The sequence below is a fragment of the Euphorbia lathyris genome, chromosome 9, assembly GCF_963576675.1.
Source record: "Euphorbia lathyris chromosome 9, ddEupLath1.1, whole genome shotgun sequence".
NCBI classification, from domain to species: domain Eukaryota; kingdom Viridiplantae; phylum Streptophyta; class Magnoliopsida; order Malpighiales; family Euphorbiaceae; genus Euphorbia; species Euphorbia lathyris.
This window is the reverse complement of record NC_088918.1, coordinates 45,424,702-45,496,790: the sequence shown is the minus strand read 5'-3', so window position 1 is coordinate 45,496,790 and position 72,089 is coordinate 45,424,702. Positions and strand designations below refer to the sequence as shown.

The 72,089-nt window shown below is 38.0% G+C and overlaps 2 protein-coding genes across 4 annotated transcripts; one reads left to right on the top strand and one right to left on the bottom strand.

Moving 5' to 3' along the window:
• The first annotated feature begins 22,603 nt into the window (after nt 1-22,603).
• Nucleotides 22,604-35,337, top strand: LOC136205532 (protein BREAST CANCER SUSCEPTIBILITY 2 homolog B). Of its 3 annotated transcripts, XM_065996173.1 has the most exons (22): nt 22,604-22,868; nt 22,947-23,099; nt 23,868-24,914; nt 25,012-25,133; nt 25,212-25,363; nt 25,753-25,866; nt 25,939-26,130; nt 26,209-26,290; nt 26,390-26,446; nt 26,537-26,612; nt 26,727-26,838; nt 26,923-26,994; nt 32,467-32,665; nt 32,752-32,931; nt 33,131-33,273; nt 33,342-33,404; nt 33,514-33,724; nt 34,209-34,376; nt 34,471-34,593; nt 34,696-34,741; nt 34,941-35,025; nt 35,108-35,337. In XM_065996173.1, exons 1-19 carry the CDS (start codon nt 22,706-22,708, stop codon nt 34,531-34,533), a joined length of 3,369 nt encoding a protein of 1,122 aa, XP_065852245.1. In that variant the 5' UTR covers nt 22,604-22,705; the 3' UTR covers nt 34,534-34,593; nt 34,696-34,741; nt 34,941-35,025; nt 35,108-35,337. The 3 variants fall into 3 exon arrangements, with proteins under 3 accessions (XP_065852245.1, XP_065852246.1, XP_065852244.1); XM_065996174.1 differs by lacking the exon at nt 34,696-34,741; XM_065996172.1 differs by having other exon boundaries at nt 34,696-35,025.
• A 27,937-nt stretch (nt 35,338-63,274) lies between these two features.
• LOC136207061 (protein trichome birefringence-like 35) lies at nt 63,275-65,913 on the bottom strand. The gene is made up of 6 exons (XM_065998322.1): nt 65,537-65,913; nt 65,167-65,446; nt 64,908-65,079; nt 64,613-64,809; nt 64,358-64,522; nt 63,275-63,927 (listed from the first exon to the last, which is right to left on the bottom strand). Exons 1-6 carry the CDS (start codon nt 65,754-65,756, stop codon nt 63,597-63,599), a joined length of 1,365 nt encoding a protein of 454 aa, XP_065854394.1. The 5' UTR covers nt 65,757-65,913; the 3' UTR covers nt 63,275-63,596.
• Between the last annotated feature and the right edge of the window lie 6,176 nt (nt 65,914-72,089).

Below are 72,089 nucleotides of genomic sequence, written 5' to 3'. Positions count from 1 at the left end.
CAAAAATTCCATGAAGAAAGAAGGTAAAGGAAAACGAACTCCCATTTCCAACAAAACCTCATGAATGGCAAACGATTCTGAAGGCACAAAGGCAAAAGAAGTCTTCGAGTCTGAAGGGAGGCGGACCTCCCAATCAGACGGAAACGAGAACGTTGTCTCGAAAGTACGAACATCATCTTATGATAGACAAGTAGGAACACACAAGGCTAATACATCAAAGGAATGTGGCCCCAATGCTTCGAATATATATCTTGATGTTTGCTTAGTACGAAACCATGATGAATATCTTTAGACAAAATAAGCCAGCTGCAAAAAAAAAAGCTCAAAAGCAATTAAAAACGCAAACATGTTAAAGGTTCGAGTTTCGTTCAAAATCGCGAAACGTGGAGGATCGATTTTGTTAAAAATGAAAAACCATTAGAGGTTCGGGTTGCGTTTAAAATCGAAAAAGGCATTAAGGATCGTTTTTATTCAAAACGAAAAAACGTTGGAGGTTCGAGCTTCGTTCAAAATCGCAAAGCGTTGAGGATCGATTCCGTTAAAAATGAAAAAACGTTAGATGTTCGAGCTTCGTTCGAAATCGCAAAATGTTGAGGATCGATTTCGTTAAAAATGAAAAAACATTAGAGGTTCGAGCTACGTTCAAAATCGCGAGACGTGGAGGATCGATTTCATTAAAAACGAAAAATCGTTAGAGGTTCGGGTTGCGTTTAAAATTGAAAAAGGCATTGAGGATCGTTTTTATTCAAAATAAGAAAACGTTGGAGGTTCGAGCTTCGTTCGAAATCGCAAAGCGTTGAGGATCGATTTCGTTAAAAACGAAAAACCGTTAAAGGTTCGGGTTCTGTTTGAAATCGCAAAACGTTAAAGGTTCGAGCTTCGTTCAAAATCGCGAAACGTGGAGGATCGATTTCGTTAAAAACGAAAAACCATAAGAGGTTCGGGTTGCGTTTAAAATCGAAAAAGGCATTGAGGATCGTTTTTATTCAAAACGAAAAAAATGTTAGAGGTTCGAGCTTCGTTCGAAATCGCAAAGCGTTGAGGATCGAGTTCGTTAAAAACGAAAAATCGTTAGAGGTTCGGGTTCTGTTTGAAATCGCAAAAACGTTGAGGATCAATTTTATCAAAAATGAGAAAACGATAGAGTCGAGTTTTTGTTCGGAATCGTAAAAGCGTTGAGGATCATTTTTTCGAAACAGAAAAACGTTGGAGGCTCGAGTTCTGTTTAAAATCGCAAAAAGCGATTGAGGATCGCTTTTATTCAAAACGAAAAAGCGGAAGAGGCTCGAATTTCGTTTGAGAGCATTGAGGATTGTTTTTATTCGAAACGAAAAAACGGTTGAGGCTCGAGTTTTGTTTAAAATCGCAAAAAGCAATTGAGGATCGTTTTTAGTCAAAACGAGAAAGCGGTAGAGGCTCGAGTTTCGTTCGAAAGCATTGAGGATCGTTTTTATTCAAAACCAAAAAACGTTTGCAGATTCGGTTGTTTGAAAAAATGAAAATCGAAAAAATGTTATAGGTCCGATTTTATTCAAAAAACACAAAAAGTCGGAGGTTCGAGGTTGTTCGATGAAAAAATGTCATGGGATCGATTCTATTCAAAACAGAAAAACGCAAAAACGTCAGGGGTCCGAGGTTGTTCGATCCCAAAAAACGTTTGCAGGTTCGGTTGTTTGAAAAAACAAAAATAGAAAAAACATTATAGGTTCGGACTTATTCAAAATAGAAAAATCTCAAAAAAGGAAAAAACGCATAGTCAGTTATCTAAGTTATAGATTGATTAAACGTTTTTCTTCTATTCCTTTAACCGATATAACATAATTTTGCATTCCACAGATATAAAACTTCGGAATCAAAGGAGAAGCTAACCTGAAAATGGAGTTTTTTCCGAAGCCAAAGGAATCCAAGACTAAGCACAGAGGAGAGAAAATTGGTGCACTTGCGGTAAAAAAATAAATCCTATGCTAACATCCTTAAATACTAGGGATGTCTTATGGAATCCTAAACGGAATAGGATTCTTATATTATTTATTATTATTATTTATCCTAATCCTAAACGGAATAGGATTCTTATATTTATTATTATTATTATTATTTATCCTAATCCAAAACAGAATGAGATTTTGTTTCCTACTAATATTCTAGGTTATCCCGTAGAATCCTAGACGGAGAGGGTTCTAATGTTCGTTATAATTCTAATTTATCTCACGAGGTAGGATTCTGAACCTATCATTGATTTTAGCGAAGATAGAGATTATTAAAGTTATCCTTGTCAGGATAATCAAGCCAAGCCGTATCCCGTAAAAATGCGGTAACGGAAGGAAAAACCGATTTTTTCTATCTCATCGGGAGAAACCCCGATTTTTCTTCATTCTTGCTTCTAATTCCGTTTTTTCTTCTCGTACGAAATTGGTAATCCTGACAGGAAGATTCGTGCTACCATTTTTTAAAATCATTTCTCGAGCGGTAAAGAATATTTATTTTTCTCACTCTTATTTTGGAAAATAATCCGAAAATAACAGTGGGGAGCAATTGATATAACCACAACCCATGTACTCCATTATCGTCCCAGATAATTGTACCCATGTTCAGCACGATCTTTTACCGATAGCTCACAGGTAACTTCCTCCCTTGTTCTTATAAATAGGTTTAAAGCTGAAGAGGAGGTCCGTTCGCCCGTGGTGGCAACGGGGTTGGCTTTTAGAGAGAGAAAAGGATACTATATTTTACGGTATCTGACTTAAGCATCGGAGTGTTTGTAGGAAGACCGCTTCCCACACTGTAACAGGTTTAATCCTCAAGGAAGATCAACCTTCGTTAGGGACGTTCAACCTTCATCCAAACGTTCAAACTTCATCCGGGGACGTTCAACCTTCATCTAGAGATGTTCATCCTTCATCCAAGAGGTTCGATCCTCAAGGAACGTCGGCTGTCATCATCCTGATTGGAAGGACCGCCTTCCTTCAGAAGTTCAACGATTGATCTCCTATCTTACAAATTTATTGTTTAGTTCAGGCTACAACAGTAAATATTTCTGTTGGAACAATTTAATATTTCTACCGGAACAACATATGTTTTCTGTTGGAACAATGTAGGTAAACCATTGGAACAATTTATGTATACCGTTGGAACAATATAACAACATATCCAATGGTTCATACTCACAACCACTTAATATACATGCCACATCATCCATTTAATAAACATGATTTTATTAAACAAATTATGTTGGAACATAGTACGAATTATGTTGGAATGGGAAATGAATTTTAGTTGGAACAATGTAAGAGCATATCCAATGGTTCATACTCACTACCACTTAATATACATGCCACATCATCCATTTAATAAACATGATTTTATTAAACTATATAACCACTTAATCGTGTAATTTTAGTTGGAACGATAAGTAATTTTATTTGGAACAATAAGTAATATTAGTTGGATCAATACACTTTTTCTTCTGGAACAAGGGATCGGTAAGTTTGCTTTTGAGGCTTCATCCTGTAGAATAGAAAATCAAATGATATACTTACATTTGTTTCAGTAATAAGGGATCAATAAGTAATCACTGTATGATACTGCGATGCTTAGGATGTACCATCAATCCTATGCACGGATGACGGACTCGATTACTTGGATTGGGAAGTCTCTTGAGTATTTACTCAGTATGCTCAGCGCAAACATTAAAATCCCCGCTTCAAGTATGGCCGATGGCGTGCATGTCTTTAAGGGTCTTCGAGAAAGTACGGGTCACATGCAACACTACTCATCTATACTGACTCGTGCTGTTCAACAAGGGCAGTTCTATGCTCCTCCCCTTCCCTCTAATGATGCTGGCAAAACGGGGGAGAAAGATCAAGCTAAGCAAGTTGCTGGAACTCAGCAGAAAACGGGGGAGAAAGATAAGGCTAAGCAGCCAGCTGCCGGAACTCAGCAGAAGCCTAGTTCAACTTCTGCTGTCCCGAGCTGAGTAATGACCAAATTTTCCAAGTATTGACCTTCTTCGGAAACTGACCTTAGGCTCTTTTCGATTAAATCTTAGAAGGTTTAGAACTGAACTAAGTCAGTGGACTCAAGTCTTAGATTCACTCAATTAGATCTTAGAAGGTTTAGAGTTGAACTAAGTTAACAAATGCAACCCTTACGGGGGAGTAATCTCAGAAGAATAAAAAGGTCAAAAATCATGAGGGATGCTCAACACTGAGTTCCTTGATTAAATACTTTTGCCAACATCAAAATGGGGGAGTTTGTTGAAACACCTTTCCACATGATTTTGATTTAACAAAATTATTTAAGTTAATCCCATGATTAAAACAATTAAATTTAAGTGCTTTGATTTAATTGTACTAATATGTTCGTTCAATGTTGAGGATATTAACTAACGAGAACAGGAACTTAAAGTCTCTAAAAGAAAGACAGAACAAAGTCAGCATTAGAAGTCACACAGCTGAAGCTGAGTGGAACTCAACTCGGCCTCGTAAAAGAAATGTCTTCTTCAGGAAAGCTTGAAGGCGAAGCTGTGAAGTCAAGCTGAGAAATATTCAAGTCACCTCTAAGTCAAGCTGAGTAATGATCAAGTCAACATCAATGATCCGTTACCTTAGAAGACAGGTCCGAAAAATCTCTGCAACAAATCAGAAGCCTCAAAAATATGATTACGGAACTTTTCGAGATGCATGGACCGTCTGACGTTTGGCTAGAAGACAAACCTAGCGCAAAAAGACGAAACTGGCAACCCTGGCTGCTGCTAAAAATAGACGACATGATTGGCCTGCAATTCTGGAAGCTGACCTATCAATGACGAAAGAAGACCGTTTACTCCAACGGATATGTCTGAATTCAAATCATTGAAGCTTCAGAATTCACTATAAATGGACAAGTTCATCACTTGGATCATTGCCTAACATACAAAAGAGAAACAGACAAGCAAAATCTTCACTAAGTTAAAAGATCCAAAAGAGAAGCTGTCTGATTAGAAAAAGCAAGTCCTTACACCAAATTCCAATCATTGTGTAAAAGTCTAGAGTGAATTTTATTCATCTAAAGTGTTCTTCGTTTTGTGAACAATCTTGTATCAATTGTAAAGGTTAGAAGAGTGAAGCTGAGTACTCGGTTATAGTACTCAGTGGTAGAGAAATTCTGGATACTCGGTTATAGTATTCAGTGGTAGATAGGATTGAGTAGACGAATAGAGGACGGTACTCTTGCATACTCAGTTGCTATTGTAAACGGTTTGTGCTCTACCTGTAAAGAGCTCAGTAGTGGATTGAAAAAGCCCGGAGGGATTCTAGGGACTGGACGTAGGCGGTGAGGCCGAACTAGGATAAGTCTGCTGAGTAATCTCTAACCCTTTCTCTTGATATATATGTATATGTATGTGTTTCTTGCTTAAATTACTCAGTAAATAATTTGTACAAGCCGACGCTGAGTAATCAAAGTGCTGAGTTGGAAGCTGACCTAAAGTGTTACTTTCCAACTCACAATTGAAACAACTCTAGTTAGTATCTGATTAAAGCTGTCTCACACTTCACTCAGCCTTGCTGACCTAAAGCTAAGTTAAATTGTCAAACATTTAATTAAGTCAGCATTATTAAGCGAAAAAGTTACATTAGTTCCTAACCCCCCCTTGGAACTAATCCTACTAAGTTACACGGGACCAACAAGTGGTATCAGAGCTCAGTAGCTCACTATTTAAGATAAAACTATCTTGAGCTGATCCCTGTAATGGCTGAGAACAGCACTCGTTTCCTTCTAGGAAATCAAACAACACAGATACTCCCTGAGGGATTATCTATTAGTCGGCCTCCACTGTTCTTCGGGTCAAATTATACATTCTGGAAGAACAGGATGAAAAACTTTATTCAGGCAACAAACATGAGTGCATGGCTAGCTATAGTCCAAGGCCCGTTTGTTCCCTATGAAACTATTGATGGTGTAAAGTCCGTCAAAAGTGAGGATAAGTGGTCAGATGATGACCTTAAAAAATTACAAAATAATGCTTCGGCTATCAATATGCTTCACTGTGCGTTAGATGCTGCAGAGTACAAACAAATTTCAGGTTATGAGTCAGCACAGAAAATCTGGAAGAAGCTGGAGGTTACCTATGAAGGAACCAGTAAGGTCAAGGAGTCCAAAGTGAATCAACATATGCGACTGTACGAGCTGTTTGAGATGAACGATAATGAAGACATCTCTCGAAGATGAATGCAAGATTCACCAACATTATCAATGAGCTTAAAAGACTCGGCAAGAACTTCACTGAAGAAGAACAAGTGAAGAAGATTCTAAGAAGTCTTCCCAAAAGCTGGCAAGCAAAGAAGACAGCTGTAGAAGAAGCTCAGGACCTGACCACGTACACGTATGATGAACTCATTGGATCTCTGCTGACCCACGAGATTTCAATGAAGAACTTTGAGGTGAAAGAAAAGTCTGAAGACAAAAAGCAAAAATCTCTTGTCATGAAAGCTGACTCAACAGAAGCTGACTCATCAGATGATGAGGAGATGGCCATGTTTACCAGGAAGATGAAGAAGCTGTTTAGGAAAAATGACAAGAACAGCAAAAGGCCATTTAAAAGAAGCGATAAATACAAAGCTGAGCCTAGCGACAGCAGACACAAGAGGGACAGCTCCAAGTCTGTTACTTGTTTCAAATGCCATCAAGCTGGGCACATCAAATCAAGCTGTCCTACTCTGAAGAAAGAAAATAAAGGTAGTAGAAAGGCAATGGTGGCCACATGGAGTGATAGTGATGAATCAACTTCGTCAGAAGTTGATGCCACCGAGTCAGCAAACATATGCTTCTTGGCTGACGAATCTGCTGACCTGTGCCGATCTGAACAAGCTGACCTCTCTGATGGGTCTGACCATGAGGAACACTCTAATGAGGTAACATCTATACCCTTGCTCAGAAATGAAATGGTTAATGCCCTGAGTGATCTCTATACACTGATCAAAAAGTGTAACAAGAAAATAAGAGCACTCAGCAAGCGGTGTGATGAGATTGAAGAGGTCAAACTCAGTGACCTCCGACATCTTCTCCAGGACAATACCAGGCAAGATGAAAACTTGAAAATCATGCACGGTTTGTCTCTGAAGTCCAATCAGACTCTAAAAAGCTGAGAAAGGACATCACATCCATACAGAACCAGCTGAGTTCATCAACTAACAAAAGGTACACTCAGCAGAACAGTCAGTGTGACTGTTGTGGAAAGAGATGACACACTATAAGTGTGTGTTGGTATGCTCAGCACCATCGTGCTGACCAAAAATGGAAATACCCTCAAAGGGTAGTTTTTTGTGACTTTTGTGGAAAAGATGGCCACACCATAAATGTATGCCGTCACAAAATTAAATATGATGCATCACCTATTAGCTCTAACAAACAAGGACCCAAAAAGAATTGGGTACCTAAAGATAACTAGTTCAATTGCAGGTGAGCCTGAGGTGCGCGGAGAAGTCAAAGCTATGGTACATTGACAGTGCATGCTCGAGGCATATGACTGGTGATGAAACTCAGTTCATCACACTTGTACATAAACGAGGAGGAAACATAAGTTTTGGAGACAACGAAAAGGGTAAGATAGTAGGGTCAGGTACTGTTGGTGGTAATCCTACTATTGAGTCAGTCTCCCTAGTCAGAGGTCTTAAATATAACCTATTGAGCGTAGCTCAGCTATGTGATAGCGATAGAAAGGTTGTATTTGATGCCACTGAGTGTAGGATACTCGAGGGAAAAACAAATGAGTTGATTTTAACTGCCCCTCATGTTGAAAATGTTTTCATGCTAAACCTAGAAAAGAAGTTTTCAAAAAATATATACTTAGTGTCAAAGGAAGATAATTCCTGGCTATGGCATAGGAGACTTGGTCATGTAAGCATTGACCTCCTAGCCAAATTAGCAAGAAAGCAATTAGTTGAGGGATTACCCAAACTTAGATTTGAGAATGATCAATTATGCAATGCTTGTCAGCAAGGTAAACAAACCAAAAAGTCTTTTCAAAGTAAAAATGTAGTCTCAACCAAGCGTCCATTAGAATTACTACACTTGGATCTTTTCGTACCAGTCCAGCCGCTGAGCTTGGGTGGTAAGAGATTTTCCTTGGTCATTGGAAATGATTTCTCTCGGTATACTTAGGTCATCCTGCTGAGTAGCAAGAATGAAGCTTTTGAGATGTTCTCAACACTGATTAGAAAACTTGAAAATGACAAAGACCTGAAATTAGCTCACATTCGAAGTGATAATGGCGGAGAATTCAAAAATCAACAATCTGATGAATTCTGCGAAGTCAGCGGCATTGACCATAATTTTTCTGCTCCTAGAACTCCTCAACAAAATGGGGTTGTTGAAAGGAAGAACAGAACCTTAGTTGAAATAGCTAGGACAATGCTGAGTGAGAATAGGCTTCTAAAGTATTTCTAGGGTGAAGTTGTCAACACAGCTTGCTACATACTCAATAGGGCTCTAGTTAGACCTATACTTAAGAAAACCCCCTATGAACTTTGGAAAGGACGAAAACCCAACATTGGATATTTTCGTGCCTTTGGTTGCAAATGTTTTATTTTAAATACTAAAGACAACCTTGCTAAATTTGATTCTAAGGCTGATGAAGCCATCTTCTTAGGGTACTCAACAAACAGTAAAGCATATAGGGTGTTCAATAAACGAACTCAGGTCGTAGAAGAGTCTGTACATATTGAGTTCGACGAAACTGACCCTGCAGGGAAGATAAGTCAACCTACCGAAGATGACCCATGCTCAGCTTCTGCTGACCAAAATGGAGCCACTGAGTCACTACCTCAAGGGCTGACCAAAGGTAAAAATGAACCTGAAATTATCTTTGTTGACCAATATAATCCTGCAGAGATTGTTGAAACACCAACTCCTGAAAACTCAACACTGCCAAAAGAGATCAAGGTTCCAAGAGGACACTCAGAGAAGTCCATTCTTGATGCTGCTGAGAACACCCTGATGACCAGAAATCAACTCATGAGATATCTCAGTAATGTTATGTTCGTCTCAGTTCTTGAACCGAAAAACTTTTCAGAAGCTGAGCACGAGGAATTCTGGATAAACGCTATGCAATAGGAACTTGATCAATTCAAGAGAAACGAAGTATAGGATCGAGTGCCTAAACCGAAGAATCAAAAGACCATAGGAACAAAATGGGTATTTCGCAATAAGCTAGATGAACAGGGAAACGTAGTCAGGAACAAAGCCAGGCTTGTAGCTCAAGGTTACAGTCAACAGGAAGGTATTGACTATGGTGAGCCTTTGCACCCGTAGCTAGATTAGAGGCAATAAGAATATTGTGTGCATATGCTAGCTTTATGAACTTTAAACTGTTCCAAATGGATGTTAAGAGGGCATTTCTTAATGGAGTTATAAATGAAGAGGTTTATGTTAGTCAGCCTCCAGGGTTTGAGGATCCAAAATTCCCAAACCATGTTTATAAACTCAAAAAGGCTCTGTACGACCTAAAGCAAGCACCACGTGCTTGGTACGAAAGGCTGACCAGCTTCCTGCTGACCAGGAACTATATCAGAGGAAAAGCTGACACAACCTTATTCATTAAGAAAAAGGGTAAAGATACCCTGCTGGTGCAAATATATGTAGATGATATCATTTTTGGTGCTACTAATGAATCTATGTGTAAGGAATTTAGCAAACAGATGCAAACTGAGTTTAAGATGTCATTGATGGGAGAACTCAACTTCTTCCTTGGACTTCAAATCAAACAAGGCAAAAATGGCATCTTCATTAGTCAAACTAAGTATGCTAAGGAGATATTGAAGAAATTCGATATGGAGAGTTGTAAACCAATATCTACCCCAATGGGTACTGACACTGTGCTTTGTGCTGATGAGAAAGGTAAGTCAGTAGACAACAAATTATATCGAGGTATGATAGGCTCTCTACTCTATCTAACGGCAAATAGGCCAAATATTCAGTACTCAGTATGTTACTGCGCAAGATATCAAGCTGACCCTAAGGAATCTCATTACATAGCTGTGAAAAGAATCCTTAGATATTTGCAAAGCTCAGTGAATGCAGGTTTATGGTATCCAAACACAAATGATTTCACACTCGTTGGATACACTGACGCTGACTATGGACGAGACAAGCTTGAGCGGAAAAGCACTTCAGGAGGATGTCAATTCCTTGGAAGCTGTCTTGTGTCTTGGTTCAGTAAGAAGCAGTCGTTAGTTGCCCTGTCAACAACTGAAGCTGAGTACATTGCTGCTGGAAGCTGTGTTGCACAAGTCCTATGGATCAAGCAACAGCTGGATGATTATGGAGTTGAAACCAAAACGATTGAAGTCAAATGTGTCAACAAAAGTGCCATTAACTTATCTAAAAATCCAATCCAACATAGCAAGATGAAGCATGTTAGCATAAGGCATCACTTCATCAGAGATCATGTACTCAAGGGTGAGATCAATCTGACCTATGTTCCAATAGGTGAACAGCTTGCAGATATCTTCACAAAGCCATTGGCTCGTGAGCAGTTCAGCATACTAAGGGAAGCTATCGGTATGTCTAATCCTCTTCAATAAATTTCTGAGCTAAATGAATATTGAGTGATTATTATATGACGAGTACATGTTGAGTAATTATCATATGCTGAGTAAAAATGAATGCTATAAAATCACTATATGCTGAGTTGCTATATATATATTGAGTGATTACTAAATGCTGAGTTACTTCACATAATATGAATCCCTAAACTGAGCACTCAGAACACCAAACGTTTAGTATCCTAGATGCTGAGTAAGACAAATTGCGAAATTTAATGCTTGCACGTGTATTTAAGTAGCCACCTAGGATGACGTAAGCGTAATGATTAGAAATCCATGCACCAAACGTGTCATTAATGTCAGAATTTAAAGCCGTTGAATGATTCAAAACCAAACCGCCATTCTGACCTATCAGATCGACGCGCTCCGACTATAAATAGTGGATGATTTCCCACTAACTTCTCTTTACGCTTGAAACATATCGTATTCGATCTCTCTCTCTGAATTCCTTAATCTTCTGCTTTTCTCAAATCCTTAAGAACAACTCCGGCGAGCAATACGACGACGACCGCTCAGATATAAATCCTCCATCTCATGCTGAGCAGGAATATCAAGAAACCTCAGAGGAGGAAAATCAAACCCATGGTCAGCATGACCAATCAAAGGGTGTAGTCAGCCCCCACGGCAAAAACCCACATACTAACCAAGCGACTCCATCGAAAAAGAAGAAGGAGAAAACGAACAAGAAACCTAAAGAAAGGAAGTTTTTCCAAGTCTTCAATAGCATAAAAGGCCTAAACGTGTATCATTCCCGATGGTTTCCGGGAGCTTCATAAATGAAGAAAAACCCTTTTGTGACTGGATTTCTAAAAATGGGTGGACCGACCTCTTTTCTCTACCTGCAACTACTTACCCGCAACTAGTGAAGGAGTTCTACGCAAATCTAACGGTCGCTGAGGACGATGATGACTATTTGGTCACCAAGGTCAAGAATAAGGAAATCACCATCACCCCCTCTTATCTTGCTATCCTGTTAAAGCTTAAAGCAGAAGGTGCTGAGTTGCGATGTACGAATGATTACAAGCGGGTTCATTACGTTGTTGAGTTCTGTAAACCCAAGAACCACAAAGGAGAAATCGCCAGCACCAGTATGGGTCAGCCTCAGAAATAAGCCCATTATATCCTGACCAATTTCTTATTTTCTAAGGTCAACTCCTCCTCATCGGCTTCAAACTTTGAGCAGTGCTTTATCTGGCACATGCTGAACTACAAGCCGCTCAATATGTCCGTCTTTCTTATTGGAGCTTTTCTACGCAGCACCGGGATCCTTCGGATGGGTTCTCTCATCACTAAAATTCTTCAGGATCACCAGGTCAGCTTCAAAGGAGAAATTGACATAGAGGGCACTAAGATCACCTCAGCGATTCTATTTGGCTTAGCTCACAGCCTTCCCATCAAACCTAAGAAGGGTAAGGGACCCTTGGTCGAAGAAGCTCCTGTTGAGGAAGATATGGTTGAAGAGACAACTGCTGAGTTGTCAAAGAAAGGAAAGAAAGTTGTGGTTGAAGCAGCACCTGCTGAGCGCACTAAACAGGAAAGAAAAAGGAAAGCTGACCAATCCTCAACCCAACTGGTCAAAGATATCAACAAAACTGCCAAGAAAATCAGGGTGGTAGTTGGTGGAAAGAAAACAGCTCCTGCTGATCCAGCGCAAGAAAAGCCAGAGTCAGCTGAGAAGAAACAGAAGAGAGCTGACCCTGAGGAAAGTGAGGAGACACTTGAACAGCTGCTTAAGAGCCGTTAGACGCTAACCCACTTGACTTTGTGATTTCAGCCGATTCACACTTTGTACGAAGTCAAGAAATTGATTTGGAAAAGACACTGTGTGACCAGGAGGAAGACCAAGGTTGTACTGAGCAACAGGCTCAAACTGATAAAATGGGTTCTGCGGAGCCGAGTAACACAGCTGCTGCTGAGCAAGCCGAAGAGCAAAGAGCTAAGTCTCCAGTGAAGGACAAGGTTATGGAGCACCTTTATGCTGACCTTGGACTTAATCTTTCTTCTATTCATCAAAGTCTGATGTTGCTGACCCTTCTCCTCAATCTAAAGCTAAAAAGGGCAGTACGGAAAAGCGGTTCAATAGAAAAGCTCAGAAACCCAACATCATAGACTTGTTGGATGAATCTCCACTAAGGGACCCCATCACTGACCTCACTGGGCTTCAATTTCAGTTCTTCACTGACATTACTAAACCTACTCCTGATCAAGTGAAAGAAAAACAAGCCTCTGTTTCTCGAGCTGAGGAACAAGTCGACCCAAAAGTTTCTAAGGGTCAAATTTCTGCTGACACCTCTGCTCCACCCTCCACTGAGCAAGTGCTCGAAGTTCTTGCTACACAACCCAAAGAGTTAGCAAAGGAAACTCCACCTGCTAAAGACAGTGCTGAGTTGCCTCAACCTCAAAGCTCCACTCAACTTCAGACTGACACTGAGCAGGTTAATAATTCTGCTGATCAAACTCTTCCAACTCCTATCAAGCAGACCGTAAGCCAGTCAGCTCCTGCTGCTGGCGTCAATAATACAAGTGCAGCTAATGACCAAGCTGGCACCTCTACTTCCGGGCAGCACCAAACTCCTCCAACATCTGGTGCTGACAAAGAAACGGCCCCAAAGACTATGCAAAATCAAACTGAAGATGATTCTTACACTTTTCTCAACACCTCTGAGTCAGGTCGGCGAATCATCAACTCAGCACATACGCTTCTCCAAGCAATAGATCAGTCTCAAGCCGATGCTGCTGGGTCCATTCCTGCTGAGCCAACTCAATTATCCTCTGTCACGCAACTTTTGACCGAACTCAAAGGTCTCAAGGAGCTGATGAGTGTCATGACTTCTCTCGTCTCTCAGCAGCCCAAGCAAGATTTTATGGTCAAGCTCGCCGAACTTCAGCTGATGATGGTTAATCATATGAACTCCATCGAAGGGAAAATCAACGCCCTGACTGCTGCGAACTCATCATCCGCCACTTCTGCTGAGGTCACTCAGCACTTTACCCAGCTGACTGCCGAGCTAACCGGGGCTCGTGAACTTATCTCATCATCTTCTCAGTGCTCCATAGAACAAATCGGTGAGGCTATACGCCTACTCAACTTGAGCAAAGAAGAAATGGATACTGACCAGGTCAAGACCAATGACATTTTGCACTGCACCAGGTCAACACTTGCGCATATCCGGCACATCAATGCTCAACGTCATTCATATGATACTGCGATGCTCAGGATGTACCATCAATCCTATGCACGGATGACGGACTCGATTACTTGGATTGGGAAGTCTCTTGAGTATTTACTCAGTATGCTCAGCGGAAACATTAAAATCCCCGCTTCAAGTATGGCCGATAGCGTGCAGGTCTTTAAGGGTCTTCGAGAAAGTACGGGTCACATGCAACACTACTCATCCATACTGACTCGTGCTGTTCAACAAGGGTAGTTCTATGCGCATCCCCTTCCCTTTAATGATGCTGGCAAAACGGGGGAGAAAGATCAAGCTAAGCAAGCTGCTGGAACTCAGCAGAAAATGGGGGAGAAAGATAAGGCTAAGCAGCCAGCTGCCGGAACTCAGCAGAAGCCTGGTTCAACTTCTGCTATCCCGAGCTGAGTAATGACCAAATGTTCCAAGTATTGACCTTCTTCGAAAACTGACCTTAGGCTCTTTTCGATTAAATCTTAGAAGGTTTAGAACTGAACTAAGTCAATGGACTCAAGTCTTAGATTCACTCAATTAGATCTTAGAAGAATAAAAAGGTAAAAAATCATGATGGATGCTCAACACTGAGTTCCTTGATTAAATACTTTTGCCAACATCAAAATGGGGGAGTTTGTTGAAACACCTTTCTACATGATTTTGATTTGACAAAATTATTTATGTTAATCCCATGATTAAAACAATTAAATTTAAGTGCTTTGATTTAATTGTACTAATGTGTTCGTTCAATGTTGAGTATATTAACTAACGAGAACAGGAACTTAAAGTCTCTAAAAGAAAGACAGAACAAAGTCAGCATTAGAAGTCACACAGCTGAAGCTGAGTGGAACTCAACTCAACCTCGTAAAAGAAATGTCTTCTTCAGGAAAGCTTGAAGGCGAAGCTGTGAAGTCAAGCTGAGCAATATTCAAGTTGTCGCTAAGTCAAGCTGAGTAATGATCAAATCAGCGTCAATGATCCGTTACCTTAGAAGACAGGTCCAACAAATCTCTGCAACAAATCAAAAGCCTCGAAAATATGATTACAGACCTTTTCGAGATGCATGGACCGTCTGAAGACAAACCTGGCGCAAGAAGACGAAACTAGCAACCCTGGCTCCTGCTAAAAACAAACGACAGGATTGGCCTGCAATTCTGGAAGCTGACCTATCAATGATGAAAGAAGACCGTTTACTCCAACGGATATGTCTGAATTCAAATCATTGAAGCTTCAGAATTCACTATAAATGGACAAGTTTATCACTTGGATCATTGCCTAACATACAAAAAAGAAACAGACAAGCAAAATCTTCATTAAGTTAAAAGATCCAAAAGATAACCTATCTGATTAGAAAAAGCAAGTCCTTACACCAAATTCCAATCATTGTGTAAAAGTCTAGAGTGAATTTTATTCATCTAAACTGTTCTTCGTTTGTGAGAACAATCTTGTATCAATTGTAAAGGTTAGAAGAGTGAAGCTGAGTACTCGGTTATAGTACTCAGTGGTAGAGAAATTCTGGATACTCGGTTATAGTATTCAGTGGTAGATAGGATTGAGTAGACGAATAGAGGACGGTACTCTTGCATACTCAGTTGCTATTGTAAACGGTTTGTGCTCTACCTGTAAAGAGCTTAATAGTGGATTGAAAAAGCCCGGAGGGATTCTGGGGACTGGACGTAGGCGGTGAGGCCGAACTAGGATAAGTCTGCTGAGTAATCGCTAACCCTTTCTCTTGATATATATGTATATATATGTGTTGCTTGCTTAAATTACTCAGTAAATAATTTGTACAAGCCGACGCTGAGTAATCAAAGTGTTGAGTTGGAAGCTGACCTAAAGTGTTACTTTCCAACTCACAAATGAAACAGCTCTAGTCAGTATCTGATTAAAGCTGTCTCACACTTCACTCAGCCTTGCTGACCTAAAGCTAAGTTAAATTGTCAAACATTTAATTAAGTCAGCATTATTAAGCGAAAAAGTTACATTAGTTCCTAACCCCCCCCCTTGGAACTAATCCTACTAAGTTACACGGGACCAACAGAAAAGACCAAATAATCTTCTATAAATAGTATCGTTTTCTCTATTGTTCGTACTTTTTAGTAGAAGTTGAATAGAAGAAAAAATGTCAGGAAGCAGTTCGACTTCTGTGAAGAGAAATAGGTCTTCTTCTCCCGCGGAACAATCAGTACCAAAACCAGGTATGGAGATTCCTGATGAGCTTGTTAAGGTTATTGAAGATATGGAGGAAGCTTTTATGGAGGGGGATGTTGACGATATGATAAGGAAGCTGAAGGGCATGAAGGCTTTCATGTCTTTATTTTATGACTCAGTGATTTCTTTCATTGAGAAAGAAGATGAGGAGAAAGCGGAGCTGAAGGAGGAGCTAGAGGAAGAAAAGAAGAAGCTGAAGAAAAAGATTCAGCAATATAACAATGATATTTTAGGTCCTAATAGTGAATATAATTAATGTTTTTAATTATATATTTATGTTTTTTTTAACTATGAACAATTGTTTTTTATGTTTTTAATTATATGTTTATGTTTTTATGTTTTTAATGATATATTTATTTATGTTTGTACTTATTTTTTACAGAAGTTGCTTTATTTTTTCTTTATTACATGATTAAACATAAGTACTTGAAACAAATCATACATTAACTCGGAACAAACCATATTTTTAGTTGGAACAAATCATACATTCAGTTGGAACAAATGATATAGTTACATGGAACAAATGGTACTACAACCTTTTTGAATAATTAGTCTAAGAAATCTATTATCAAGACAAAGAATAAATTTAGAACAACTATTATTAATGTCAACAGATCTCAATATTTTCATTACATATCAGATTAATTTCGACTTGCAGATATAAGCAAAATTAAAACAGATCTCAATATTTTGCATATATTATTAATGTAAACACAAGTTGTTCTAAATCAAATCAAATAAAAAAAATATACTGCTAGAGGAAAGAAAGTGTAGACAGGGGAAACTTACCTTATTTCTTTGCTTTTTCTGGACAGTTTCTAATGTCGTGGTGGCACAATTGATGACAACCTTTGCACATCCTTTGTTTTTTTTCTGTGTTTGTTCAATTGCTTTCTCTTTTTCTCCCTTCAATCTTTTCTCACTGTTTGTAACATGAATCCCAGTTCCTTTGTTTTTAGAAATTTTAGGTTCTTTGATTAGAACTTCAGAGGGCCGACTTGTTCCAACCAACATCTTTATGTCTTGTATTTTAGTAGAATTGTTGATGTTGTTCTTTCTTTTTTTTTTCTTCCAACTCTGTCCTCAATGCTTGAATGTTTCTTGTGAGATTAGTTAGGTCCTCTTCATCCCCTTCAGCCAAACACACAGACATATGAATCTCGGGCCATAAGTTATTCAACATTATTTTCTTACCCATTGTTCTAGCACATTCTTCTATAACATTATTGTGCCATTGTTCTAGCACATTTTTCTATAACATTATTGTGCAATGCAACAATGTTCACATGCACCTTAATGACCAAGTGAATTTGGTCATTCACCCTTAGACATAGGCTTATTAAATCTAAGCCTTAGGATGCTTTGAATTTCCACCTTAGGATTCTAATAAGCCTAGATCTAACGGTGAATGACCAAATTCTACATGGTCATTAAGGTGCATGTGATCAAAACCGTTGTGCAATGTTATCTCTGGTAAGATTTTCCATCTGTTCAGGACATACTGCTCAGGAATTCTGTCCAGCATTCTATCCTTCCACACGAACACCATATGTCTACAGGGAATTCCTCCTCTATTGAACATCTTGCAGGAACATGTTGTGTCACTATTGTCTATATTATAAATAACGTGATATGTTGTTTTTTTACCTTTTTCCTTGACAGTGATTCTGCATTTGTCATTGTATTTCTGTATATCATTAACTCCACAATTAAAGGAAGCTTCAAGCACTTGTTTTTGAAATTCATAAAAGATTGTTCTTGTAAATACTTCTGATCAATGCTTTTCAATAGGAATTGGTGTTTGACACATAGGTATTGAGTGTTTGGAATCATTGTCATTTTTACCTTGAGCATGTCTTTGTGCTTCCATTGCACCCTCAAACCGGAGGAGGAATTCAACAAGAGTTAAATGACTTTTTGTGAAAGAAGTGAAAGAAGTGATTTTCACTTTCTGACCTTGAGGTTGTTCTCATTAAGCCTGCTAGAAATGAGTTTCTGAAATAAGCATGAATCCATGTTGATCTGATATCATACATGTGTTTTAGCCATCCATGTTCTTCTAAATTGAATTCCAAAATAATTCCCATCCATTTTTGCTCAAACTCTTTTGGTTCCAATTCTACACTCCACACGCACGAGTTTATCTTTGTGATAAAATCTGTTTCTTGCATTATTTGTCGTCTTGTATTAGTAACAAAGAGTTTAGAAGAAATTGAATGTATACTTATGGAACAACACATGTATTCTGTTAGAACAATTTATGTATTCTTATGGAACAACACATGTATTCTGTTGAAACATTTTATTTATTGAATGGGATAATAGAAAATGAAGAGCATAAAATGATTTTCCGTACCTATTTTGTCTAACATCTTCTTCATAATGTTCCACGTGCAAAATCTGTGTTTTGTTTTTTTGAAAACATTTTTTATTGCAACTATCATTGCTGGATCTTGGTCTGTTATCAAACATGTTGGCTCATTGTTGTCCATTGCTTTGAGAAACGTTTTAAAAACCCACTCAAATGATGCAATATCTTCATTAGTCACGAAACAAGCCGCAAATGTAATACATTTTTTATGGTTGTCAACCCGAGTAAATGTCCCCAATATCATATTATACCTGTTTAGTGTAGCATAAAAATAAGTTTTCTGTTGGAACAACATGACTATTGTGTTGGAACAACATAAGTTTTATGTTGGAACAATAGTATATGAAGGGCATAAACCAATAATTTTAAGTCAAAGATTATTATGTAGTACCTATTTGTGCTATATGTGGTGTCAAATGAGACCATATCACCATAAAGAGCGTAGTTTTTTGATAAATACAGGGTCTTCCCATAAAGCTCTACCTAGTCTGTCGTCTTGATCTACTTCAAATTCAAAAAATAATGCACTCCATAACTCTTTTTTTTTTCAAAAGTATCTACGAACATTTGTGCATCTGAATCCTTAATATAGGCTTTCAGGTCTCTCTGTAAGTTTTTAAAATCTATATTGGATGCACCAATATTTTCATATCCTCCATAAAGTTCCTTTGCTTGTCTATAAGTTTTCAGAGGACCAACATTCATCTATTCAATCAGATCAGAACACTTTTTTTAGATGAAATGAACAATATTCTATAACTAAACAGTTTAGTATTTATAATGCATAACTATTATGAAGAAGACGGTTTACCTTTGCATTATTAACTACCATCTTTTTGAGTAGAAGGTTCATCTTCCTGCCCTCTTTTTGATATTGTATACATCCTGGAGTGTAAAGATTATGATTATGTTCTTCTTTAAACTGTGTCACTTCATAGATTCCATTGTCAGAAAGTTTGATAATCATTCTAACACTGCATTCTACACGACTGAGTGTCCTTTTTCTGGTTTTTATGGATGTCGCTTTTTTTCTTTGATATTTGTAACCTTCTTTATTGCATACAAAAAATTGTTCTTTTATAACACTCTGTTTCTTTCTGGATGTTGATACTCTACTATTAAATCCAGCAGCACATGCATATGACTTATAGAACTATTTAGCTTTATCATAATTCTCAAATGTCATTCCAAGAGCAAGTTTTAACTCATTTGAACAAGTAGGCAACCATAATTTTGTTCCATTAGGACTGAGTCTTGTAATTACTTCTGGTGTGTAAGTTACAATTGCAGTAGAAGAGCAACTAGGTGAAAGCAAATCTACAAAACATGTAAGAGAATCGAGATTAGGACAAACATGTGCTTGAAACAAATGGTACATTAAGTCGAAACAAATGGTACATTAAGTCGGAACAAATCATACATTCAGTTGGAACAAATGATATAGTTACATGGAACAAGTCGTTAAATTTGTCACAATTCAAACTACAGCCTTTTTGAATAATTAATGTAAGAAATCTATTATCAAGATAGAGAATAAATTTCGAACAACTACTATTAATGTAAACAGATCTCAATATTTTCAATATATATCAGATTAATTTTGATTTGCAGATATAATTCACTCGGAACAAATCATACATTTATTTGGAACAAACCATACATTCAGTTGGAACAAATGATATAGTTACATGGAACAAGTGGTACAATTTGTCACAATTAATACTACAGTTTTTTTGAATAATTAGTGTAAGAAATCTATTATCAAGACAGAGAATAAATTTAGAACAACTATTATTAGAGTGAATAGATCTCAATATTTTCAATATATATCAGATTAATTTCGACTTCTAGATATAAGCAAAATACCAGAAGATGATGTTGTTCTTTGTGTCATATTGTACTGATTATGGTCTTCAGATTCTATATCTTCGTGTTCGGATTCCATATTTAGTGTGAATACAGATCAGAAATCAACGATAATGGTGAGGACAAGAGAATCGATTAGTAATTGTGAGAGAAGAAAATCGATCGATAATTCAGAGGAGAAGAAAATCGATCGTTAATGGCGAGGAGAAGGAAATCAGAGATTAATGTGAATACAGATTACAAATCGATCGATAATGGTGAGGAGCAGAAAATCGACCAACAATGGTGATAAATGAACTTGATTTCGCGCGTTTTTTGGTCTCAAGAAGGGACGAAGGACGCGTGTTTTTGAATTGATTTTTCTTGCCAAAACTACGTAGTTTTGTTATGTCACACAATAAGCTCATTGCCACACCTATACCCCTTGTCGCACTGGATCTCACCCATATATATATATATATATATATATATCATGTTTCTATCTTTTCTCTCGTTCTCGCCCCTATCTAATTTCAATAAAAAAATATAATTTTAGTATTTTGAATATATTACTTAAAATATTTAAAAATAAAAATATAATATTTTTATTTGTAATAAAATATTTCATTAACAATTGTTAATATTCATATGAATGCTTTACACCACACTAAGGTCCCGTTTGTTTACCGAACAAATATTGGTTAAGAGAAATTTTTTTTATTGAAAAAAATATTTTTTTGGTGTTTGGCTACAACATCGGAAAATGGAAAGAAGTGGTGTGTGTGGCTACTATTTTCAAAGGGTAAGAAGAAGTGAAGTAAGGTTCTAAAAAGCTTACGAATTTTTTTTTACTTTTTTTAAAAAGGTAAAATATTTTCCTCATTTTCTTTATATATTTTTCTATTGACTAACTTAAAATTTTTCATTGACTTATTTTCCTAAGCAAATGAATACCTAAAAATATGAAAATATTTTTCCAATATTTCCCGGCAAACAAACCACACCTCATATTAAAATCTAAATACGAGTTAATAAAATATTGAATTTTATCATCTCGTATTGGGGTTTTAATACCGGTGCCTATAAAATATTCACATTAATATTGACGGTTAGTAGTAAAATATTTTAATGTGTCGCCATCGATGCAAGTGAAGAAAATTTATAAGTGCATAAAAACCTTAAAAACAGTACATTTATAAATAAAGGAGATAAATCTAGTTGTATTTTAATGATTACAATATATATATATTATTGGTGAAGAGTAATTTTCATATAGACTCTTAATGACAGAATAAATTTAATAATTCACGGTTAAATTTAGACTTAGACTTAAATGAATTCTAGGATAGATATTGACCCTAAGATTTATTTTTAATAATCCTAGATCGACAATTTCACAATTTCTTTTTAATTTTGTTATTTTTATTGTTTTACAACTTATTAATGCCGTTTTTTTTGCAATGTTACAAAAATTGGACCAGACCAGCCGGTTCAACCGGTCGAACCGGAAACCGATGAGATTCCCAATTCGAGTTAAACTGGTTTGTTGTATTTGCAACAAACCGAATAAAGCCAAAATCAGACCGAAAACCGATGGTTCAACCGGTAACCGGTGTGATCCCGGTTTGATTTAAAATTAAAAGCATGCGCAGCACATCACGCAGTTTGCACCGCTATGCTCCCTACATCTTCCTTAGTTGTCAAATGCTGTTATTTATAGCACATACTTGGATTGGATTGTTTCAGTATTTCCGATGTGGGACAAAATGTTCACTTGGGAAAATCCTAATTTCGCTCTAATTCACTTTCCTTTTTCTTTTTTTCATAAAATATTATTTCACTTCTTCCTCTTTTACTTGGTCCCATCTCTTTATTTTATTATTTTATTAAACCACCCTTTTTGGCCTTTCTCTATAATTAAAATATTATCTGAATTTATTTCCCTCCATTTTCTAGCTCTCAAATTCTTATTATTCTCTAATATCTATGGTCTATGGTCTATGTTACAAAATGTTTAATTTTAATCTGGAAAAGAGAAGTATGTCATACCATGTCAATGTATTAGATTATATATAATTTATAAAAACAAATTTAAATTAATTATATATATTTTAATATATATAAATATTATTTATTTATTTATTATATCATCCGATTCAACCAATTCGAGTTATCCGGTCCGATCAAGTGACCCATGACCCAGTTATAAATCCGGTTTCATATCCGGTCCGGTTCTGATAACATTGTTTTTTTGGTTAAACCCCCAAGAAAAAGCCCAGTAAAATAGGAAAAAAGCTGAAGCCCAGTCCATTAAATAGGTTCTGAAACCAATAGCCCACGTATCCTTTTCTTTTCTCTTGCGTGACTATAGTCTATAATAATTACATTCCCCTTCACCGCCATAATTAGCTTTCCCGCGCTCTATAACAATTTCAAAAGACGACAAAATAAAATTCTCCTCCACTCCGATCTTTCAAATCAAGAGGAAAGCCCTAATTTTATACCATTCCCGGAAAATGTCTACTTGGCAAATGTTCTCCGATACCGGTACCAACTTCCGGTGGGAAGTCTCAGGCCGCGCCTTTCGTGGAAAACGTGAAGATGCACCAAATGCTGCCGCGATTCAACCTTTTAGCTCCGGAACTCGACTCCCTTCCATGGCGGATCTCTTACTACAAGGTCTCACACTCGCTCACACTATATAGTGGTTATATAAAGAAATATCTACCTGTTTCTACTTAGCTATTTGTGCTATAGGTTGTTCGAAGCTGGCAGAGAACGACAATGAAGATGTTGGGCGAGCTCCAATGTTTCGCACAGGATTAGGGAAATCGGTTGCATTGAAACAATCTTCGATTGCTAGAGCTTTGTCTGTTCTTGGGGATAATGATGATGTTGCTATCAGCTCAGGTGCGTGCTTCTCTCTCTTAATTGCTTGCTATGCTAATTTTTCTTTATTCTCTCTCAATTTGACGCAGTTGATTAGCCTTGAACTTCTAATTTTTTCTGCCTAAATAAAAATATAGCTTATTTGCAGGACGTCTTTATTGTTTATTGCTGCCTTTGCTTTTAATTATTGAGACCTTAGGAAATTTGCAATGAAAATTGCCAAGAATGCCCCTAGGATGCGATGGGAGAAAGTAGTCTACGGGCCAATCGTTTCCTCTGGATATGAAAATGGAACGTGATCACCTTGATAGAATTCCTTCTTTTTTTCCTGGTTTGACACTGATGGGATCCAAATTCTTAACAATTTGTACTTGTATAACTTGAATTATGAAAAAATGGCATATAATTAGTGTAATTTTATATTTGCAATTAAGTTATACTTAATTATCTACAAAGCTGAATCTGGAATTGGAATCTTTGAGTTTGAGAAGTCCATTTCCATTAAGGTTGTATTTCTAATAAAAAATGCAGCATGTCTTTTTCCTGAGAATATGCAGCCTGCAATTAATGGAGCTGGACAGTTTGCAAATTACAGGTCGATTTGTTTCCTTTTCTGAACTAGAATACTGCAAATATAAGATGTGGTTGCTGTATTTTTTTTCTTCTCAGTTCTCTTCTGTCTTCCAATGGTTCTTTTTCTAGTTCTTAGTTGTATATACTCGGTCACATTACATTGCAAACATTTAATTTACTCTTTATTGTTTTACATAGCTTTAAGTTGTTTGACAGGTGAAAATCGTGCTACAGACAATGTGAGTGGGGTAACCAACTCCCTTTTCTGTACCGGGTCTGGGAAATCAGTTATTGTATCTTCTTCTGGTCTTGTTAGAGCGAAGACATTGCTGGGGTTGAAGGAAAGCAATAGTGTCTTGGGTAATCAAGCCTTTAACCATCCTAGGAATTTGTTGGATTCAAGTGACGGGGGGCAGGATTTTTTACATTTGCGGGTCCCAGAGGACATGACAAATAGTGAAATGGGCGATGCTGTTTCAGTTTCAGGGCAATTTATAAATTTTAAGCCTAGTTTAGAGGGAAGCAACTTATCAAATATCGTCAATCCGAATGCTTTCCAATCCGAAATACAAAATTCCACTTCAATACTGCCTCCAATTAAATTCCAGACGGCGGGTGGAAGATCCTTATCTGTTTCTAGTGATGCATTGGAACGTGCAAAGAGCCTTCTTGGTGGCCCAGATGTAGGAAGTTTCTTAAACGAGGAGGATAGAGTTGACACATCCCTTTCCGTTTTCAATGTAAATAAATCCAATGATACTTCATCCCACAAGGCAGCAAATTTTCGCTCTTTTACTTATCCTGGTGCTGCAAAGAGCAAGCACATCTCAAAGAGTTTCGTACCCCCTCTTAGATCAACTGGAAACCAAAACGACTCATCCTTAAATTCAGAAAATATTATTTCGGGAGTTGATTTGATCAACAAATTTGATGCAGTCGATGATGACAAGATTTGCGGGTTGAATAGTACTGTACTCTCTAAAAAGAGGTCCTTAAGCTATGGGCCTTGTCACCGTGATATAGTAGAAGATTATTCCTTGGGAAATGGCATGGATTCTAGTAGGAGTCCTCTTCCAAGGTCATCTTGTGGGCCCTTGGTTGACATTTCAAACACTATCGGGGCACACACACATACAAATCAAAGACAGTCTAATAGTGAAAGAAAGAGGTTTGGAAGGGGAGCTTCTATTTCTTCATTCAAGAAACCACGCACTTCCAAATTTACCACCCCTTTGAAGAGGAATCTCTCTTATACTCCCAGTGGTAACTTTTCTACTGCTTTTGAAGTGTTTCCTTTCCCTGTTTTTGTGTTAAGCCTTCAACAGTTTATAATCCTTGTGAAAGGTTCATTTTGGAGCAGGTCTATATTCACCATCTGAAAGTCACTGCTGTAGGAGAAAAATTTCCACTAGATATCCTTTTCCGATTCATAGAATATATATCAAAGAATATTTTCAAGTGCCTTCTATAGACAGAAGCATGGTACGCAGACTTGAAAACTTGTATGTAGATTTTCCATGTTGGTATTGAATCTTACAACTGAAACGTTTTTATCTTTAGCTGGATCATATGAACGATTCCAGATGCATCAAATCAGATTCTGCAGAGAAGTACACATTTTATGATGAATCTGGTTGGAACTGTATTGGAGCAAGTGCTTTATATGATATGTTGGTTCAGTCAGGAGCTTCTGTGCAATATGCTTCTAAAGAGTAATTTTTCATCATTGATATTCTATCCTTTTCTGCATTTCCTTGGTGTAGATCTGTGATTCATAACTTTCTGGTTTGCTGATGAACTTTGCTAATACATGTGAAGTTGTTTATGGTTTTATGTTATTGAATTTTGTGTGTGCACGATGGAATAATGATGAATAAATGATAAATCCGCTTGGAGTTTTCTTTACTTGTGTCTCCTATTTATGATTGATTTTCTAATCTTCTGTATTGGTGCAAAGTTTGAAATAGATGTTACGTTCTGAAACTTCAATTCTATTTCATGGTGGTTTACTGTAAAATATTTGTTTTATATATAAGAGATAATAGATGTTTTTGTGGTGCTAACACACTAATAGTGTTGTATTTCCTTCCCATTTGTCAAGGTGGGTCACAAATCACTACAAATGGATAGTTTGGAAACTTTCATGCTATGAGAGATTGAAATCTCACACAAGGTTTTTGACTGTCTCCAATGTGCTTGAGGAATTGAAGTATAGGTATTTGACGTCTTTTAAGTTACAAATTTACTTCTAATCTACCTGAAAATGATGACAATAGTAATTTCATAGATATGAAAGAGAAGTAAATCATGGCCACAGTTCCGCAATAAAGAGAATTTCCGAAGGTGATGCACAAGCTTCTTCAATGTTGATCCTATGCATTTCTGGAATCCGCATTAGCTATGAACCGAAGACTGAGACTCTGCCATTAAATGAGAGTGGAAACAATAGTACTGGAAAAGTGGAACTAACTGATGGCTGGTAAGAATTTGCCAAATCTAATACTCTCTGTAAGTGTAATGTTCTAATTAAGTCTGAAGTTGCATCTTTGGTTCACAGGTATTCTATAGATGCTATTTTAGATGTACCTCTCTCAAAGCAACTTGCTGCTGGAAAACTGTTTGTGGGACAAAAACTTCGAGTGAGATATTTGCTCCTGTGCTCTTCATTTCTGTTGTATGATCGGAACATTTTGGACAATTTCTGTGTTGCTTTACGATTTGAATTTTGTACTGTGAAGATATGGGGAGCTGGATTGTGTGGCTGGGTTGGCCCTGTTTCACCCCTGGAAGTTCTTGTAAGCTTTTGCTGTCCGCATGTAGTTGAATTGTTGGGACCTTTACTTTCTATCATCACTAAGGTTTCTCGGGTTTTGGCTTGATATCAGGCATCAAGGACAATTACTCTGTTGTTGCATATAAATGGAACCTACAGAGCTCATTGGGCTGATCGATTAGGATTTTGTAAGCAGAATTTCAATTATCCAAATTGCTTTATTTCATTCAACATGCACCAATATGTCATTTATATTTTCTCTACTCGTCTCCTTATGTATGGTTTATAATTACTTTCTGCAGGTAAGGGTGCTGGTCCTCCTTTGGCATTTAGGTGCATCAAGAGTAATGGAGGTTATGTTCCTAGGACATTAATTGGAGTTACGCGATTATACCCAGTTTTGTACAAGGAGAAGTAATATGAAGCTCTTCCTGTTTTCCTATTCCACTGAAGTGCTAATCATGCTCAGTTGGTAAAAAAATTTCTTATTTTCTGTAGATTAAGTAATGGTGGATCTATTGTGAGATCGGAGAGAATGGAGGCTAAAGCAATCCAATTCTACAACCAGAGGTGACTTCTGGACTAGTCAAATGCAATTTGCTTTATCTTTTTGCCCCTAAAATCATTTGATCCTTCTGAGACGCAAACTAGTAATCCTTTCCATTTTTATAGGTTAAAAATGAAGATTGTTCGATTGCATAGTGCATCAATGCTATATCTTTTTTCTAAATTTTGCATTGCTGTCTTAGAGTATTGTAAAGAAATATATTAATTAAAATGGGCCCATGGAAAATGCATAGGTGAGAAGCATGCACATGATGCTCGATTAACAAGTATGGTTTAGAGTTAATCAGATTTGATGAAGTGAGAGCACCGGTACAATCTATACTGTGAACCTTTTCATTAGTTCGTTACCACCACCAATAGGTGAGCAATAATTATGGGCTAATTTCAAAGGGAAGCTGGTTGTTATTGATTTACTAAAACACTGATGGTGTGTATCCTTTGGTGGTTCATATTTGGAAAGTAATAGATAGTATGATGTCACAGTTATTAGTTTAATTAAGAGAAATTATTTAGGTATTACATTAGGTGGTTAATTGAGTTTTTTTTTTTTGAACTGAGGTGGTTAATTGAGTTATTATTTGCTTGTTATTGCTTTAAATAGTTGTTATTTAGGAATATTTTACAGCTGTACCAGTTGTACTATTCACAGCTGTAGGAATTTGTAACTGCTGCACATCAGCAGTAGCTTTGCCTAAGATTTATCAGAATATTATCCCTATTTCTTCTCCTCCCTACTCTCTCTTCTATCTTATTCTTCTCTTCCCCTTACTTCTATTTCTGCCTTAATCCTCTACACTCAGAATTCCTAATCCTGACATTGGTATCAAAGATTTCCTTCCACCAGCGCGATGGGAACTACTTTGCAAGGAGCAACAAAACCTCGTTGCACTGTTTCTAAGGAGCAACAAAACTCTCTTGAATGAGTCAACAAATCCCTCGTATCCTTAGCTCAACTGATTCTAGAAAAGCAAGGAGTTTCAAATCCTTCTTTTGTTGCCTCCCAGCTGTTTGATGTAATGCATGAGAACATAGAAGAGGAAACCTTGCAAACCACATTCCAGCTGTTCGATGAAATGCCTAAAAGGAAGATTGAGCTAACAAATCCCTATGAAACACCGAAAGGAAGATGGAGCTAACAAAATCCTATGTGCAGGGGAACACCTAAGATGTGCTGGAGCTTCCTTGCCTAAGGAAGCAGACCACTGCTATAATTGTCATACAATGTCATCTTGAAGCTCTAAAGCATCAAATGGAGAAGGTAAGCCCATAGTTTAAAAAGGCGATCGCCTCAGGCGAGAGGCGATCATTCTGGAAGGCGGCTTACCTGCAAGAGGCGATAGCTTCTTGCAGGTGAGGCGTTAAGTCAGCCTTTTCTTAAAAAAAAAAAAACCCTAATTTATATTAAAACCAAAAAGACAACAGAACAGCCCGATAAAATTAAAGAGACAGACACCCCCCAAAAACTCCAACGGCTCTCTCTTCTTCTCCTCCACCACCGATTCTTCTCCACCACCACCAAGTTTCTGCTTCCCACAGCTTCCTCGTAGAATTTTATCTGACTTGTGATTGTAACTTGAGCAGACAAATTAGGTTCTAAGGTGTTTCTATACAATCAAGTAAACCTTTTTGGACAACTTTATTGGAGGAGAAACTGGGGTTATAAAATAAAGATGGGTTAAGATAACGTACAGTTGCATAAAGAGGACTATGGAACTCCTCTTGCCAAACATGATCAATAATCTTCAAGTACGCTAGGTAGATGCTTGATATTATGCTATTTTGATTTAAGAATTAGCACTTTATTATTAGACTTTAAGTTATTTTGGTTTACAAGTTTAGAAATTAAACTATCCTTAAGTACTAGTAGTTTTTATTGAGTTAATTTAATTTTATTTGATTTTCTAATTTTTTGTCGCCTCACGTGCGAGAGGCCGTCGCCTCGCCTCAAGGCGATATTTTGCCCTTGTCGCCTTGACTCGCCTTTCGCTTTTTAAAACTATGGGTAAGCCCCTCCATTACCGAGTCTTACTCTCTACCATGTTCCATCATTGATTTAAACCCTGAACCCCAATCTGCTGTTATATCTTACACCCCCAAGCAATCTTAAACCTAACCCAACTTTTAGATCCCCATTAGTTACTGCATCTTGGACCCAAAACACCCCAAACACACATGATTTTGATCTGTTTAGGATTCAAGAGAATCTTGTGAACCAAATTTCGTACAAACAGAAGATTGAATGTAGGCATTTGATGCATTGTGCTCTTGAAGACCCTATTCTTGGGGATACTTTTACCTACAAAGATACTAGCCCCAACAAGCTGAAGTTGGGGGATGGTGTTTATTGGACAGAGAAAGGGAAGCCTTCGAATGTAGTGAAGCTTCGAATGGAGAAGCCAAGCCACCTGGCAGATTTGATGAACTATCATATGACTCTGGTCCAAATGGGAACAGATCAATTGATGATGGTGATCTGCAAACTATAAATCTTTATGTTGGAAATATTCTTCTAAGGACATTTGGAAGATGCGAGCCTATTCTCAGGGTGAAGATAAAGGGACCTATTGCTGGGTTTCTTGTTGTTGTCAAGCATAACATATGCATGTCGGATATGCCCTCTACCGGTGGTTCAAGGTTTTTGGAGAATTATCGGGCGCCGTTCTATGCTAGATCGGTGAAGAGATTAAAGGAGAAGGATGCTATTGTGATTGGGAAGACTAATCTCGATGAATTTGGTATGGGGCGTACCACTAGAGGTTCTACATTTCTGGTTACCTCAAAACCTTGGGATTTATCTAGAGTTCCAGGAGGGTCATCAGGGCAATCTGCTGCAGCTGTTCCTGCTAGGCAATGTGTGGTTTTACTTGGAAGTTATACTGGTGGAAGTGTAAGACAACCCGTGCCAATTTGTGGTGTTGTTAGTTTGAAGCCAACCTATAGCCGCATCTCAAGATTTGTGCTCTTGGCTTATGTGTCTTCTCTTGATGTTATTGGATGCCTTGTTAAATCAGTTGTTGATAGTGGGATCCTTCTTCATGCAATATCTGATTATGATATGTGCGATGCCACCAGCAATGTGAGAGCGTTCTTCATTTCATATCTCAATTAGCTTCCTTCCATCTTGTCGAATCCAGACTGCAGAAGCGGTTGAAGGTTGGTCTTATTCGAGAAACTTTTGATGACGACGTAGATTATGGAGTAAAATCTGCAATTAGTAATGCTGCTGCACACCTAGCAGTCTTAGGGTCCACTGTGACAGAGGTATTAATAAAAGTAGTTGAAAATCATATGTCCCAAGTAACAGTTGTAGATGAAATAGGCACAAAAATTGAAGCAATGGCTACAAGTACAATTGCAGAAATTGGATAGTGAATCATTCTTTAGGAATGTTTGTTGGAGGAATACAAAGCCTGACACTAAGGGATGAAGAAGCAAAGCACAGAGGAGTCCACAAAACAGTGTTGGGAAGGAAGATTAATGAAGATGGATCACCTTATGAGGGACAGGGTGCTAATTATGGCAGCATGCTATTAATTTCAATTGAGGAATTAGCGAAGGATAAGTTGCTGCCAGAGAATGAGTTTACAAATCCAATAGTCTCTGACTGTGTAAATGATTCTGCTGTTGTTGGGCTTAAGGACCCCTTGATAGTTAAGATTGCTTTGTTAATGTCTGTAAACGAGGTTGAAGGGACATTTCCTAATGGAGTCAAGCTGATTCCAGTTCATAAAGCTACTACCAACGAAAATGTGAACTTAGAGCAGCTTTCTCTGATTATCAAGCAACCTACATGGGTCCAACTGAATTACTTGCAGCCCCACATTATGGGCACTTGCTTAAATTGCTAGCGACTATGAAGGATGACCAGTTAGAGCCTTCAATTGCATTGTTAACAAGGTCAATATTGAAACAAGTGCAAATTAAGGATCTTCAAAATGGGCATATCTCCATGGTCATTGGAACTACAATTTAATATATGACAGTGTAAAATTATCTGCTTTACATATAACAGTGGTGGATGAGCAGCGCCTCTTGGGTATAATCCAGAGTGGAAGGTTTAACAGTAATTTATATTACAATTCTGTAAGTAGAATTGCAGCAGCCATTATTGATGGGTCTTCAAAAGGCGATGACAATATGGGCATTATGAGCACAAGGGCTAAGCAATTGCTACAAAGCATTTCAGAAAAGAAGGAAAGGAACGTGAACTCGGCCGAAAACTCATAGGAAATGCCACAAATAGTTGAACTTTTTAAGGATCAAATTAATTTGGCTGAAGTCAAGTTCCCACTAGGAAATTTTAAGACTTTCAAGGAGTTCTTCATACAGGAGTTAACGCTCGGTGCGAGACCACTTGCTTTCATAGTACATGATGAAGTTGTTGTCTGTGCATGTCATTATTGTCTAATGGAATTTGAAAATGTCGAAGATAGTGCAAGATTCCGGATCAAAGGCTGGAAATTTTCTACTAGAGCCCTGCAGGGAAAGGAAACAAGCTCTACCATTTGTGTTGATGGATATTTAGTCATATTTCTATTGGCACCACAGGATTATAATCGATTTCATTCTCCAATTTCTGGAACCATAGTGCAATTTGGAGATGTGCCTGGATATTTACGCACAGTCAATTCTATAGATGTCAATAGTGAGTACTGCACTGTTTCCACAGAGAACAAGCTGATTTCTGTTGGTACATTGGCTGCAACTATTATAACTTCTGCACTTTACCTACTTTCTATGGTAGTTTTTGAAGCTGTTGCAATCACAGATAAGTTAACATGTGACGATTTTTAAGGCAGAGAGACGGTAACAATTCTGGTGGCAGTTCTCTGTTTTTTTCTACATTCTTGGGGACAAGAATGCTCTAAAGGAGGGATGTCACGATCATTAGTTTAATTAAGAGGAATTATTTAGGTATTACATTAGGTGGTTAATTGAGTTATTATTTGCTTGTTATTGCTTTAAATAGTTGTTATTTAGGAATATTTTACAGCTGTACCGGCTGTACTATTCACAGCTTTATGAATTTGTAACTGCTGCCACATCAGCAGTAGCTTTGCCTATTTAGAGTCTCTCTTTTGTAAGTTTAGATTTATCAGAATATTATCAATGAAGTTTATCTTCTTCCTTCCTATTTCTTCTCCTCCCTACTCTCTTCTTCCCTAATTCTCTGTGTCTCTCTTCTATCTTATTCTTCTCTTCCCCTTACTTCTATTTCTGCCTTAATCCTCTACAGTCAGAATTCCTAATCCTGAGATATGATAGAAAAAAATAAATTTCTTTCTATCATACTATGGGTTCTCATAGAATACTGCTAATTCTAGTCCACTTATTTCGTCTAAGACACAAACTAGTAATCCTTTTCATTTTATTTCTTCAATCATTGATATTAATAAGAACTAAGAAGTCAGATGTGTATCCATATACATTATAATTTTGAAACAATGTCTTCATCTTAATGCTTTCTTGCTGCAGGCGATGTGCTGTTATAGAAGGCATTGTTTCTGATTTCCAAAGAGGCATGAAAGCTTCATATATCTATAATGACACCGATAGTGAAGAGGGAGCTAAAATATTGAAGATACTTGAGACAGCAGCAGAACCAGAAGTTATAATGGCAGAAATGAGTCCAGAGCAACTAACTTCGTTTGCCTCATACCAAGCAAAACTAGAGGTTATTTGCGGATTCTGTGCTCAAGGATTGATCAGTCTAAATCTCTATGTTGAATTGATTGTAACTGTAGAAATACATGTTCTCAGGCAACAAAGCAATTGGACATGGAGAAAGCAGTTAAGAAAGCTTTGCAAGAAGCTTGCTTGGAGGAGAGAGAAGTGACTCCATTTATGAGGGTTAGAGTTGTTGGATTATGTAATTATCAAGGAAAGGATATTCCTACTAAAGAAGGCTTGATAACAATTTGGAGCCCAACTGAGAAGCAGGTGAAGCCAAGTGTGTGGTGGCCTTGTTTCTTTTGTGTGGATATATCAAAAATTCACAAGTACTTGCTTTATGACTAGCTAACTGAACTAATCATTCTACCCTTTCTTGCTCTGGCTGTCTTATTTCTGTCTCTGCTTATTGATACTTATTCTAGTTTCCACTCTACTGGGATTGCTTAATTCACGTTTTGGTTTACAGAAAAGTGAGCTGGTTGAGGGACAGGCATATGCTATAGCAGGACTGTTACCTGTGAACTCCGACTCTAATACACTCTACTTGCAAGCAAGAGGATCCACAATGAAATTGAAACCCTTAGTTCCTCTAGAAATCCAACACTTTCAGTGAGTCTCTGATTGCTACATCAGTTATGTCTAACAACTGAATCTAGCTAAATGTTGTCTTTTTATAGGCCCTTTTTCAGTCCTCGAGTACCAGTTCTACTACCAAATTTGGGAGAAGTTCCTCTTTCCAGGTGAATCATATGACAGTTTTTGTAATCATTGCCTGGGTTATCTTATCAAGAAAAACTCAACGCCATGCAAACTTGCTATAATTTCATACTTGCTCTTTTGGTCATGCAGTGAATTTGATACTGCAGCATATGTTATATATGTGGGGGAGGTTTGTACGACAACTCAATGGAAGAAACAGTGGGTGTTTGTAACGGATGGCTCCTTTTCTACCTTAAAATGGGAAGAAATATCAGATTCTTTACTTGCTATCAGCTTCTGCTCACCATTAACAGATGAGGATTCATTCACACCAATCAACTTTAATCTTGCAGGATCTATAGTGAGTGCATCGAGTTCCTTTTGCAATCAAATTTCATAACACTCTAATCTGTTAAAAGTAAGATGGGTTGTTCTCAACAAAAATTGCACATGGGGTATAAATTAACCAGGACAATCTACTATCAGAATGGAACTATTCATTGTGACAAATTTTCTTAGGAACTATATTTTGCTTAATTTCTTTTGACAAATCCATTTTCGGTAGATGGATTACTGAAGTCTTTTTCTATTGTTTATGGCTACTTCTCGAAGATGATCTTGTATTGATCATTAGATTTTAACTTATTTACATGAAGCAATCAGCATCTTTCTGAAAATTAAACCAAATGCTGAGGTTCTGTCAATCTGTTTTTGAGTATTTTCAGTGTCGGTGAATAAGTATGGTCCCTTCCTTCACTTGCAACCCGTATCTGTTACCTTGGAAATGGACTGACTTGCCTTTGTAATTGTTTGCTTTACTGTTCCTCCATGTATGACCATTGCAGGTTGGGTTCTTCAATCTTATTAAAAAAGCAAAGGACCGAATGAATCATCTTTGGATAGCAGAAGCAACAGAAAATTCGGTTTACTCATTAAGTTTTGATTCGCCAAATTGTTTGCATCTCAGAACTTGTGCTGCCTCTGTTCAAAGCTGGGCAAAGAGCTCTAGCTTGGTACATAATATTTAAGATCCACCTTTTGTTGGGTTCGATTGTTGTAAAGATGAACTTTAATTACTGACTGCATTTCTTGTTTAACTTAATGCAGATGATTGATAAACTGAAGGAGAAAGTGCTTTATATGGTTGGCGATATAAAGGCTAGAAGTTGAATTGCCTATTTGACTTGCAATAAATCTTCATGGGAATCTAAGTTGTCAATAACCTGATCAGTGAGTATTACTCTCTTCATCTAGGCTGCACCAGCAGGATTTGATTTTATATATACCAGTCCAGTGTGATAATATTGCTTTTGGCCACCTGGTTGAATTCAGATTCGGTGGCGGACGTTGAGCTCTCCTAAACTGAAGAAAGAAAAAAGTGTGGTGATTATAATTTATAGTTGAATTATATGATTATATGAACATTTGTGCACTATGTCCAAGTTGTAACTCTTTGGTTTGATGAACTCAAAACGTTTAGACAGCTGGTGTAATGTCCTAAAGCTGTTGAAAATGTGGTCTCAAATGTATTATATGCGACTGTTTTTGATCATTAAGTGTTAATTGATGAGATGCAGAAAAAAAGGGGTAGATAGTAGATGGAAGCAGTTAGTAACATGCAAATTGATTCAAATCCCTGATGACCTTTCAACATATTTATCGGTAGGAAACTGGTTTATGAGTATCATCATCTGTCAATATTATGATTTGTATATACTTTGAAGGTGAGACATTCTCCTTGCAGGAAGAATTATGCAGATAATGCTATTCCCAAGCTGAAGGCAAATTTGTAAGAGGTTCATTTGGAGTATGGCTGCAATTTAGTGAATCGGAGGGGGTAAATGATGAAGAGCTAAGTAATGAAACTGGAGCAGTAACAAGCGAATTCCCCATATATTAAATTGTTAAATTCTTTTGAAAGCTGATAATTGGTCATAACATTTGCAGATTTTGTACAGGGTGTGTATTTCTCCATTGCTTTTTTTCACCTGAACTCTTCTCCTGAACACTATTACAGTTGACAATAAGTGCCTGAATGAAGAAAAATCTAGTTGGAAGTAATAACCTGGGCAATCATAGAATTAATAAATATGCAAGGAACAATACTAAATATACACTTGTTTCTTGCCCTCCTCAAGTCCAAATATGGTAAACAATGCACAATAAATCAATGGTTCTTCTCCATCTAGTAAAAGAATCTGGAATTTTACATCTTTTAACATCCTGTGCAACACAAACAGGAGGAGACTTATCTTCGAGATTGTCATTCAACACAAAGTATCTTACTGTCTACCAAGCTCTAGGATTAGGTAAGCCCAACCGAAATGACCCCATGTATCTGTAACCTTGGATTTTCTTTTTTTGGAAACGAATCTTTTACCAATTTGATAAACAAAAAAGACTTGGTTTTGCCAACATAGCCAAGTTAAAAGCATCAAAATACCTCTCCATAAAACTTGCTCTTGCAAAGATTCTCCCATTTTTGCCAATGAATTGTCCCATTATCCCCTTGCTTCTAGCCCCACCAAAAGTTGCTTAAAATGGAATTAATTACAGTACATAAATGCGCATCATCCCACCCAAGAAGCTCTTAGCAAGTGAATCAGAACACAGAGGAGATATTTCCTAAGAGAAGAAAGGATTTTTGGCAAGATTCCAGGTATGCCACAATATATGCCAACATTTCCAACTCCAGGGCTCACATAAAACTTGTATTGAACAACGCAGGTTGGCCCAAGACTCTTTTAAAGACGCAATATCCCAATGCCAACATCTTTGTTCTACACAGGAGTTTGTTTGTTTGTTGATTTATTTATTTTTATTTTTTCTATTTATATGCCTAGACCTCCTTGTTTCTTAGAAGAACAAACCTTATCCATGTCACCAAGACTCCTAAAACATCACTCTTCCCTTTCCAGAGATAATGTCCGGAGTCCGCAATGAGGAATATAAGAAGATGATAGGAATTAAGAGAGAGAAAGAAACGATGCAATACAATATCATAAATAAATGCTTAACTACTACAAAGTAATTGTGGTGAAGCTCTTAGCCTGTTGGTTGAAAGATTACCTATGGTCCTAGAGGTCATGGGTTCGAATCACATGGGCTAGGGTGGGTTGAGGGTTTTCTTTTTAGTCCCTTAAGTTTCTTTCTTTTATGTTGGTATGCGACAAGCATTCTTGTCCCAGGAATAATATCAATGGTAGACACACCTTCCCAATTCTTTTATGTTGGTATGCGACAAGCATTCTTGTCCCAGGAATAATATCAATGGTAGACACACCTTCTCAATGAATTAGTAGTTCAGAAATTTCCTTTCATGCAAGTCAGTACAATACTCAGAGATCTAGAAAGTAAAGTAAAACGTAGAGGCTAGAGTTTTAACCAAACCTCTGTAATCTCCCTGCTCACTATTTATATAGACAATGTAGCCTTTTTGTCACTGTATTCTGGTAGAGCCTTTACACGTGTCAAATTGTTAGTGGGACATTTGTTCTTTCTCAAAACAAACCTTTATGCATAAGGGCACCTTAATATTTTGAGTAAGGCAGACGCGACCACCTCCTACCGGGTCCTTCTTGAATTACATCAAAGGATGATTTTCTGCTTTTGTAGGAACACATTTGACCGACTCTCTTGGGAGCCGCCTTATGAGCCTTAAGTCCAAGCCCAATAGCGATTTTTTTTATATTAGGCTATTATCAATAGCATTGTGAGTATTCAACACCTTAACGGGCTGAATGATAAGTTCACTTGCTGATCTAGAGGAAGGGCGGTGATATGTGTGGAAGTTGGGCCTGACTTCTTTTTCAATAGGGAGATATGAAACACATTATGGAAAAGGCAACTGTAACTAGTAGGCAACATCCAAAACCTTAAAAGGGCCATATTAATGTTGAAAGCTTCGTAGATTTTTCGCATAACCAAAGTAACATGCATGTAGGGTTATAGTTTCAAGAAAACCCAGTCACTAACTACGAACTCCCTATTTGTCCTTTTATGGTCAACATTTGGCTTCATTTTGTTCGGAGTAGAAGTCAAATGCTCTTTAAGGAAAGTGTTCATTTTCTCTCTTTCTTTTAACAGTTCTTCTACAACAGCAACATTAGAAGATTAGGAAGGAAGAATGAGAAGTTGAGTTGTACCAATACTCTTCCAAGCTCAACCAACTGCTAGGGAACTAGAAAACATATGCTTCATAAATAATTCTCTAGTCATTGGTTGAGCCTCTCAGATTGGCCATCTGTTTGTGGATGATAAGCGCTGCTGAAAAGAAATTGAGTACCCAATAGTTTAAGTAGTTCTTTCCAGAAAATACCATTAAATATATTGTCCCTATTAAAAATAATAGACCTTGGCATTCCATAAAGCTTAAAAATGTGGTCGAAGAACACTAGGTCCACTGTAGCAACCACTGTTCGAAACGAAGGCCGCCTAGACCGCATAGGTCCCATCTAGATGCTCGAAATTGAGAATCCGCTTCTATTTTCTCCAATTAGTCCCTCTAGGCGTTTTATTAACTCCTAGGTGCTTTTTAGTCATCTTGCCTAGGCCGCCTAGACTGCCTAGGTATCGCCTAAGCGATAATGAACAAAAGTATTTTTAATTGTGAATTTATTTTTTTGGTTTATTATAATTCAATTTTAAGTTGTTTCAATGATATTGTTGTTGAAATTTTGATGTTTGCACATTTTTAAAGATATACGTTACAAATATACACGTTTTTCTATATTAAATAATTTTATATTATTATTTTTAGATAGTATAATACATATTTTAATTGAATTTATATAATAATTTATTGATTAATAAATAAAAAATATAAAAATACAAATCCGATTAATCTCTGATTAATTCTGACTAATCCCCGATTAATCCCTGAGGGCCATGTCTGCCCGACTAGCGCCTAGCGTTTTTTACAACCTTGGTAGCAACATTAAAATGGTGAGTTAGACATATAAAGTGGCCCTATTTTGAGAACCTATCAACCACCACCAACATAATATCATAACATAGAACTTAGAGACCTTTTCAATAAAGTCCATAACGATATCCTTCTAAGCTTCATTTGGAATTGGTGAAGGTTGGAGGAGCCCAAAATATGTTGAATGGTCTGCCTCACACCTTTGACAAGTGTCAGATCGTGAGACCTATGTGGTCACTGAATGAAAGAGGTTAGGCCAATAAAAATGCTGATGTAACCGTGATAGTGTACCCTTGATGTTTGAGTGCGCCCCCATTAGGGAATTGTGGCAAGCCTCTATGATTTTATTCCTTAAATCAGTAGTAGAATTAATATAGAGCATGAAGTGATATATGAGCAATGTTCTAAAAATCGACCGAGATGAAGATTTTTAGAACACCATTCCGATTTTCTCAAGTCGGATGACATAAATCAATTGACCGATTTTTGGCCGCCAGGCGGTCCTAGGCGGGTTTAGGCGATCTTTTTGAAAAAATGGACCCTTAAATTTTATGCAAAATTTTTAAATTTTAAACAAAATATTAAATAACAAAAGCCTAAAAAAAGACCTTAAACCATCAAATGTATTTTTAAGAATATTAATTTTATTTTTTTAACACATTTTGTTATTAATGTAAATAATATAAAAATATATGTTTTTCTATCCTAAATATTTTCTATTATTATTTTTACATAGTATAATTTATTTTTAATTGTATTTATATAATAGTTTATATAATAAAAAATAAAAAAGTACAAAAAATACAAATCTGATTAATCCCTGATCAATCCTCGATTAATCCCTAAAGGTCATGCCAGCCCGACTAGCGCCTGTCATTTTTTACAACCTTGTATATGAGTAATCTATTAGAGTATGACTATGGAGATTGAGATGGAGTTTGCACCAGCAACTTTGGAATCCACCTAGAAGCCAATTCATCTTGATTATAGGAAAGGTGAATGTCCCCCATCCAACTTGGAACCACTATAGTCAAAGCTTATGGATTAGAAGGAGGAAGCTCAAGGCATTCATGTTGCCTAGAAAAAGCATATGCAGCCTTATGCGCATTTCTAGTTTTGTACTAGATAATGTAATACAATCATAAGAGCTTAGAAATTCCCTTATGTTATGGACATGTGTGTAGTTTCTATTCTAAGAGATGTTTGATGCTCTCGTAGTCCATCTTAATAATAAAAGTGGAATGCTGTAAGTAGTTCCTCCAAATGGAACATGCCTGTGGAATTGCTAGGTGTTCCCTCTCATAAAAAGCCTTTAATTCCTTGGGCTAAAATTGTTCTCCATTTCTACATCAATATTGCACCTATCCCAGTTCCATTAGCATTGCATTCCAATGTGAATGGTTGGTCAAAGTTAACTGTTCAGTTGGTAATAAAGAAGAAATAATAACGGGTAAATCTGTGGGAGGTTGCAGAAAAACATATTTCAGATTACTAGGTAAGGGTTTGAGCTCTAATTTTGGAGGTTCCTCCAACGAGGTTTTAGGCTTTGGTTTGATCTCACGATCAAGGTCTTCCTTTTTACCTTTTACCCAGTAGCAGATTTCAAGCGGAAGGTCCTCTATTGGTTCATCTAAATCTGAACCTTCCTCACTACCTGAATCTAATTCCGTAGAGGTATCATCTATGCAATAGTTAGTTTCCTCAACACACTCATCTAATAATGCATCTACAAAATTACAGCTCTTAGAGTGTTCTGAGGATGCTTCATGGAATCATAAACATTGAATGTTACCTATTCGTCTTGTACTCTTAGGACTAATTTACCTCCATGGACGTCTATGAGTGTCCTACCAGTTGTAAGGAATGGTCTCCCAATGAGGATATGGACGGAGTTATCTTCTTCCATGTCGAGCACCACAAAGTCGACTGGGAAGATCAGTTTGTCCACATTCACCAACACATCTTCAACTATGCCTCTAGGCCGAGCAATCGACCTTTCTGCTAAATGCAATGTCATATTTGTTGTTTTAGGCTCTCTAAGTCCCAATTTCCTGAAAATAGATAGAGGCATAAGGTTAATACTTGCTCCTAAATCGCATAATGCCCTATCTATGTACATGTTGCCTATCCTACAATGGATGGTGAAGCTGTTGAAACACCTTTCCACATAATTTTGATTTGACAAAATTGTTTAAGTATAATTAAAAACATATTCTAAACACACTAAGTTTAAATGCTTTGATTTATTCTACTAATGTGTTTGTTCAATGTTGAGTTAAAGTGTTTATAAGACACAAGATTAAAAGGCCCAAGCCCAATACGGAAGTCAAAGCCCAAGTCAAACAGTTTAAGGCAACTCGGCCCGCGTATGTCAAAACGCTGTCGTTATGTACAAAACGCAGCTCAGCGGAAGAAGGATCTAGAAGACCTTCGTGGAACAACTTCGGGACGAAGCTGCTGAGTTGATTCGACAAACAGTACAAGACAGCAGCTGGCTAAGAACAACTTCCAGACAAAGTGTTTCCACTTTGGGTAAAGTTCAGAAGACACAGTATGCTGTCCAGTTGACCTTACCATAAATGGAGAAACATTCTGCCGAGCTGACCAAAAGCTGACCGAGGACAGAAGATACTTAAATCTGATTGGCCGAGAGCTCTGAGCAAGACAGGATGACAACGACAGGAAGCCGTTTCCCTCCAACGGTTATTTCAAAATTCGAAATGACCGACACCTCAAACATCTCTATAAATAGAGCCCTTCAGTTGCTTCATTCATACAGAACTTGATCAAGCCATTACGCTGACCAAATTTCTACGCAAAGTTCTGCAAGAAAAAGCAAAGCAATCTTACACTAAATTTCATATCTTTTGTGTAAAAGTCTAGAGTGATTATTCAATCATCTAAGGTGTCTTAGCAATCATTGTTTAGGACAAACACTTATCATTTCTAGAGATTAGAAAGGAGAGGCTGAGTACTCGGTTATAGTACTCAGCAAGAGATTAGGATTGAGTAGAGGTATAGAGGAAGGTACTCTTGTTATACTCAGTTGCTAAGATTGTAAAAGGTTTGATGCTCTACCGTTAAAGAGCTCAATAGAGAATTCAAAATCTCGGAACGTGTTCCGGGGACAGGACGTAGGCTTGGAGGCCGAACCTGGATAAATCTGCTGAGTAACATATTTCTAACCTTTAACTCCTTTATATATTTATTGCTTGCTTAAACAAAAACTGACCAAGTAAAGAGGTCAAGCTGAGTTGTGCGCATTGAATATCTGAGCTCAGGAATAGACTTTAAGTGCTATCTCCTGACTCAAGTAAAGAAACTGACCTAGTCACTAGTTGACTGAGCCAGTATCTTGCTATTCACTCAGCGCCACTGTCCAAACCTTTTTCTCACGAAAAAGAAGTCTGCCCTAGCTTAAAATTTTTTAAATAGTTCCTAACCCCCCCTTGGAACTATACTTGTAACGTTATAAGGGACCAACAGAAGCTCCCCTGATCTTTAAGTTTGGGGGGTAATTTATGAGTGATTATGGTCGAGCATTGTTCTGTTTGGGCCACTATTTCATTTTCCCCAAACTTCTTTTTCTTAGACAACATGTCTTTGAGAAATTTTGCATAGTTAGGCATTTCCTCTAGTGCTTCCATTAATGGGATGTTAATTTCTAGCCTATTGAGAATCTCTGAGAATCTAGAAAATTTCTTGTCTAGGTTAGCCTTTTTCAGTTTTTGTGGAAACGGCAATTTAGGTACATAAGGTCTAACCTATTTTTCTACAGCTATCTCAGGAGTTGAATTTTCACACACAGGAAGGCACATTAGCATGGCGTACTTCTCCTGTTCGAACCGGGGTTTGAAACCAAACTTCTCCTCAGGAGGATAGATGGGGCGATTCAGGTGAGATCCAATGTAGATCCAACTTTCTATTCACTCGTGGGATCCGGGCGGTCCGGGGGGGACCACCACGGCTCCTCTCTACTCGAGAATCCATACATCCCTTATCAATGTATGGACAGCTATCTCTCGAGCACAGGTTTAGGTTCGGCTTCAATGGGAAAATAAAATGGAGCACCTAACAACGTATCTTCACAGACCAAGAACTACGAGATCGCCCCTTTCATTCTGGGGCGATGGAGGGATCATACCATTCGAGCCATTTTTTTTTTCATACTTTTCCCGGAGGTCTGGAGAAAGCTGCAATCAATAGGATTTTCCTAAACCTCCCTTCGCGAAAGGAAGGAGGTGAAATTCTTTTTCCTTTCCGCAGGGTTGCTTACCACTTCCGGTTCCTTACTTACCTGAGGCGTCGGTCGAGCTTGTGACTGGGGTGGTATGGGTGTGTCAACTTCCTTACCACTTCTCAAGGCGATGGCTTGAGCCGTTTCCTCTCGTGAGGTGATCGCCTCTTGGTACTCTCTTTCCTCCTGCCTGATTGTGACAATTTGCTTGTTCAGAGCCTTGTAGGCCGCCTCATTAGCTGCAAGTCGGGTTGTTATGTCCCCTAAGAGGGCTATCACTTTGTTAGAATACCCTGCTTGACTGTCATGAAAATTTATGTTAGGCTGGAAGTAAGAGAGATCATCTGTGGGTGCCCTGTATGGCCCTGATGGATATTGAGTGCTTGCCCAATCATCATAATAGTTGTAAGTTTCGGGTTTAGAATTATACCTCTGGTGGTTTCCCAAAAAACTTACATTCTCACCTCTAGGTACAAAATGGTTGATATGGCAAACCTCACCATGGTGGTTTTGGCCACATCGTACACAAAATGGTATCCTTGATGGGTTATTACGGCTAAGAGAAGCCACAAGGAAGTCCATTTTCTCGTTAAGGTCAGCCATGGATGGTTCAGAAGCTCTGTTATCCATGATAATGCTGAAAAAAATGGAAATTAAAACGTATAAAAATGTGCAGAATTTTACAATGACACAGATTTTACAATGTAATAGAATTTTCAAAGTAAAAGAAACTACAAAAATAAGAAAAATATGAACAACTATAAACAAAAATGAATGACTAAACTAACAAATTCGACCTTTGGTTCGATATTGCAGGAAAATAAATCCCCGGCAACGACGCCAAAAACTTGATGATTGGCGCTACCGAGATTTTATTTATTTTTATTTTTATTTTTTCTCCGGCAACGGCGCCAAAAACTTGATGCGCCCGCAGAGCGGTCGCCCTACGAGACTCACTAAGGGATAAGTGTACCCCATCGCTACCAAGTAATAATCTGGACAAGTCCAGATATCGAATCCACATGATTTATTCCACAAGTACCAAACTACTCGGCGTCTAATATTATCTAAGCTCTGGGGGGTTTGAGATTGAGTTTGTTTAAGTTAAACTACACCTAATTAGATTAAAGCTATTCCTAATTAAGTTATTCTACTCCTAAGTGATCCTTAAATAATGTAATTAACCTGGAATGAAACGTGGTGATACAATAATACCAAATTCAGTCTATTTTATCAACCAATTGTTAACCTAATCCGAGTTACTTGTGCCTAAGGCGATTAAACCTACTTATCATTCTATGGTTCCTAGCGCGTGATTCCCTTGTAAGGTCGAAACTAGCTCTAAGGCTTAGAAATTTGGGCTTAATCTTCTATAAGGTCGTCAATCTTATAGGCTCTGACTAGGTCAGATTCAGCTCACAATATGTGCCAAGTAATTGTTTGGATTTATGAATGAGTTAAACCAGAAAGGCAAAGCATAAGACATAGATTAAATAAAGCAATCAATTGAACAAAATAAAGACTTGAATTAATATTAAAGATGAAGAACGTGTTTGTCACGATGATACAATTAGCTTAGAATTCATAGAATGGATCAGAGGTAAACAGAATATAAAAGAGAAGAAATCCCTTTCAGGGAACCTGTCGACCAATGTAGACGTCTTCCTAGGACTTGAAGGATGGAGCCTTGAACAATCTTCGGGGAACACGGAGGTTGGATGTTCTTCAATGGTAGAAGGAAGGAAGGAGAAGATTCTTCAAGGATGGAGGCTAGGGTTTCTTTATAAAATTCAAGGATATCTTAAAATACAATGTTCTATTTATAGCTGTAGTTTGATGCCTAAACCCAATCTGATTTGTTTCCCGATGTAGATGGAAGAGTGGGGACGTAAACGTGGAGTCGTGGGGCCGGGAATTAGTCAAAAGACTAATTCCCGCATGCCATCTCGTCGAGCTGGCCCCTGGTTGCCAGCTCAGTGAGCTGGGCATGGCCAGCTTGTCGCACTAGCAAGGCCAGCTCGCCGAGCTGGCCTATAGTGGCCAGTTCGATGGGCTCAATATGCCCAATTCGTCGAGCGACTGTCGGGGGTCCCCGAGACGCGATTTTTGCCCGAAATTGATCATGTTTTGACCTGTACACGCACATAAACTCCAAACGATGTTAGTCCAAAGGCTAAATTGACCCACCAGTCATCTGATTTGAGTAAAAACTCCATTTGGTGCGACCTTTAGTGGATCAATCAGTCGAAATAAATAAGTGGGAGTTCACATGTGTGCTATTTTGGCAATATTTGCCTGAAAACAATCAGAAAATGGCTAGAAACTACAAAAGTAAATAAAACATATGCTAAAACCAACTAACACGCACACATGCATAAAAGTGCGAGAATTGCTCACTTATTGAATGAAAACTACACAAAACCATTCTAAAAACCGTACCTAAAGATAAGGGTTTTCGACTTCTATCAATATCCACTACCCTTTTCTGCACCAGCAGTTCAGGCTTGGTGTTATCCATTTTGCCTGCATTGGCTGACTTAGATGCAGTGGGCATCTTTCGATTGGAGTATATCCACTTTGGCTCATCTACTCCACGAGCTTGACCTCTGCATCTATGATGGACAGAAGGAGCTCAAGGGCATGGGTGTCCTTGTTTAGGTACAATGCTAATCTTGAGATTTTGATCTGGCGATCTCTTTTGTTTATATGCACTAACTTATTTGCTTGTTTGCAGATTTGGGCTTACGAGCATGGGTTGGTACCATCACCTATGTTGAGCCAGCGTGCTGCTGCTCCCCTAGTCTTGTGATATATCCCATGTCTAACTGGACTTGGACTGTAGAATTCTCAATAAATGGGATCAGGACCTAACTAGCCGCTCTATCCTGGGATGAGGTATGTCGAGTATCGTAGGTTTGTTGTTGGAACTAGCTGGAGTTAAGATATGAGGAAAGACTCCCGATTGAGTACTCATAGGTTTGTGGTTGAGTTCCCTCTGACTTGGGTATACTATTTGGGAGATAGGGTCCATAGTTCGCAGGAGGGACCCGCTAGATGTTCCATTCCTTTACCTCCACCTGTGGAGATGATTTACATGCCCTGCTATACTGGAGATACGACTTTTGCGAGGCTGATTAGGGGAGAGCGGGTGACAGAGCATGCAGAGGGTGATTACCCTACTTTCATTGAGGATTTTCTGCGATGGACACTAGTTCGTCCAAGAGATGATGGTTTTTTCCCTGAGGCACCGCCACATGTATGTGTCCATATTCTGAACTTGTTCATATTGCTTTTGGTTTAATTCTTCACTGATAAATATCTGAATGTTACAGTCCAATCGGAGGACCAGAGTTGAGTAGTATGCTCAGAGCGCTGGAGCTGAGTCTTCATCAGGTCCTTCTGCAGCTGTCCGTGCCTCCAACTCAGGTGCTCGTGCCCCTATGGGAGATATAGTGATTGGAGAGCTGGTAGAGCATTTGAACACTATCCTATTTCTCTTACGCTCTTATGGGACCAAGAGCACTGTGGAGTTTCCTTAGAAGCCTTCTTATCAGCCGTCCTTTGATCCACCGATCATTACTCATGTAAGCTTTATTTACAATCCAACTTTTAATCACTATTGGGTTGTTCAATATGTTGATGTTGTGACATTATGTTTGAAATGGATCTCATGTGCTACTGGCGTTAGGATGACTTATCTTATCCAAGGGATGGATGATGCGCATTTTACGTATATGTGTATGTGAAGGCAAGTGTACCTTAGTCGTGTATCAAGTAATAAAGTGAAAGTAGAGTATCGTTCCCACGAGGATGGTGATTATAAGTACTAATCTCTTTGCTTACTATCTATTATTTCAACAATCGAAATGTAGAGTTTTTTTGACAACCAAGTTAAGACTTAAGCAAGAAATGAAATGAAAATTATACAAATTAGGTGAGAGATTACTTATATTGAAAGAAACTAAGGCTTTTAGCTTCACTTAACCCCTTTTAAGTTGTTTTATTTTTTTAAGATAACGATTTTTCTTATTAACTAATAGATTCTCGAGATTGGCTCTAAACTCTCGATTAATTACTTTCCCTTGGTCCGACTCAAGTAATTAATCTAGAGAAGCATTAAGTTTTATTAATCTAAACCTTTTAACCTACTTTACCTTGGTCCGACTAAAGTGATTACTTCAGATTCAAGAAAAACCGCTCAAGTAATTAGTTCTAAAATTTCGTTTAATTACTTTCCCTTGGTCCGGCTCAAGTAATTAATCCAAAGAAGCATTAAGTTTTCTTAGTTCCAAACCTTCGATTTATTACTTTCCATTGGTCCGGCTCAAGTAATAAATCTAAGATTTGTAATAAGATTCATGAAAAACCTTGGAAAACCAATAAGCCACACTAAATGATCATTAGGTCCAACTTATGAATTTCGATTAATCAATTTAATCACGGTCAATATAAACGATTAATTATATTCAAGTAGGAAGTTGGCCCATCTCCTACAAGCATTAAGAAACATAAGTTAGTTCTAAAAAAGGATAAACATAGGTTAAATAGGTTAAACGCAATTACCACATAATTAAGGTTAAGATCCGCTTTTAGCCTTAGTTAAGGGGGTTTTAGCCCATGATTAGATTAAAACACACCTTAAAAAGATAGATAATGGAGTTCATAGTAATAAAAGAGATTGAAGTTTAGAAGAAACCGTAATGATGATTGCCGAACGAACTTCTTCGGTAACTTAAAACTTACTTTTATTGGATGAACTTTGCACAAACAACACTGTGAGAACAATAACATCAATTACAACAACAACAAACAACTGATTTTTAAAGAGAAAAATCAGCAAAATAACATTATAGAGGGAAGAATTAAGCCTAAGCTTGGTGTGCCTTCAAATGGCTCCTAAGGTCTCCTTTTATAGTAAAATGGCACACATAATTCTAAGGACCAAGTCTCCTTATGGCCTCCCATTCCCTAATCTTCTGAATTCAGCCTTTAAGAGAGGGTCGTGGAAGACTTTGACAATTTAGGAGTTGAAATGTGTAAAGGTGGGAAAGGAATCATAGGCTTCAACATGTTCATCAACTTTGGATAATTTTCTTGGCCTGATACACTTTGAATTTGGAGATGATTATTATTAGTCACTTGTTCATCTTTCTCTTAGCTTTCCAACGCATTTTGAATCGCCTCAATCCGAGTCTGTATGAGGGAGATAAGTTGAAAATATGAAAATTTGTCAAATCTGTCCTAGTGTGAACAATTGGACTTTTAGCTTACATCACCTATCCGCGATGAAGTGCATGCTGGATGTCACTAAAACTCTATTTTTTCTGGTCCCTTTTACTCCCGAGTTGTCGCCTTAAGCCCCGACTTGGTTATTTGTGCCGAAAACCTTGCGAAAGTGCCTAAAAACACACAAAGTGGCTTAGATACATAAAATGAAGAAAATATACAAGAACCATTACTAAAATTTATTAAAATGATACAAAATAACTAGTAATTAAATACTAAAAATGCTATAAATTACGATGATAACAATGGAGCATCAAATTCTCAAAGATAACGTCTTGTTCTCGGTAAGCATGTTTAACATGTTAGTAAGTGAATGCATGTATCTATATATTCATGACTCCTATTTATGCAAAATACATGATGCTCTGTCGAGGAGAGATCAGGATTTACTAAGGAGAGAGCATGCCCTGAGGGATAGCTAGGCTGAGTTGATGAGCGTGTGGTCACAGCTCTGCACTATGCAACGTCGATATAAAGGAGGAAGATTCATCACTATGCTCTACCATTGCCTTCTTGCCAGACTTCTTGTCCTTCTTCAGCATTGGGAAGTTTGACTTAATATGTCCAGGCTGGTGACATTCGAAACAGGTAATGGGTTTGGAAGAGTCCTTCTGAAATTTGTAGTCACATTGTTCCTTTCTTGGTCGTTCAGACCTCTTATATGGCTTCTTTTACTGATCGTTCTTTCTGAACACCCGATTCATCTTGCAGATCAACATTGCCTTCTCTTTATCATCAGTAGTGCTTTGCTCTGAGGAATCAACTTTCAACACTACTGACTTTTGTTTCTTATCTTCTGGCTTTTCTTTAGCTTCGAAATTCTTCATGGAAATTTTATGAGTCCGCGAGGATCTGATTAACTCATCATACTTGTATTTTGTTAAGTACTGAGCTTCCTTGATATATGTCTTATTAGCTTGCCAACCTTTCAGAAGGCTTCTGAGAATCTTCTTTACTTACTCCTCTTCTGAGAAGACTTTTCCTAATCCCTTGACCTCATTTACTATGTTAGTGAATCTGGCATTCATCTCAAAGATGCCTTCACTCTCTTTCATTTCAAATAGTTCATAGAGCCTCATATTCTGGTTCCATCATATGTGATTTCCAGCTTGTTCCATATCTCATGTGCTGATTCGCAACCTGAAATCTTATTGTACTCTATAGTATCTAGAGCATAGTGAAGCATATTGATAGACGAAGCATTATTTTGAAGCTTATTTAAGTCATCCTCTGACCAATTTTCTTCAGTTTTAAGAGTTTTCACTCATTCAACTGTCTCTCATATGGTACATAGGGGCCTTTTACAATTGCCAGCCAGACACTCATGTTTTGTGCTTGGATAAAGTTCTTCATTATGTTTTTCCAGAATGTATAATTCGATCCAAAGAACAAGGGAGATCTGGTGTTTGGCAATCCTTCTGGGAGGGTTTGAGTTGTCGCATTTCCCGGAAGGAAACATGTGCTATTAGATGCCATTTAGGGATTTGGCTCAAGATAGTTTTATCTTAATGAACAAAGCTTAGGCTCTGATACCACTTGTTGGTCTCTTGTGAGTTAGGGTTTAGTTCCAAAGGGGGGGGGGGGGGTTAATGGCACTATTGCGTAAATTTAACCCTTAATAGATTTTTCTCACAATTTAATTCAATAGCACAAGGCAAAGGCAAGTTTGGAATTAGAGGCAATCTTTGTTTGCCACGTTATACAGATAAACGAAGCTTGATTCTGCTTTTGAGCTTTCTAAACAAAATGCAGTTCAACCAGAGGAGCTTCTGTTATGACTTAAGGTTATGCGATCTATTGTGCACGATAGTAGGAAGCGTTACTTAGATATTTTAACACAAAAGCAAACAAATATCAGAAGAAATAAAGAAAATGGTTAGAGAAAAGTTACTCAACAATTTATACTGGGTCGGCCTCGTGCCTACATCCAGTCCCCAGAATACTTTCTTCTGATGAACTTTTTCAAACGGTAGAGCACAAACCTTTACAATAGACTTAGAGGCACTATAAAGTACCATCCTTTGCACACTATAGTCAGCAATCTATCTACCTCTCAATCTATTCACTTATAAACGAAGTGAACAGAAGAGCTTCTGATCTTTTTTATCTATTGATAAATTTGTTCTAACTTATAACACAAAGTAAATTTCTATAAGCTATTACATGAATGAAAATTAGTGGATGTGTATGCGCTTTTTGCTTTTTGCTTTTGGCACTTGAAACATAAATCTCTTGATTTCAGCGTCGATGACCAAGTCAAAATGAAGCTTTCGTTGGGGCTTTTATAGTGAAGCATGGAAGAGGGGTCATTTCGAATTTTGAAAAGACCATTGGAGGGAAACGCTCCTTCTGTTGCTTTCATCCTCTGATTCCAGTACAAAAGCTTTCCATTGAACTAGCTTTTCCTTCTGTCTTCAAGAGACAACACGCTTTTGATTTCTACCGGAGGCAGTCTGACGGTTTGCACAATTATGGTAAAGATTCCAAATTTTCCAAGGGGACAAGCATCCTGTTGCTTATACTTATTTTCCCGATATCGAGGTACAATGTCAGTGTGAAGAGTCAACATTAATCTTCCTTGATTTGGTTTGATTCTTGTCTTCTCGAACAACCAACCTTCTGGGATTGAGATAAGCTTCTGGATTCTTCCAGCTATTGGGCCAGAATCAAGCCTTGGGCTTTTAGCCAATCTTAAGGCATTTCCTTGATTTCTTTTCTTTCTTTTATTTAATCAAACACACTTAACAAACCATTAGTCAAATTAAATCAACATTTAGTTTCTATATAAAAGTATTTATGGAATATTAATTTTCTTATAATATTTTTGTCAGAATCAAAATTCAGTGTGGAAATTGTGTTTCAACAAGTGGCTCTGAGGAGGATTAGATGATAGGAGTACCTGACTTTAAAACCATTCTAAAGCCTCACCACTGAGAGTACGGGCAAACATAATGGGAAGCTGATTATGCATGGCCCCTGCATCCCTCATCCTTCTTACATAAGATTGAAGATGAGTGAAAGCACCTCCTAAGCCATCAAAGATTGGTAGGTTTGGCATTTCGAATTCAACAATCTTGTCTGACCCGTTGTCTTCTTCCAAGGCAGCACCAAAATCAAGAGGACACGAAGGAGGCATTCTTGCTAAATTGTCCTGAAATACGACAACACTATTAAGTAAAACGTTAGTTGTCGACTGATTACCTACGTGGGTAGTGGATCGAGTAACATTTAATAATGTCAAATTCTTATGGACATCATACAAGACCGGACAACGAGGAAATGAGACCGGTGTAACATCGTATTTAACTATAAATACATCGTATAGTGGACCCTTTAAGGGATGTTATATGAGAGTAAGACAAATAGAATGACTGAATAGACCAAATACATTTATGAACAATATAAACTTTCGGACTACTGGAAGACTAACTGAAGTTATAGAATTAATCCCAAACTCATTTGGTGCATTGAACTATACGAGGTTGACATAGAGAGACAAAATTCATGGAATCCTATCAAAGATTGGTCCAGATTTGGATTTGAAAAGGTGAAAAGACATACATTGGTATAGACGATGTATTCATAATGTCTTTATACGACTGACCCAGAAATTCCATATATTTAATTGCACACGAGGTATGCCATTATATCTTTATAGAATGTGACTCACAAATGTTGTGGTAAAGACACATTGCTATATAATGACATATTTGATATGCCTCTAGACTCAAGAACGAATCCAAACAGGACTAATTTTGGTTCTCGATCATGAAATGACAAGCTAAACCTAAGACTCGACTTAAAATGGCTGCCATGAAAAAAGGTTAGCATGGACACTCTAAATGGACAATGTATGATGTGATGTGACATAATACATAAAGGAAATTATATATCAAAAGTGGAATTAAATTTACATTTACAAATGAGGCAAAAAAAAGATGAAACAGGCGCGATTATAACGACTCTCCCTTCCAGCCTTATTCTTCCATTTCAAAATGGTCAATTCATCTTTCGTAGGAATTGGCTTAATCTATTTATCAACTGGGATAAATAAATCTATATCTCAAAGTAACTAAATGCAAGTTTTGGTAACCTAAAGGGAAATTACTAGGGCTGCTTATATGAGCTTCGGACTGACCTAGCCGGGGGTACTTTCAAAGGCTCCCACAACATGATATACTTGCCTAGCCTCTTGTCGTTTAGGAGTTCTAGTGATTTGTAGGGGTACATCTATGAGTGTTTTGCAAACATGTACACCCAAGGCTTCCATGAACGTATGGAATGTACACACCGACAAAACGGGGCTAAAAAGGTAGTTGTGCAAACTGTGCAAGTGTAGTGAAGTGATGCAACAGACATATTTTAATAAAAGACAATTTTAGGTTCATTAATCGTCAAATCCTTATGTTGTTTAAGTCATTTAATTATCCCCAACAGAGTTTCCACTGTGAGCAGCGGAACCATGTACCATTTTTTTTAATGCGGACGTTTTCGGCAAAAAGGGTTTCGTTTCTACGTTAGACTGTCACTTACCATTTTTAAGGACGACGCTTAGCGTGTCCCTTCTAGTGCATGCATTTGACTATTTTTCTAACCCTTTTATCATGTTTTGTTGTTAGATTAATTATTTCAGAAACGCCACCCGAGTTTTAACATTCGGGAACATGTCAAAAGATTAGATGATATACGGGCTCACAACATGCCATCTTTTTAGAGTTAGGTTCGTGACTTAAATTGTTTAAGGGTTTGATTAATAAACTCGTAGACTTGGCTTTATTAAAATACCATTTATATTTTTAATCCAATTTCATTTAAATATCGTTTAGCGTTCAAAAAAGATAAATAAATACTGGAAAGATAAAATTATTACATCACAAATCACAAATGGCACAAATAGCCCTAATACATCAGTTCTAGTCCTAAAAAATAAATCTATTAAACCGTAAAACAATAAATGTTAGATGCATGACATTGGGACCCGTCTTTCGGATTTAACTATGATGTCTGACTCGATCAAATAGGACTCATTGAAGCCTAAGATCTAGCAAACAGTATGCAATTATGTCCAAAACCTTAGTTCATTCATCTAACCGGTTTAATATCTTTAAAGGATGAAAATACCCCTTTTATCCCGAGATTGATTTTAACCTTATTTAACGAAAATAATAAATTTACCAAAATAATACCTATTCTACCCGAAAAAAAATAAGAATCTGTCTTTCTGTCCTTGTCACTGATCTGGCACAAGGTGCCTGATTGGTAACAGGTGTCCCTGATCGAAGATGGACTTACAAATAGATTGTCTATTTTCATATCAGGAACTCGAAATAAACACAAAAGTTACAGAGACACTAAACAAATTGCAATTAAAAGGGATAGGCTTTTAAAACCCTTCAGAAGTTACCTCTAAAGCGCTTTTCTAGTTTTATTGTGTGTGGCAGGCCGACGAACACGAGACGGAGACTTGAAGCAGCAAAACCCGAGCAGCAGTGACTTGACAAGATCAGAAAATAGAATTTCACGTACTTTGACCAAAATGCACCAAGAAATGTAAGGTTGTGAACCCAAAAGGTTAATTCTGTAAGTTTAGTGACTCAAGACTTGAAATATAGCGGAAATAGTTGTGATAAACGTGTTTTCCGTTTATATGACTCTATAAAGATGTTTCATTTGGGTGTTGAAACCTTCAAATGTGATTAAATTGGGTAAGATTTATGGAAAACCCCTTCTTTCACTCACTTTCACTAAGTTTCTCTTAATTTTCACTTAAATTCTTTTTCTTTTTGATCAAAAACTGCTCTTCCCCTTCTCTGCCGGTTAGTTTCCACTTAAGTAGTGGAAATGAGGCAAAAACTGCCAGAAAAACTGAATGAAAATTGTCCGAAAACTGTCAAAGGTCGTCGATCGGTGACTAGGGTTCCCGATCAAGGTCATAGTAGCCGATCGAAGACCTATGTGACAGGTGGGAATTTTTAAATCCAGAATAATAGAATTTAAATATATTTTGGTAAAATAAGTTAAAAGAATATAGAAAATGGAGTCCAGATCTTAGCTCGCATCCCGTACAACGTGACGTAAAAGGCCCACCTATACAAATTGTTAGCAAGAATGTAACATAGGCTCATCACTAAGGTTGAAAAAAATCCGTGCTCATAGTGGGGTCTACTAAAATTTGAAGTAACAAGGTTCTTTAGTAGTGTGTGACTACTATATGGTGTTTTTTTTTTATGATGTGGAGGTAGAAAGTAACAAACTTTGTTACTTAGCACTATGGGTGCTCTTATTGGCTCATTGGGATTTAGATTGATTTTCTGCATTATTTGTCTTCTCTCTAAATAATTTGGTTCTCACTCCAGCTAAGATCTCAATCCCTTTGTGATTAATTTGTCTTTTGGGTTCTCACCATTTATTGTTGCTTTATCTCTTCTGCATGGATAATTGGATGTATGAATTAAATGGTTGTCACCACTGGGGCTGTAAACGAGCCGAGCCGAGCTTTGGCCTGCTCGAGCTTGGCTTGGCAGCTTCCTATCGAGCTCGAGCCGAGCTCAATTTGCTTTACGAGCTCAACTCGTTTAGCAGCTCGATTGTTCACGAGCTGCTCACGAGCCGAGCTCGTTTATCGAGCTCACGAACTTACTCATGAACAAGTCGTTTTATTTGTTCGTGAACAACTCATTCGTTGTGCTCGCGAGCTTTGCTCAAAGCTCACGAGCAACTTGTTTATTTTTCTATGAAAAGCTCATTTCTTGTGCTCGTGAGCATTGATCACAAGCAACTCATTTGTTTTGCTCACGAACGAGCTCGTTTATGGTGTTCACAAACAAAATAATATCAAATTCGGATATGTCTTTGAATGGACCATTAATTGGTATACTTGTAGTATAAATTTATACATATTACTAAACTTTATTTTTTTAAATATATAAATATTATAATTGAGTTAGCTCACAAGCTTTTATCGAGCTTGTTCATGAACTTGTCCACGAGCTTCTAATCGAGCTTTCGAGCCGAGTTTGGTCTACTCAAGCTCGACTCGTTTACAAACCGAGCCGAGCTTTTATCGAGTCGAACACCGAGCCGCTCATGAGCGGCTAGAGCCCTAGTCACCATCCATGATTTTTTTTTGTCTTTTATAAATTGATGATTGGATTTGAGGTGGGTCGGATCCGAGTTTGACATGGATTCGACAGTGTAAGATCAAAAACAGGATGGTCACAACTCGATTTGGAAAGATGTAATGTAATATCTTGGACGAAGGGAGGCTTCGACCTAACTTTCACGATTCTAGTAGTTGCTATTGTGAGGGAAGAAAAACCTCCAACATAAAAATACCAATCCTCTAGGATCGATGACACTTTATTTATTTAGGAACAAAATGATGTAAAACAAGGTTAGTTTTATAAATGTAACATTTATTTGGTAATAGAAGTTGTTTAACTAATTTTCCGTTCAATTGCTATTTAATAGTTGGATTTATTTTCTAGCCTAGAACCAAAGAACCCGCCGCCCCCGCCCCCGCCGCCCAGCGGTGCTGCGCCACAACCGCAACCTCGCCCCTCCCATGCTTCTCCATACCGATCCTACATGGACATGGTTCAAGATGAACCGATGTCGGAAAATACCGAGCCAATTGCAGACCTCCGAGATTCAGGAAAAGGCCGTATTGAATGCGTTGATGGGAACGCCCTTTGCCCAGATATCACTATTGAGCCAGAGTTAGTAGAGGAGTGGTCGGCAACCTGGTTAGAGGCGTTAATTGTCAAAATTCTGGGCTGGAACGCCGGGTATATTGCACTACGAAACAGAGCATCTGAACTATAGAAGACAGAAGGCAGTTTTACTATGGTTGAATTGGGGCATGGTTTCCAGTTGGTAACCTTCGATAAAAGATCAGATAGAGACCACGTAATTCAGGATGGAACCTGGATGGTTCAGGGACACTACTTGACAGTCAGAACTTGGTCCCCCTCGTTTGTTCCTTCTAGTGCAACTGTTGACTCAACCTTGGTCTGGGCAAGAATTCCTAAACTACCAACCTGAGGCTCTCATGATAATAGGCAATTCAACCGGAAAAGCAATACAGACTGATAAGAACACAGTTGGAAAAGCAAGAGCTAAATTTGCACAGGTCTGCGTCGAAGTCGAATTGCATAAGCCGTTGGTGGCCTAGTTTCGTCTGAACGGTCTATTCTATCATGTGGAATATGAGGGACTTTATATCGCATGCACAAACTGTGGCCGGTACGGGCATGGAAGGGAAGCTTGTACTCATCCTAGCATCATTAGGGATACTAACCACTCTACCTTTCAAACCTCTACCCTCCCAGGGAAGGAAAAGGAGCCCCAATTGGAACTGATACAGGGTGGAGCGTCCCTGAATCTAGGAGTAAGACCAGAAGAGCAAAGTTCAAAAGTCTTTGAAAGTAGCCAGACCTATGGAGAATGGATGTGTGTCCCGAAACGGCAGTATACCCCAAGAACCAAGAAGCCAGAATATGGGAACGGGACCATTGAGAAGACGCCTGAAGCCTCACTCACTGCTCCGGGAGCCTCAATGACTGGGCCCTCGGGTGCTTCCTCCTCTCTTGTAACTGCCCCAACTACTGAACTCGGAAGTGGATTCTCGTTTGGTGCTGGTAGCTCAGGGAAACCAGTGCAAACAACCCCTGTTTTGAAGAAGACTAGCAAAGGCCGCCCCGCATTCAGCCCCAATTCATTTGAGAGATTGCTAAATAATGTCTCTGACTCCTCTATGAACGTGGAGAAAGCAAAGAAGGGAAAAGAAAATAACTTCCGCTATGAAGAATCACCGAGTAGGATCAAACATAGCCGGCCTGGGATCAGTATCAGGGAACCGCTGGGACCTCTATACTAGAACATGGAAAATATTGCACCTCACCAGGTTAGCACCTCGGGGGCCTAGATTCTTTTCTTTTCATCCTCGCATGTTGCTCTATATATATTTTTATTTATGATCATGTCTTGGAATTGCTTTGGAGCCGGTGGTAATGAGTTTCACTGGGCTCTTAGACACTTGCTATTAATTTATAAACCTGATGTGCTTGCTCTTTTGGAAACACGCCTCCCTGCTGTTAGGGCTGACTCCCTGTGTCAGAAACTGAAATTTACAAATCTTGAGTTCATTGATATAGAGGGTTTTAACGGCAGTATTTGGGTGTTTTGGAACTCTGACACTGTAGATATCAATATTCTGGATCGGGATAAATAGTTCCTCCATACTTCTATGACTTTAAAAACTGGCACGACCCGTGGTATCTCTTTTTGTACTACATTTGTGTATGTTCGACCCTAATTAAGCTTCAAAAGAGAATTTATGTCTTCTATGATCAGCCTGGAAACAAGGACCCTTTGCCCCTGGATCCTCATTGGGGATTTTAACTGTATAAAGAGTATGGATGAGAAGAGTGGGGGTGCTCCGGTGGTCATTGACCGCTGCTCAATGTTTGCGAATTGGATAAATAATATGAAGCTGATTGACATGGACTTTCAGGGTCCGAAATTCACTTGGTTCCGTGGCTCAACAGTGCGAACGATATTGGCTTACCGTTTGGATAGAGCACACTTTGCAACACCCAATTCCGACTCCTTTTTCCTAATTCAATAGTGCGTCTCCTCCCACGGAATAAATCTGACCATGTGCCTATTCTCCTTGATTTTAAAGTCTCTCCTCCGAATCGCTCCCCTAAACCTTTTCGGTTTGAAGCTCCATGGCTGCACTATGCTGATTTTGAGCAATTCCTTCAATCAATCTGGAATAAGTCTAGTAACATTGCACATGGTTTGAACTCGATCACTCCGCAGCTCTGCCGCTGGAACAAATTGGTCTTCGGTAACATTCACTTTCAGAAGACTCGCCTTTTTAGACGGCTTGCTGGTGTGCAACGCAGCCTTGCCTGCCGAATTATTAGGGGTTTGCTAGGGCTCGAACGGATCTTGCTCCGGGATCTAAACTTGGTTCTCCAACAAGAAGAGATCCTCTGGTACCAAAAGTCTCGGGTAAAATGGCTCAGGTTTGGGGATATGAATTCAAACTTCTTCCATGTCTCTACAATCATTCGCAGACATCGTAATAAAGTGGATTGCCTTCGGGATTCAGATGGGACTTGGGTTTGGGAAGCGGTCGAGCTCAAAAATCTGGTCTCTAATTATTATGAACAGCTTTACACGGAAGAGAGCCTGAGCAGGCCGACGCTGCAAACCGTTAGCCACTTCCCAGTGATCCCTGAGATTGGAATGGCTATAGCCCCTCACTGTTTTACAGCGGTGGATGTTCATGCTGCCCTCTTTGAAATGGGACCGTTCAAGGCACCCGACCCTGATGGGTTTCAAGCGATCTTCTTCCAACGCTTTTGGTCCCTAGTTGGTACTCAGCTGACTTCCTCTGCTTTACAAATTCTTAACTCAGGAGAGATCCCGCCCGAATGGAATGAAACCTTCCTTACAGTCATCCCCAAAGTGCAAGCTCCGGAATCTGTAACTCAGTTTAGACCTATAAGCCTTTGCAACGTAAGGTACAAGGTTATAACTAAATGTATTGTGAACTACTTGAAGCCTTTCCTGCACTCTATCATTGGCCCGACTCAGTGCTCCTTTGTTCCTGGTCGCCAGATTTCAGATAATATAATCCTCTTGTAGGAAACTATCCACTCTTTGAAAAGAAGAAAGGCCGCCAGGGCTCAATGGTGTTGAAACTTGATCTTGAGAAAGCCTACGACAGAATCTCCTGGGCCTTCCTGAAAGACACACTTCATCTTCTAGGGCTGGATAATAACCTTATTAATCTTATCATGGCTTGTGTTTCAGGGTCCAGCTTGAGAGTGCTGTGGAATGGTGAACCGCTAAATCCGTTTACACCCACTCGGGGTCTAAGGCAAGGAGATCCTCTCTCACCTTAAGGCAAGGGATCAATGATGCAGTTGCTAATGGGAATGGAAACCAGTCAAGCTTTCGAGAAACGGACCTCAACTCTCGCATATCTTTTTCGCGGACGACATTGTGCTAATGGCAAAAGCATTTACAGACCAGGCTACTATTATTCGGGATATTTTTTGTGACTTTTCTGACTGCTCAGGCCAAAAGGTTAGCCTTGTTAAATCCCGAATCTTTTTTTCCCCAAATGTGGTTGATGCTGAGTGTGACATAATCTGTGATATACTGGGCGTGGCTAAAACCCTTGACCTCGGTCGTTACCTTGGGATGCCGGTGGTTTATAATCGGACAACTAAACACACTTACGGTCATGTTATGGACCGCGTTCACGCTAGATTAGCTGGATGGAAAGCCAAATGCCTCAACTTTGCGGGTCGGCTTACTCTGGTAAAGTCTGTTCTCTCTACTATCCCCAACTTTGCTATGCAAACTGCTCTCCTCCCACGGAGCATTTTCCATCGACTGGATAAATTGAACAGGGGGTTCCTTTAGGGATCGGTAGGGAACCTAAGGAAACTGCATTTGGTGAAATGGGCTACGGTTTGCAAGAGTAAAAAGGAAGGTGACCTTAGGATTAAACGAACTACAAATTTCAATGTTTCAATGCTCGCTCGACTAGCCTGGGCTATCCTAACAAATCATGTGGCTGTTTGGGTTAAAGTCCTAATCTCTAAGTATGGAGGGGGTCGAAAAGGCCTCGAGATATTTCAGAACCAGCCGACTGCCTCTAGCACGTGGCGAAGTGTAACAGCGGGGTCGTCGGTGCTTGCCCGAGGCATCTCCAAATTGATCTATAACGGAAAGAATACCAGTTTTTGGACTGATAAATGGTGTGGAAACTCTGCACTAGAAATAGAAGCCACGGGATCAGTCGAGGAGGGGATGAGGAATGCCCGCGTAGCGGATCTCTGGGATGACGATCAAGACCAATGGAAATGGAATCAGCTGAACCCTCTGCTGCCCCCTGTTAAGTTACAACAAACTGCTTCAATACGGGTCATCCCCTCTTGCGAAATTGAGGATCATTGGTGCTGGGCAGATTCAACATCGGGGGTGTACACGGTAGCGTCGGGGTATGCTGCGATCCCGCATCAGGAAAACCAAGGTCCAACGGACAGCTTCTGGACGTCCCTTTGGCGTTTAAATCTGCCGGAGAAAATAAAGTCTTTTATTTGGATTTTAAAACAGAGAGGACTAATATGCAATGCTAACCGTTTATGACGACATTTATAAAGCAATGAAAGGTGTAGTAATTGCCAAAATATTGAAAATGAAACTCACCTCCTGCGGGATTGCATAGCAGCTCGAAGAATTTGGAACCACCTCGTTCCTCCACAGCTCCGTCACATCTTCTTCAGCTCTCCGCTTCAGATCTGGTTAGAGGTGAACCTTCAATCTGATTTTATCTCTTGGAATATGGATTGGTATCTCGTCTTTGGCTTCGGTTTATGGTGGATTTGGCGGTGGCGGAATCAGTCTGTATTTCAGAAAACCCCTTGGCCCGATAACAGAGTGGATCTGATTTATCGCCTATGTACTGAGTTTAAACAAGCCCGCGCTCTAAATATTGATGGGAGAAATTCGGAACAACGCTATGTCTGGGTCAGATGGGAAGCCCCTAGCCCGGGGTGGGTAAAAGTTAACACTGACGGGTCGTGCAAGGGAAACCCTAGAAACACGGATGCGGGGGGCTTAATCCGCGATGAGAAAGGCAAGTGGTTGGGAGGATTTGGAGTGAATATAGGCCACTGCAATGTGGCTCTAGCTGAAATCTGGGGCCTATTTTTTGGTCTCCGAATGGCTTGGGAGAGGGGGTTCAGACAGATTATTATGGAGCTTGATTCAAAGGTTGTTCTCCAACTTCTTAACACCAACACGAACCTTCATCACCCTTATGGTTGGATTCTGTTACAGTGTCGGGAACTTCGTGATAGAGATTGGAGGGTTGTTTTTATGCATACTTTTTGAGAAGGCAACTTTGCTGCTGACTGGCTGGCGAACTTCGCAGGTTCTTGTTCTTTGGGCCATCATGAGTTTGATGTGCCTCCTGCAGGCCTCCAGGAGATTCTCTCTTCTGATAACAGAGGATCGTATCTAAGTAGAATGGTTCGGAGTTAGGCCCCTTCCCTAACTCGTACTCTCTAGTCTGTTGTTTTTGTTTTTTAGTTTCCTTGTCCTTTTGTTTATTTGTTCCGGGCCTTGAGCCTTCCTATTCTACCAAAAAAAAATTAGTTCCAGAAATAAATTATATTCTACATAAGAATTTTAGATTTTTAATATTAAAAATGAGAGTTTTAAATGTTTGGTTAGGGAAATACTGTTTGTCTTTTATACATGAGAAGTAGTTTTTTCCAAAAGTATGGAATCTCTATTTTTCCAATAGCAACAACAAACAACAGTTAAACCAAACATATCTTTAATTTCATGACATAAATCATAATTAAGACTATAAGTATTTCTAGGTTAATTTGAAAAAAAATGAATAAAATCTCGTAATATTAACCTAACTATTTTAGATAATAATTTTTTTTAAAAGCGGACTATAATTTTAGATATAATAGATCTAAAATTACAATATATATATCTCAAAATATAATTTATAACAAATTATGAATTATATTTCTATTTCAATAAATTACATTTCGAATATAATTTTTATAATTATACTGAGAACAATGAATTGACTTCAAAACATAATTTTTCACATGATTTTGACCTTGGTAGCAGATGAACAGATCATCGTTATATTAGGTTTCCTCATCTATATTGACAATTTTATGCTTATGCTAGATGCAACAGTTGATAAATTTGTATACTCGTATGCAGGGGCGTATACAGGGGGGCCGGGCCCCTCCGGCCACTGGAAATACCATAGTCACGAGTAGTTTCGGCCCCCCTAATATTAGTCTATATAGAAACTATGTAGTAATATTTCATTGTTTAAAGGTAGATGAGATGGTTAAAACACTTGTTTCTTTTTAAAAGGTCATAGGTTCAATTCCCCCCAACCTTAATTTCTATGAAGCACCGATACTTCCCGGAGGTCACCGTACGCGTATCCGATACTCCGGGTGCGGATTCGCCTGGGAAGTATCCCCTTTTTTCTTTTTCTTTTTAAATGAGGGGATACTTTAGGGGTTTTTTTTAAAAAACTTTGAAAGTATAAGGGTTTTTAAAAAAAAAAAACTCAATAAATAGAAGGATTAAAATGAAATAATCCAAGATTACTGGTATTTGTGGTTTTATAATGACTTGAGAGTATTATTTGTGTTTTTATAATGACTTTATATGATTTGTGATTTATATATTTATGTATCTTTTGAATTTTCATTATAAATGATATATATATTATTAATTATATATAAAATTTGCCGTATCCCCGCCGTACCCGTATCTCATATTTTTTAGAAATGCTGTTTGCCGTACCCGTACGCGTACCCGTATGCGTACCCATGTCGGTGCTTCATAGCTAAAATGTTTGTTTATTTAAATTTTATTTTTCAATAATTATAAAACTATGTTACCATTATTAATTACTTTATTTATTTTCATAACACTTTTGAACTCATTTTTATTATGTCAAGAACCGCTTTTAAATAACTTAATTTAAAAGTAGTTCTTGACATAATAAAAAAAAAAGTGGTTCTTAACATAACTTAATTTTTCAAAATTGTACATTAATATTTAAAAGTGGTTCTTGACAATTCAAATTATAACACTCATATATACAAAAAAAAATTAAGCAAGTTCGATTTAGCAAAAAAAAAAAAAAAAATTCCCAAACGCATGTGTAAAATCGGCCCCCCAACCGAGTAATCCTGTATTCGCCACTGCTCGTACGTGCATCGCTATTTTATCAGAATTTTTTTTTTGGTTTACCACTGGTAGCAGATTGGTTCCCGACTGAACTTTTAGTTTGTTTTGGGTCAGTTGTTTTGAGTACGTGCTATTTAGGCGTTGCTTGATCTTGAGTTAGGCATGCCAACCCAATCAAGTTTGGGGAGCTTGTCGTTAGTCTGTGATTTGACTATGACGGATGGACGTGTCCCTAGACACTACTGGTTTGGGAACTGATCCCGCTTTCCTGATGAGCCCATGGAAGGGTGAAAACCAGTGAGCATCGGAGGTGATTAAGGTTGAACCTTGGTAGAGACAGAATGTCGTGATGGACGTGTCCCTAGACACTACTGGTTTGGGAACTGATCCCGCTTTCCTGATGAGCCCATGGAAGGGTGAAAACCAGTGAGCATCGGAGGTGATTAAGGTTGAACCTTGGTAGAGACAGAATGTCGTGCCGCATTCGTAGTTGAGATTGCATCTGTTCAAAGTTGTTGTTACCTCTGGTTGCTCAGGCAAGTTTGCATTCAGAGGTTGTTCAAGTTTTTCCACGACTGCTTAGAAGTCTTCTATAAGGCAAAAATAGAATTTAGGAGAAAAGGAAGAATAGAAAGAAGAGGGGAGGAATAATTGTGATACAACTGTAAATAGTAGAGCTGTTGTAACAAACTCTAGAAGGCAAATAATGACATTCTTCTTCTCGTTACCACCAGAACATAGCTGGATAAAATTTGATACATTTCCATTCACAATGTGGCACATAGGAGATAATTTAACCACACTTTGATGTATGACAAAATTACAAAAAAAAATGATGACTTTTGCTACCAGAATCACTTATCAAGGGCTTTTCCTAACATTACAGGATCATATTGCAAATTGAATCTAGGATGTTATACTGAAATTTAAACACATACTTGTTAGTTTCTGCTATGATCTCACTATTTTTATTCTACTGTACTTTCCAGCTTTCATATTTTCAGACTGGATCTGTAATTACAAAAAATGGAACAATAATTCATTCCATACATCAGGTACACCAGGTAAGCACCAATGTATGCAATCAGAATAAGTACTAGGCTTCGACAACTGCTCGGGGCTCAGTGTTTCCCAGAATTTCCGGTAGATGGAGGGGTGGCCGTCTTTGCGGTACTCTGATAGCTGAGTAATATTGAGAACACTGACCTTTGATCCCAATCTTCCCAGGATCTTATCCACCATACGCATTGTAGGCAAGTCGGAACCACTTCCCCAATAGCCCTCCTGCTCGATAGGTCTTTGCTCATTATAGCAATTTCCTTCACTTCCAGGTTCCCATTCCCGACTCCTGGAATAAAAAAATATTAGTCTGAATTAATTCAAAAAGAGTTAGAGACACGTTTTGCTGTGAAGTGAAATTGAATTTCGTAATGCTGACAACATGATAACAGACAGGGGTGTGGAAGATCAGAAGAAGTAATGCAGCAGCAGTATTTTCTTATCTCATCACAAGCATCAAATTCAATCTTCCAACAACTTATGAAGAATAACCATCCCCATTCATCAACTCACAAGTTAACAAAGCAAAAGTAATTGGTCTACTATTTAAATCTATAAATGTAAAACAAGCAGTGATCTCTCTCGAGTAACTTCTTATACTCAATTTATCCAAATAACAAGTTCAAAATATCATTTTAATTGTACAAATCTCAATCCCATATATGTTTTAATGGAGGTAGCAGATCTTAACAAGGAAAAATTTGAAATGTGATACTCACCATAAATGTGTTGGAGACATGGTAACAAAGAAGACTCGTTTCTCATGGGCCTTTGACTGTACCCAGTCTGCCCAGGCTCCCATGGCCAATTCCATGGCGCCTAATCCATTTAATTCTTCACAAGTCCGGTGTTGGTGTTGGTGGTGGTGTTCTTCATCGCTCCATCTGGTCAGAGTGATTAGAACAATCAATTGCTAATAGTTTATGACTCATAAATTATAAACAAAAACATAGATAGCACAGCATTGTGCTCACAATAGCTTTACAGGGCCTTGTCTCCACCACAAGTATGTATTGAAAACAAGTATATCAGCATGCTCCCACTTTGCTGAATGCTTCAAAACTGAATCTGGACGGATAATACGTTCATCCAACCTGTGATTCACAGGGTCATCAGAATTAGAATCAACAAGAAGTGGAGCCCAGAGAAACTCCACTGTAGCATTGTATTCCTGCAAATACCATCAAAGTAATAACAGTAAAGAACAATTTCTGCTAGGCTGGCTAGAGAAGAAGAACAAATAGTGAATCCTTGGGTTAAATACTTGACCTCTGCCCTGAAAATTGTAAGGGGAGCATTTGGTGACATGGATCTCTTATCTGCTGGAATAACTGATTGTAACATACAAACCATTGATATCCATTGCCCTCTATTTAGTGAATCCCCCACAAACATCAGTCTCTTCCCTCTCAACTTCTCCCACATTTCAGTCACATTCCATCTATAGCAACACACAAGTTAGATATAATTTTGGACAAATTTCAATTCATACAAAACAGAACTGAAAAAAAAAAGAAAGAAGAAAAACCTCTTCAAATTGCAATTGTGTGGTTGCCATCTCCAGTACTGGTATCCTAAATCAACCCTTCCATGCTTGTGACATGCCAGTTGGTCGGACATATACGGGCAATGCGCCTCATGATGAAGTGGATACGATTTATTATCAAACACCCATTTGCCGGAAAACACATCACACCTCTCCAAACTATCTCTCCGGCGACCCAATTTGGGTTTGGGATCAACCCACTGTATTTTCTTACCGCTGTATTCCTTAGTCGAGTTGCATCTAATGAACCTATCCAAAAGCTCTAGAAAGCAAAGAAAATGAACAACTTTTAGAATTTCCAAAATCTGAAGATTAAAAAAAAAAGAAAAAGAAAAGAAGAGCATACACATACCGTTAGAGCGGCTTCCAAGATTTGGTTTGACAAAAGAATCTGGTTGAAGAGGGAGATGATCTGGGTCGTGATGGATTTCTTGGATGCGACTCTCGTTGAACAGAACAGAGCAGCCGATAAAAACAAGCAAGATTATAGCGAAGAAATGGAAAGGGAAAGGGAAAGGGAAAGGGAAATGGACATGGGGTCTCTTTCTGTTCCATCTCTGCATCATATTCATGACAGGCAGAGAAAGGGAAAATGGAGTTGAAGATGCTATGCTAGTCAACAGCTAATACTATAAAAGACAAGAATATCAGATAAATCAATTTGTACGTTTGAATTGGATTTCCGATTACTTTTTTTTTTTTTGGTAAGAAGGATTTCCGATTACTCATATAGAAGAAACTAAGAAATGTTACCAAAAAAAAAAAAAATAATACAGAAGAAACTAAATTTCCCCGCAAAGACACTCGATTTTAACTTATTACTATTATATACCATTTTTATAAATCCAACTCATCGGACCTATGTTACCACTGAGTCAATAGTTTACTTAGTTCAATCGGTTCAATTAGAACCGATTAATATCATAAGTATATTTATTATATATATAATAAAATCTCATTTCATTAATTAAACGTTTGAATCCAATCAATTAAGGTTGATTTGAAGGTTAAGGGTTTCAAACAATTTCAGTTATGAATAACTGAAAAATATATGAGAACATTATATAATTATAAATATATCTAATGTCATTATATATAAATAGGTTCTTATTTTCATAACACCCATCTACTTTAATCTTTCTTGTTCTCTCTCTATTTTCACGATCTCCTTCTTTGTTTATACGATCTCCTTTTTCGTTTTTCTGATCATCTTTTTTTTCATTCTGTTTTTATTTAACTGTTCTCCCTAATGGTTATATTTCTGTTAAAATTTGACGGTAATTAATTATCGAGAACAGTGGTGAAAGACGAATGTTAGGGCGGCCGACAGTTGCAATAATCTGTCTATTACCATATGGAATCACAATATCTATTTTAGTATGATATCGAGCAAGATTCTGCATCATCAAATACTGAATCAATTAATTATGTTCCAATTCTTATTCTGAATAACTGTTCTTTAGAATTCTAAAGTATAGTAGCATATGTTCTATATTTTCGTCACTTGTTCTAAATTGTTATTTGAACTTTTCTGTAGATACTTCATGTCAAAAATTTAATTCATGTTCTAAATAACTGTTATGTATGTTCTAAAGTATAGTAGCATATGTTCTACATTTTATGTCACATGTTCTGAACTGTTATTTGTACTTCTCTGTATATACTCCATGTCAAAAATCTAATTCATGTTCTGAATAACTGTTATGCATGTTCTAAAGTATAGTAGCATATGTGCTATATTTTATGCCACTTGTCATGAGTTGTTATTTAAACTTCTCTATATATACTTCAGGTCAAAAATATAATTCATGTTCTAAATAACTGTTATGTATGTTCTAAAATATAGTAACATATGTTCTATATTTTATGTGACTTGTTCTGAATTATTATTTGTACTTCTCGGTGGATACTTTAGGTCAAAAATCTAATTCATGTCATGAATAACTGTGATGTATCTTCTAAAGTATAGTAGCATATGTTCTATATTTTATGCCACTTGTTCTGAATTGTTATCTGTATTTTGCTGTATATTTATTTTTGACTGATGAACAACCTATTGGTTCTTCTACTGCAATTATGTTTGTTACTCATATATCATTTGCACTTTCTACTTTAGGTCAAAATCCTAATTCATGTTCTGAATAACTATTATGTATGTTCTAAAGCATAGTAGTATATGTTCTATATTTTATGCCCTATTGTTCTGCATTGTTATTTGTACTTCTCTATAGATTTAGTTTTGACTGATAAATAACCTCTTGCTTCTTCTATTACAATTGTGTATGTTACTCCTCAAGTAATACCTCTATTAACTCTTGAGGAACAAGAGAATGAATTCCATGTTGCTCTGATGAGTTAAAACCTATTATAGGGATAAAATTTATGAGTCTTAATCAGGGTATTGACTTCTATAAGCATATGCAACTGCTAATGGATTTAATACTAGGAAATCTACTACTACAAGAAGGAAAATAGGAATGTTGTCACTTTTCAAGATTGCTTATGTAATCAAGCTAGTTTCAAGGAGAATCGAAGGGCTAAGGTTCAGGATACATCTAAGGTTAAAGAAGGGGGAAATAGAGAAGGAAAATTTCAATTACCTAGAAAAGGTTGGTCACCCGTGTTGGGTGCAAGGCTCGAATAATTTTGAAGTATTGTGATAATGAGAGTCATGTAGTGATAACTTTTCTAGAGGGGCATACTCATCCTCTTTACACCCCGAGTTGTATTAAATTTTAAAAAGGGAGAAGAAAAATGAACATTCTACATAAGAAGATGATTGTTGATAAGTGAAAGGTGAGTTATGTTGTAAATTGTTAAAGTTTATAAAAAAAGATTTGCTTATGTTATAAATAGTATTTATTATGTTCTTAATCATTGTTCTTATCTTTTGAATATGTGAATATTGGTCTTGTAAGAACTTATAAACAAATGAAGGAATTTCTTGGAGGATATGACAGTGTAGGTGCGTCTAAGCAAGATTTTAAAATCATTCACAAAGATTTGAAGGCATATATTGAAGGATCAGATGCCCAAATGTTTGTAGACAACTTCAAGAATAAAAAGTTGTCATGAAATGCATTCTTGTTCGACTTTGAGTTGGATGAAGAAGATCATTTCTATAGAGCTTTATGGATAGACCCTATTTGTAGAAAGAACTATGCCCTTTTGTGATATGGTCTCTTTTGACACCACATATCAAACAAATAGTTATGGCATGACAAGCCTTATGTTCTAAAATGTTATATTGTATGTTCTAAAATGATTTACATATGTTCTAAAATGTTATGTTGTATGTGATACGGTATCGTTTAATTGGGACGCAAGTCAAAGGGTTCTAGCTTTATGCCAAAGTCAACACTTAGGCCTAGTCTCATTAAGGCCCATGGACGACCTCGCTTCAGTCAAGTATTGACCTTCGGTTAAATAACATCTCTTTGGGAGCTGCTTAAAGATGACATGTGGACCAATGAGGATGCTGGATTCCAAAGGCACGCTCCCCAAGCTCACATGTATTTTGGAGCAGAAATATAGGGTTCAAAGACCAATTAAATAATGCCATATGTCTAAGTACACAACATTTTGCCTATAAATAGCTTAAGACTCAGCTGTCACAGGTGCATCACTTCTTAACTCAATTTTTTACTATATTGCTCATTGATTCAAGTCATCGGAAGCAATCAGAGGAAAAATTACAGAAAGAAGGATATCATTTGGTGCGGTGAGCATAGAACACTTTTCATGAAAAGATGGTTCAAGTTCAAAGTTCAGTCGTTCATCCTGTCATTCAGCCTGCGATGCAATCTATTGTCGATCCGGATATTCCTGGAACTTCTTCAGCATGTCATCATGGCTTGGTTAATTCTTGCAACCATCCACTTTCTCTTCTGATAGTTACACCAACTTTGGACCAACGAATTGATGCTTGCTTAGGATCATTAGATCCTGAGTAGCGCATTTTTATGGATAGACTAACCAGACAACTGATATATAACATGGGATCTATTTAAGAATCCATGAACATTCTCCGGACGGAGCATGCTACACAAATGGAAGTTATGCATCTAGAGTTGAAGGAAGCAAGAGATGTTGGAATGTATGGTGATAGGAGAGGGTCAATTGCTTGTGATACGGGACATCATGTTGCACCAACATGTCCTAGGAAGTGAGGATTTTCTAAAGAGTCTCAACTTGAGGTATTTAGAGGAAGATCTAAAGAAAGACCGAAAAGCCCTTCGTATAGAAGGCGTCATCATTCATCTTTGCCTAACAGATATGTTCCAAAGCAGGAAGAATCCAGATTCCCAAAGCGGCATAGGGGCGTTCATCATGATTCCATTGAATCTTTGATTCGTCATTATGAGGCCCATAAGAAGAAGTTGGAGGTTTCTAGATCTCCTAAGTACGCCGATCCCAAGCAGCTGAAGCAAAAAAGAAAGTGAATCTTCCTTAAAATAGAAAGTCTATAATATCATCAAGAGTGAGCTTCAGCAAGTGATGAAGGACGAGGGGCTAGATTCCAGGAAGCCAGAGACCACAGATGTGGATACACCTTTGAATATGAAATAGTGAGTCACTTAATGCCAATGGGTTTCAAGTACCCATTGTTCAAAGATCACAATGGCATGACAAATCCAACCTTGCATGTAAAGAATTTCTTAAGAGGTCTACAAACTACAACAATGAATGATGCAGTCATGTGTCGGTTATTTTCAACGATATTAAGGGATTCGGTCGCTTACTGGTATAACCAACTCTTGTCAGGATCTATTAGATCTTTCAAGCAAATGACTAAGGAATTTGTGTTTTTGAAGAATGCTATTAAGTCAAAAGATTCCAAAGGAAATGAACACGAAGAAAGGGCTCATCATGGAGTTATAAATATGATTGCTAGAGGACCCAAGGAGGATCCGTTTGGCAAAGAGAAGAAGAATTCACAAGGACCAAGAGAGAATTTCCGAATCAACATCCGAATTCTCTTTTGGCAATTTTACGCGACAGACACATAATGATGCCTTAGTGTTTGAAATTTTGTTGGAGGAGTTTAAAGTCCGAAGGGTATTCATAAATACTAGAAGTTTCATCAACATCGTTACTTGTAAGGCCTATAAAGCACTAGGCCTTGATCGTGACAAACTTGTTCCAACTTTATCGTCGCTGGTAGGAATATCGGGACATTCGGTGCCCCTCCTAGGTAGTGTGTGCAAATGGTTGTTTCTATAGGTGATGGTCCAGTTAAGTGGCATACGAAGGCTGAATTTTTGGTGATTGATTTTGTATTGCCATACAATGTGATGATCAGACGTCCTCTCTAGGCCGAATCGGCCGGTGCTTTGTCAACTCATCATTTGGCATGGCAAATTCCAATAAAAGAGGGCATGCCGGTTGCCTAGAGAAACCAAGTGGTGGCTCAGGAAACCTATTTAGCTTCTTTGAATATGAAACCATTATAGGATCCTGTAGAGGAAGAAATGGAGAGAGCTGAACTAGTTGGGGCACTGGAGACCATATGGTTAGCCGAAGGGAAGTCTGTCCAAATTTCTTCGAAAATACTAGAGCAACCGAAGGTGGATATTGTTTCAACTCTGAAGTCAAACGTGCAGGATTTCTGATGAGCGCCTCTAGTAGACCGGTAAATTATTTGTGTGTGTTACAGTTATGATCTCTCTACGTGCTTTAACTCTACTAGACATTACGTAGGGGCAAGTGTACCACGTCGTTATCAAGTAATAAATCGGGTTAAGATCGGGTATCGAATCTATGGGATTTATGCCTACAAGTATTAAACTACTCGGTTCTATACGTTATCTAAGCGGTGAATACTTTAGACTTGAGTTGGGTGACAACTATAAACTACTCCTAAACTATGGGTGAGACAATTTTCATGTATTTCAAGCCCTTTTGGAGTGATACGGATAATGATAAGTTATAACATATGACAAACAATTCGAAACATATACGATTAATAATTTACTATTGCAAAGACGACTATCTATATATCGAACAACTTCGTGAGGTTCTTAGGTCGTGATTTCCCCTTAAGGCGACTCTAATTCTGAGGATCAGAAACTAGGGCCCATAAGTTCTGTGGCTCATCAATCCCTATGATTTTCGGATTGTCAACTCCGGTAAAGCAACACCTATGTGATTCCTAATAGATTTCGGAGCTCGTAAGCGACCTACACAATAATCAATGATAAGTATCAAAGCAAGCAATAAAGAATAACACATATAGTGAAACTGAAATTGTAAATCATATATTATAAATATGGAATGCGTAAATACGGAATACAACCAAGCCTAGTACATAGAAAGAGTACAAGCTAATTAACAAGTAGAAAGGGAAGAAGAATCGGCCCTTAGAACTAGCTAACCGGACTCAAAGTCGTCTCTTAGGACTTGGAGGTGGAACTCTCGAGCTTGGTGAATGCGGATGGAACGTAACTTCAGCGGAGTAGTGGGAGGATTATACAAGCTCTCAAGGTGTAAGGAACTTTAGTACATGGAAAATTGAATGCCTAAATGAGTGCTAAACACTCCTATTTATACACATCAAGCTCGGGGGCACAATCGTTATTATATAAGTCTTTGGGACAATTCACACTTTTCAGTTGATTTTTAGGCCACGCTTCGCGTAAAATGGGTTTTCCCACTTCGTTGCAGATTTCACACTTCCGTAGGCTGGATCTCCAAGGTGTTGACGAGGCCACGCTCCATGTAGACCAGGGGAAGCTTCACGTGGTTGAGGTCCTAGAACTTGTCACTGATTTATCACCCTTTCACGCTCCGCGTACTCCAAGCCATGCTTCACGTAACTGCTATTCTGAAGTTTGTCAATTAATTCACACCATTCCACGCTCCGCGTAGACTGAGGTACGCTCCGCGCGGACTGCATTGACCCGGGG

What these genes read in the sequence shown, in the direction of transcription:
- LOC136205532 (XM_065996174.1), top strand. Translation starts at nt 22,706, where the DNA reads ATGTCTACTTGGCAAATGTTCTCCGATACCGGTACCAACTTCCGGTGG. An exon ending in GGCGGATCTCTTACTACAAG is followed by an intron (nt 22,869 to 22,946) that starts GTCTCACACTCG and finishes TTTGTGCTATAG; the next exon opens with GTTGTTCGAAGCTGGCAGAG. An exon ending in TTTCACCCCTGGAAGTTCTT is followed by an intron (nt 26,447 to 26,536) that starts GTAAGCTTTTGC and finishes GCTTGATATCAG; the next exon opens with GCATCAAGGACAATTACTCT.
- LOC136207061 (XM_065998322.1), bottom strand. Translation starts at nt 65,756, where the DNA reads ATGAATATGATGCAGAGATGGAACAGAAAGAGACCCCATGTCCATTTC. An exon ending in TTACAATTTTCAGGGCAGAG is followed by an intron (nt 64,810 to 64,907) that starts GTCAAGTATTTA and finishes TGGTATTTGCAG; the next exon opens with GAATACAATGCTACAGTGGA. An exon ending in CAAGGCCCTGTAAAGCTATT is followed by an intron (nt 64,523 to 64,612) that starts GTGAGCACAATG and finishes CACTCTGACCAG; the next exon opens with ATGGAGCGATGAAGAACACC.